At 35.8% G+C, this 72,089-nt stretch overlaps 2 protein-coding genes across 2 annotated transcripts; both read left to right on the top strand.

The window, feature by feature from the left end:
• Positions 1-21,163: 21,163 nt before the first annotated feature.
• On the top strand, positions 21,164-23,351 carry LOC133038583 (zinc finger protein ZAT4-like). The gene has a single exon (XM_061116733.1). The coding sequence runs from the start codon at positions 21,625-21,627 to the stop codon at positions 23,323-23,325; it is 1,701 nt and encodes a 566-aa protein (XP_060972716.1). The 5' UTR covers positions 21,164-21,624; the 3' UTR covers positions 23,326-23,351.
• A 32,572-nt stretch (positions 23,352-55,923) lies between these two features.
• On the top strand, positions 55,924-56,861 carry LOC133037901 (uncharacterized). The gene is made up of 2 exons (XM_061115660.1): positions 55,924-56,070; positions 56,166-56,861. Exons 1-2 carry the CDS (start codon positions 55,957-55,959, stop codon positions 56,859-56,861), a joined length of 810 nt encoding a protein of 269 aa, XP_060971643.1. The 5' UTR covers positions 55,924-55,956.
• The last annotated feature ends 15,228 nt before the right edge of the window (positions 56,862-72,089 follow it).

Here is a 72,089-nt window from a genome sequence, read left to right as displayed (position 1 = left end):
TAATTATGAAAAATGGATAGGTGTTGTTAAAATAGTAAAATGTATTTTTGTAATACCATTTACTGCCTATGATATCAAAAGGAATAGGTTTTATTATTTATTAGTTGCTGTAGGTATTTATTATAATTATTGGTGATTAATTAACTATTTTTTTGGGTTTTAATGAGAATAAATAGTATTTTAGTAAATTTTACGTAAAAAGGTATTGTATGAATTCATGTTTTACGTTAAGAATGTTTGTTTGAGTCCATGCAATATGTTTGTGTGAATCAAAATAATAAATGCTTATGTATGGTGTGTCATGCAAGTGAAATGGACCTATGTGTTACGTATTTTTACGTAAGTTTCTGTATGAGTTTAGAGATTCATACTTGAATGTATTTTGAGTGTATTGCTGTGTTAATGAATGTTTAGGATCTTGTTCTCAACAAGGAAATTCGTTGAGGTGCTCGAGGTAGCAAGTGTGGTCTTAGCAACTGAGGTAAGAAGAGTGGACATCTGTCCACACGGTGTATGTTATGCATACAACTTGGGTTGGTTTGCTATTTAATTTGATTGTGTTATGATTTCCTTATATTTTGTGAGCATCGTTAGCATGAGAATGATATTAGGGTCTTGCTGCTTGTGTGAGCATAACACTTGCAGGTTATAACATTATCATGGGTGAGTACAACTTATGGTAATTAATTGCCCTGTTCGATGCCAAGTGTGAGAATAACACAAGGCAGGGCAGGTTACCTCATGTCTGATCAACATGAGTGTATAGTGACTATCGTATGTGAGTAGAATGTGCGGTATGAGACTTGGTTTATGCATGTGAGTACAACATGCGTTGTTAATATATTTATGGAATATGAATTATTGTTGATTAATATTAAGAGGGATTTATGTCAAGTATCTACTTAGGAGGGTTATGTCCTACATAGCTCTTCTTACTGGGCGTTAGCTCACGGGTACTCTGTGTGCAGGTAAGGGTAAGGCTAAGCAGTGAGATTGAAGAGCTCGAGGCGTGGACCGCATGTTAGGGGGGCTGACACAGTATTTTGCTTTTAATGTTTTTTTAACTGCTAAACATTTTGGAACTATTATTTTGACTTAACTAGTTCTTATTTAAGTTTACAGTACTAAAAGTATTTTGTTTTAAACAATGAGATCTCATGCTTGGATATTTTTCAATAAAGAAGTATTTGATTGTCTTTATCTTATTAAAATGTTTTATACGGACTATCCTATGTGACATCTTGGGAAATCGGGGTGTTACATTATGGTATCAGAGCAATACGGTCCTAAAGAATGTGGTTAGCCCTAACATGTAAAGTTCACCGCCATGAGACGAGCTCGACTCACTGTACTGTAAGTGGTTATTACTTATAATTAAGTTGCCTTAAATTTCTGCATGCGAGAGGGTAACATTATTTTCATGTAAAATTGATAATCAAAATGATCTTGATGTGTTTTGATTTGTGTGGTTCGAGAGTTTAGAAATGCCTCTTAGAAGGTCAGTTAGAGTGGGTCGAGGTCGAGGTCGAGGTCGAGGCCAAGGCCAAGGCCGAGATGATGGAGGGATCAATGAGCCACCTCAAGCACCACAGGGATGGGAAGAGCGCATTGCTGCACTGGAAGGAATCATTCATAGGCAGGATGAAGAACTTCGTCAGCTGAGACGTCAACCGGAGCCGCCAGTCCAAATAAGGCAAGATGCAGAAAATAGAGACCCACCAGCTGCAGTGGTATATCCTGCTACAGAGGCTAGACATGAGTTGTTAGGAGAGAGATTTCGAAAACAACACCCACCTGAGTTTGAGGGAGGCATAGACCCGGTAGTGGCTGAGGAGTGGATAAGTCGCATAGAAAGCATTTTGCAGATGCTAAGGGTGGATGGGAATGACCGAGTGAAGTGTGCATCTTACATGCTGAGGAAAGATGCTCGTATCTGGTGGGAGGTGGTGGAACAAACAAAGGATGTAGATACCATGAACAGGGACGATTTCAAAAGGGTCTTTAATGAGAAGTATTATAACTCAGCAGTTCTAGCAGCAAAGGTCGATGAATTTACTGGGTTAGTCCAAGCGAGTCTTACTGTGACTGAGTATGCACAAAAATTTGATAGATTGGAGAAATTTGTTCCAGATCTGGTACCTACTGATAGAGTGCGAGCACATCGATTTGTGGAAAGCCTGAAACCAATGGTTGCTCGAGATGTGGAAATTGTGTCAAGGGGTCAATTCAGCTATGCTCAAGTTGTCGAAATGGCTCTTACGGCTGAGCGGAGTGAAAACAAAATTTGGAAGGAAAATGCTGCCAAGAGAGAATCGAAGAAAGGTGGAGCCAATTCTAATTACCACAAGAAACGAGGACAGGACCTGTCCGTGCAGCCAAGTCAAGACAAGAGGTACAAAAGTGATAACGACCAACGATTTAATGGCAGCAGTGGGCGAAACATTCCAGAATGCCCTAAATGTACCAAACGTCATCTCGGCGAGTGTCGCGCAAAAGCATGCTACAAATGTGGAAAAGAAGGACACATCAAACGCAATTGCCCACTGTGGGGACAGACTGGGAACAGAGCAGAACCCAAGAAAGATGACAAGTATGTTCCAGCCAGAGTTTTTGCCATCACTCAAGCAGAAGCTGAGGCCAGTCCTTCGGTTGTATCAGGTCAGATTCCTATGGCCAACACCACTTGTAAAGTTTTGTTTGATTCCGGTGCAACTCATTCCTTTATTGCTAGCACAATTGTTAATCATATAAATGCACCGAGTGAATTATTTACTGTGGGGTTTGGGACCATGCTACCATCTGGGGAGGTTGTAATCTCTAGAAATTGGCTTAGGGGTATACCTGTCAGGATAGATGGTAGAGAATTATTTGTAGACCTGATTGTATTAGATTTATTTGATTTTGATGTAATCTTGGGCATGGATTTTCTTACCAAATATGGAGCATCAATTGACTGCAAGCAAAAGAAAGTTGTTTTCACACCAGAAGATGGAGAGACATTCGAGTTCAGAGGGGTAGGAAAGAAACCTCGCACCCCTATTATTTCGGCAATGAAGGCTGGGCAACTATTGCAGCGTGGGTGCTTAGGGTATCTAGTTAATGTGGTTGATGACACCAAGAAATTGAAAGAAAGCCGGAGGAAACACGGGTAGTTGCTGAGTTTCTTGATGTATTTCCAGAGGAGTTACCCGGGTTACCACCACACAGAGAAATCGAATTTGTGATAGAATTAGTGCCCGGGACAGCACCAGTTTCCCGTGCACCATATAGAATGGCACCATCTGAATTGAAAGAACTCAAAATACAGTTGGAAGAATTGCTTAAGTTAGGGTTTATCAGACCTAGCTACTCTCCGTGGGGCGCACCAGTTCTATTTGTTAAAAAGAAAGACGGTACTATGAGAATGTGCATAGAATACCGAGAATTGAACAAGGTGACTATAAAGAATCGGTACCCACTACCGAGGATTGACGATCTGTTTGACCATCTTCAAGGGAAAAAGGTGTTTTCTAAGATTGATCTTCGTTCAGGGTATCATCAGTTAAGAATCAAAAATGAAGATATACCGAAGACAGCCTTCAGAACGAGATACGGGCATTATGAGTTCATGGTGATGTCATTTAGACTTACAAATGCCGCAACAGCTTTTATGGACCTCATGAACCGAGTCTTTAAGGAATATCTGGATCAGTTTGTCATTGTATTCATAGATGATATATTGATTTATTCTAAGACAGAGGAGAAACATGAGAAGCACTTACGCTTGACCTTGCAGAGACTGAGAGAACATCAATTGTATGCCAAGTACAAAAAATGTGAGTTCTGGTTGTCCGAGGTTGCATTTTTCGGCCACATTGTCACTAACGGGGGAATAAAAGTAGATCCTGCCAAGGTTGCTGCAGTGAAAGAATGGCCTAGACCAAAGACCGCCTCAGAGGTTCGAAGCTTTTTGGGTTTAGCAGGCTATTATAGAAGGTTTGTTGAGGGGTTCTCAAAGATAGCCACACCCTTAACAGAATTAACTAGGAAGAATCTAAAATTTTCCTGGTCAGACAAGTGTGAGCAAAGCTTCCAAGAGTTGAAGAATAGACTTATCTCAGCACCAATCCTCAGTTTACCAACAGAAGAGGGACAATTTGCGGTATATTGTGATGCATCTAAACAAGGGTTGGGTTGTGTTCTAATGCAAGAAGGGAAGGTAATTGCTTACGCTTCAAGGCAATTAAAAGAATACGAACAGAGATACCCGACACATGACCTAGAGTTAGCCGCAGTGGTTTTTGCACTAAAAATCTGGCGTCATCATCTCTATGGAGTGAAATGTGAAATCTACACCGATCATAAGAGTTTAAAGTACTTTTTCACCCAGAGAGAGTTAAACATGAGGCAGAGGAGATGGTTGGAGCTAGTCAAAGACTACGACTGCGAGATAATGTACCATCCCGGTAAAGCCAATGTGGTAGCGGATGCACTCAGCCGTAGAGGTCCCGGACTAGTTTCCACTTTACAAGGAGTTTCAAGGGAATTAGTGGAAGACATGGAACGAGCTGGTATAGAGTTTATTACAGGGCAACTTGCAAAGGTCACACTTCAATCCACGTTGTTAGAAAGAATTAAGGAGGGGCAGACGACAGATCAAAAGCTCAGTGAACTAAAGCAAGAAATTTTGAATAGTAACGCCAAAGATTATGAAATATCAGACACGGGATTAATTCGGTTCAAGGGACGAATTTATGTGCCCGATAATGATGAGCTCAAGAAGGGGATATTGGTAGAAGCTCATACTACACCTTATTCAGTTCATCCCGGGACCACTAAAATGTACCATGACCTAAAAGCATTGTATTGGTGGCCTGGTATGAAAAAGGATGTAGTTGAATTTGTGGCCAAATGCTTAACATGTCAACAAGTTAAAGCAGAGCATCAAAGACCAGCGGGATTATTACAACCACTGAAGCTCCCTGAATGGAAGTGGGAAGAGATTTCCATGGATTTTGTGACTGGGTTACCTAAGACTACAAAGCAACATGACGCCATTTGGGTAGTCGTCGATAGGTATACAAAATCTGCCCATTTTCTACCAGTACGCATGACTTACTCCATGGACCATTTTGCTGAACTTTATGTGAATGAGATTGTGAGATTACATGGGGCACCGTATTCTATTGTTTGTGATCGAGATGCTCGGTTCACTTCATCTTTTTGGGAAAGCTTACAGAGAGCAATGGGAACTCGATTGAAGTTCGATCGCATATCATCCGAGACGGATGGTCGATCGAGAGAACAAATCAGATCTTGGAAGATATGTTGAGGGCATGTGTGATAGATTTCCAAGGATCATGGAGCAAATACCTGCCTTTGATTGAATTTTCTTACAACAACAGCTATCAGTCTACTATCGGGGTAGCACCCTATGAGATGTTGTATGGAAGAAAATGCAGGTCTCCACTGCATTGGGATGAGTTGGGAGAGAACAAACTCCTAGGGCCAGATGCAGTTCAGCACACCAACGAAGCTATTCAGAAGATCAGGGCAAGAATGATCACAGCTCAGAGCAGACAGAAATCTTATGCAGACCTAAAGCGGAGGGACATTGAGTTCGAAGTGGGTGAACATGTGTTTCTTCGAGTGACACCACGAAAAGGACTCTCGGTGAAGAGATTTGGTAAGAGATGGAAACTAAGTCCTAGATATGTTGGTCCATTTCAGATATTGGATAGAGTGGGCAGTGTAGCTTATAGAATAGCTTTACCGCCATCATTATCTGGGGTGCACAATGTATTTCATGTATCTCAACTCCGGAAATATGTGTCAGACCCATCGCATGTTTTGAGCTATGAAACACTGGGTTTGCAGGAAGACTTATCTTACAATGAACGCCCGATAAAGATTCTTGATCAAAAAGATAGAATTTTGAGAAATAAGACAATTACCTTGGTGAAAGTCCTATGGAGGAACAGCTTGGTTGAGGAAGCTACTTGGGAGCTAGAGTCTGATATGCGAGAACAATATCCAGAATTATTTGAGTAAAATTTCGGGACGAAATTTTCTTTTAGAGGGGGATAATTGTAATATCCGCTAACTCCAAAAGGGTATTTTTGTAATTTTATTTAGCTGAGAGTATTTTTATTATGTTATATATTTATGGATTTAAATATGTATGGGATTTTTTTTTTATGATGATATAATATTTAATTTTATTGGCATGTGAATAATGCCTAATAAATATATATGTCTGGATATTGTTATATGGGTATATATTATTATTATTATTATTATTATTATTATTAAAATTAACGTATTATTATTATTATTATTATTATTATTATTATTATTATTATTAACATTAACAATAATGTATTATTATTATTATTATTATTATTATTATTATTATTTTACTCATATACGAACTTATATACACACACGAACCGATCGCCTATTTTGGTGGAATGGGAATCGCTCCACTTCGGTTCAAAGCGATATTTTGCTTGGGTTTAAACACGATAGAAATTAGGTTTTAAGCTCTATTTTCGTACACCCAAAACAGAGAACCAACGAGAGAGAGAGAGAGAGAGAGCACGTATACGGCGTATACGATACCGAAAATTTTCGTTTCTTCAAGCGGAGTGAAACCTGGGTGAACGTGGGGGTTTGGGATCACTTATATACGACCTAAGGAAGCTTTTTAACGTGGTATAAGGGGCGGAAGTCGTCGTTTTGAGATTCGCCATTTTTGAAGCCTCAAAGGTGCGGCTTAGTTACGGACTCGAATTCGAACGTGTTTAAGCTTTTTCTTGGGTCAAGGGAGGTTATATTTGAGTGCATGGGACCCTAAGGATTGTTTTTGACGTAAGAAAACGAAGCTTTAACGTCCAAAACGAAAATCCAACATTTTGACTCCATTAAAGGCGGTACACCGCCAACGAAGAAGACGACCCCGATCTGCCTTCTCGGACCATTTTTCTTGATCGTTTTGAGGTCCTGAGCACTGTGGAGAGCTTCCCCAATCGAAAGGACGCTTCAAGAGCGATCGGAGACAAAGTTACACTTTACCGGCGACGAAACCGACGAGAACGCCGGCGACCACGATCTGACCGTTTCTGAGGTGTTTTTCTTAGATATTTTTGTATATTTTGATTCCTTATTTTATTCTAAGGTGCTTGGTGAAGTTTCATAATTTTCTGAATTTATTTGGAATTATTGTGAATTATTTAGTATAATTCATAGATTAATTATGAAAAATACTTAGGGTGCTCAGAAAAATCTAAATTTATTTTATATGATGGGCTATGATATATAAACTGTTATAAAATTGGTAGATTGAATTTTCAGGCGATTATGTATTTTTCATGAATTCTTGATGTTATTTATTATTTTAATTATGAAAAATACCTAGGTTGCTTAGAAAATTCAAAGAAAATTATTTATGACTTATTACAGATTATAAAGTGTATTAGAAGAGTTAGATTCGGTTTTTAATCAATTTTGGTATTTTTCATGAATTTACTTAATTAATGCTTAAGCTAATTATGAAAAATGGATAGGTGTTGTTAAAATAGTAAAATATATTTTTGTAATACCATTTACTGCCTATGATATCAAAAGGAATAGGTTTTATTATTTATAAGTTGCTGTAGGTATTTATTATAATTATTGGTGATTAATAAACTATTTTTTTGGGTTTTAATGAGAATAAATAGTATTTTAGTAAATTTTACGTAAAAAGGTATTGTATGAATTCATGTTTTACGTTAAGAATGTTTGTTTGAGTCCATGCAATATGTTTGTGTGAATCAAAATAATAAATGCTTATGTATGGTGTGTCATGCAAGTGAAATGGACCTATGTGTTACGTATTTTTACGTAAGTTTCTGTATGAGTTTAGAGATTCATACTTGAATGTATTTTGAGTGTATTGTTGTGTTAATGAATGTTTAGGATCTTGTTCTCAACAAGGAAATTCGTTGAGGTGCTCGAGGTAGCAAGTGTGGTCTTAGCAACTGACGTAAGAAGAGTGGACATTTGTGCACAGGGTGTATGTTATGCGTACAACTTGGGTTGGTTTGCTATTTAATTTGATTGTGTTATGATTTCCTTATATTTTGTGAGCATCGTTAGCATGAGAATGATATTAGGGTCTTGCTGCTTGTGTGAGCATAACACTTGCAGGTTATAACATTATCATGGGTGAGTACAACTTATGGTAATTAATTGCCCTGTTGGATGCCAAGTGTGAGAATAACACAAGGCAGGGCAGGTTACCTCATGTCTGATCAACATGAGTGTATAGTGACTATCGTATGTGAGTATAATGTGCGGTATGAGACTTGGTTTATGCATGTGAGTACAACATGCGTTGTGAATATATTTATGGAATATGAATTATTGTTGATTAATATTAAGAGGGATTTATGTCAAGTATCTAGTTAGGAGGGTTATGTCCTACATAGCTCTTCTTACTGGGCGTTAGCTCACGGGTACTCTGTGTGCAGGTAAGGGTAAGGCTAAGCAGTGAGATTGAAGAGCTCGAGGCGTGGACCGCATGTTAGGGGGGCTGACACAGTATTTTGCTTTTAATGTTTTTTTAACTGCTAAACATTTTGGAACTATTATTTTGACTTAACTAGTTCTTATTTAAGTTTACAGTACTAAAAGTATTTTGTTTTAAACAATGAGATCTCATGCTTGGATATTTTTCAATAAAGAAGTATTTGATTGTCTTTATCTTATTAAAATGTTTTATACGGACTATCCTATGTGACATCTCGGGAAATCGGGGTGTTACAACGATTACTCTAGATATGGACATATTTACCTTATGCATAAGAAATCTGAAACATTTGCTAAGTTAGTGAATTCAACGAAGAGTTAATAAGTTAGTGAATTTTAGTGATAAATTCTTGATCTACTTATTGGAAGTTTGGTTATATAGACCCATGGTCCCCGCACTAGTTGAGATAATATTGTTTGTAAGACTCATGTAATTGGTTTTGATTAATCAATTATAATTCTCAAATTAGACTATGTCTATTTGTGAAATTTTCACTAAGTAAAGGGCGAAATTGTAAAAAAAGAGTTAATGGGGGCATATTTGTTAATTATGATACTTTGTATGGTTCAATTAATAAATATGATAAATGACAATATTATTTAATAATTATTTATAGTTATTAAATAGTTAGAATTGGCATTTAAATGGTTGAATTAGAAAATGGGCATTTTTGAGAAAATCAGATACAAAAGTGTTAAAATTGCAAAATTGCAAAAAGCAAAGCCTAAATCCATCAAGCCATGGCCGGCCACTTTTGTAGGCATTTTAAACTGATATTTTCATTATTTTAATGCCAAATAATTCAAAACTAACCCTAGTGGAATGTTATAAATAGATAGTGAAGGCTTCAGGAAAATTACACTTCTGAATCAGAAAAACTGAGCCTTTCTCTCTCTACCTTGGCCGCCACTCTCTCTCTCTCTCTTCTTCCTTAGAATTTCAAAATTACCTTAGTGATTAGAGTAGTGCCCACACACAGCAAGCAATACCTCAATCATAGTAAGGAAGATCGTGAAGAAAGATCATCAGCTAAGGAGTTTCAGCATCAAGGATTCAGAGAAAGAAATCCAGGTTCAGATCTTGATAATACTCTGCTACAGAAAGGATACAAGTGTTAGAGATCTGAACGGAAGGAGTCATTTAATTCCGCTGCACCCAATGTAAGGTTTCTTCAACTTTATACGTGTTTATTTTATCGTTTTAGAAAGTTCATATTTAGGATGTTAATAAACATACTTGTGAGTAGATCTAAGATCCTGGTAAAATAAATTCCAATACTGATGTGTGTTGCGAGTTTCCACAATTGTTGCTTCAATTTGTAAGATTGTTGTCTGTTTGAAGACGCTTCCTTCAGCTCTCAATGAAAGCAACAAAATGGTGACCGAGGTTTTCGGCAACCAGTTAAATAATATATAAGAAAAGCTGTAAGAAGTTTAATGCATGAGATTTTTACGTAATTGAGGCATTCACGAGCCTTAGTCCACGAGTCTGTGTTATTAATGAGAGTATTTATTATAGAGAATGTTTTTGGTGGATTTCTCTCCTATTTTCTCTCTTTGATTCCTTTGAACCCAGAATCCTTGACCCCTTCTTTAGTATGTTTGTGGGGTATTTATAGTGTTTTTCTGGGGTGATCCCTAGGAATGGATCACTTGTCTTTCTGTGTTGGCTTCATAGGGGCACAGATGTTGGAAATTATTTTACCAGGATCTATTTACTATCATGTATGTTGGATTAACAACCTAATATGAATTCTAAAATAATGAAAATAAACACATATAAAGTTAGAAAACCTTACAGTGGGTACAGCGGAACAATATGACTCCTTCCATTCAGATATCTAGCCCTTGATTCCTTTCTGTAGTAGAGCATCACCAAAATCTGAACCTGGATCTTCTTTTCTCCTTCTTTGATGCAGAATTTCCATAGTCTTACATACTATGATTGAGGTACCACTTGATGTGTGTGGGCACTACTCATCTCACAAGGATTTCGAAATTTTTCTCTCTTTTCTCTCTTAATTTCGTGGGTTTGAAGCATAAAGAGAAGAGAACAAGGGTTGCTATATATAGGGAAAAGGGAGAGCACAACTTTCCAAATAAGTAGTTTCCTCTTTTACTGTGTAATTGAATAACTGTCTTATTTAGTGTGATCCACCACTTTCCTATTATTGCTAGGCTTTGATTAGAAATTACATGGCAATTAAAATTGAAAATAATAATTGGGAAACACACAAAGAGGTGGCCGGCCATAGGGTGAAATGGGCCTCACTTGGATTTTGCAGTTTCCTCAATTTTATTTCTATTTCTCCAGAAATGCCATTTTTCCAATTCTAATCATTTAAATGCCAAAACTAATTATTTAATAACTAAAATAGATTATTAAATAATATTGTCATTTAAAATAATTATTAATTAGACATACAGAGTCTCTTAATTAATAATTAAACCTAGAAACCCTTTTATTTACGATTTCATCCTTACCTAGTGAGAATTCATAAAGTAGACATAGTCTAACTTTTAGAATTATAATTGATTAATTAAAATCAATTAACTGAGTCTTACAAGCAGTATGGTCTCAACTAGTATGGGGACAATGGGTCTATATAACCGAGCTTCCAATAGGTTGAACCGAATTTACCAAGTAAATTCCCTAACTTATTAATTCCTCATTGAATCCACACTTAGAACTTGGAATTGCACTCTCAGTCATATAGAACGCTCTATATGTTCCATGATATAGACACGTCATTAGTTATCCATTGTTATAACCCTAATGTGATCAATGATCCTCTATATAGATGATTTACACTGAAAAGGCACTACTGTTACCGCTACACTAGTAGTTTAAGGCAATTTGGAATGGTGCCAAAGATGTATAGAACTTTCCTTAGACTGAATAAGTACCTTTCCTGCAGCTTTAACATTCAGTCTCTCTCTGGTAGACCTAGAGACTTCAGATAGGTTTTTACACTTCTCCAAAATCAATATTCCACCCCCAGAGTAACCACCATCTTATCAGAAAGATTTACTAGCACAAAGGCAAATTTCGAAATCTGATATGGTGTAGTCTAAGAGTTTTAAACACACCCTTATAGACTAACATATAGTTCCTCTTTTTAATCTTAGGATTTACTTGATTGTCTTCCAATGTTCTTCTCCTGGATTAATCTGATACCTACTCATTACTCCCACTCAACAGCAGGTGTCTGGTCTAAGGCATACAAAAGCATATCTAAGACCTCTCACTTGAAATAAGAAATTCTTTCATGGCTTTATCTTTTCTGGAATAGTTGAGACTTTTCCTTAGATAAATAAAATCTATGCCTTAGAAGTTGTGAAGCTTCTATAGATTTCCATTAGAAAGAAAATGCTTCAGCATCTTACTAAAGTAAGTTGCTTGCATTAGAGTAAGTAATTACCAGGTATACCATAAGCCATAGGTTTAGATAAACTCAAACCTATAATACTAGGAACAGGAAGTTTGTTAAGTCCATTGAATGGACTTATAAACGAAATTTCCTTTTATGTCCTTGTAATAGAAAGCTTTAGGTTATTCCATGTGAATGGATTAAACCATAGTTCTATTGGCTTTCTTCTTATTTTCTTATCTTGACAATCCATTACTTGTTTAAACTCACAATGGATTTTAATCACTAGTGTCTCCCAAGTCATGAGAAGGTGAGTTCCTAGAAACTCTCCCACTACGACAAGGCACCGTGAATTATGTCTAAGAAAACTAAATGGTATTGATCTCTTCGGTTGTGACAAGACAACAGAGGCAGTGGGATCATCATATGTTATATAAGATGATAAAACACTTTTGGAATCAAGAATTAAATATCTCCTTTATTTGCTACTTGTTTTCAGACTTAGTCATTATCTTAGAAAAGTAGTATTTGTTTGAACAAACACTTTCTTATCTATTGACAATGGGATGGTCCACCCCTAATCACTTAGAATAGCTAACAAACCATGGTTAATGGTTCTAGCTTTTCTTAAGATTTTGATTAGGTCATCCGTGAATCTAGTAATGATTTACATTAAGTATACAACCATTACATCATTCTGAAATTGTATTACCATAGAAGAAATTAGGCAACGACTAGTAACTAATCATCAACATGCAACTCGAAATTTCTAGGGAGGTAAGTTTGGATATAATTCAAAAATCAATTTAATGATATTTGAACTGCATATCTACTAACTATTTCTCCACCCCTATCAGTTCGCAAGATCTTTAATCACGTACCTTAATGGTTTTAACCATTGCTAGAAATTAATGAAATTTTTCAAACATTTCAAATTTCTTTGCTAAAAGGTATAATCTAGAGTTATCGTTTTAAGAATACAACGAAACACTCATATCCACCCCTGAATGTACATCCATCTGCGAATGAGATGAACTACTTTCAGTGGATATAGGCATATTATCTCTTTGCAGAGATTGATCATGTCAAATTCACTATGAACAAGATACAAATGCCAGAGATTAAAAAAAATGTGGTAGTGTCTTTTGATGACATAGGTTTAGTTACATCAAAGAGTTCTTAGAATAGTGCAAGTGGATCCTGGTCACAGAATACCTAACTCATATTCCATACAGTTTGAATCCATTAATAAAAGATGGATATTTAAACACTTGAGAAAGTGTAACTGTATTGTATCTGGAATTAGAAATATAAGAAAATTTCTGTTTGGATTCTAAAATTAAAGTCAAAGACTTAAATTCAACCAAATATAATGAGTAATTCTTTCTTGGACCACCACTACTAATACAAACTCTAAGTCAGATTTGCCCATACAAGTAGGAGATTTCTAAGATTGAGGATTTATATCAATTGGGAATAGAATTTCGGGATTATAATCATATGAGTCATTTAATTTCTTAAGAGAAAATATAATGACATGAAATGATTTATAGACCATTCATCCAATGATATGTTTTGAAGCTAATTCGAAATGAATAAGCTAAGAGGAATTAGGATAATTTCGTTTATAAATAAGAATCCAACGATGCTTCAATTAGCGAAAGACAAAGTAATCTTATTTATGTAATCTTCTTGTTTCATATTGTAAAAATACTAGTCTAAGGTGTCATCAATTGATGAACAGTTAGATGTCGCATATACAATACTTATCTTTCGAGATCTTACACTATTATGTATGTCTAATGGTGAAAATCCATTCGGGATTTATCTCATTAGAAAAACAAACATGTTAGACCAACAATGAAGATTCGAAATTAAACTACAACTTAATAACAGAAAATAACATGGTTCAATATAAATTCATACACAATTCAGAAATTATAAACATATAGCAAGTAGGAATGACTAGTGAAAATACTAAAACATACAATCCTTAATAATTTCCAAGGTTTTCAACAAACTGATACAGTGTCCCGGTAGGCGAGAGTCAAAGCATCATTTATTGAATAGAGTTGTCAGCTCATCTAAAATAGAAACAATTCTAGCAACCTTTTATTCGATCAAAATAAGAATCCAACGTTGTCCCGGTAGGCGAGAGTCAAGGTTATTCTCATTTCATGAGCCTCTACCATTGTTTCATGTTTCATAAGTTTATCTCTAAGTAGTCACCGTAGGGGAGAGTCTAATAGAGACGAAAACTTACAAAACACTTATCAAATGAAATCTTACGGTGTTAAATGCGTTCAACGAATAACCATCCATAGGGGGACGAAGTCTAGCGTCTCGAGGTTATATTGAAAACATTTAACTTTTGTAAGACCAACAATGGAGATCGAATATCTTAATAATAATCAAGCTCATTATTTAAAGTGAGTTGTATTTTCTTTGATTCTCTTTATTTAATTTATTTATTTTAAATATATATTTATTTAAAATTTCCAATTTAGAATTAAAAATTCCAAATATAAATTTTAATTTAATATTTATAAATTTTACTTAGATGGATATGAAAATAACATGAATTATTTCCATCTTAGTAATAATTTCCAATAAATATTTAGAAAAATATTCAATTTAAGTTGTTACAAAATTAATTTAAATTAATTTACAACTCAAATTTAATTTTCTATAAATATATATTGCATTTCGAAAAATTAAAGTATATAAGAATACAATTTTCGAAAAATACATATTAAAATAAAAAATAAATCTTGGAAAAATTATTCTAATTTAATGTTGGCCCAAAATTAATTAATAAAATTAATTTACAACAAAAAATATAATTTTCCTATTTAATTAAATATATAAGAAAAATTTTAAATATTTAAGTATGATGATGAAAATCAACTTAAATATTAATTTTCTATTTAATTAAATACACTAGAAAAATACTTCAAGCAAAAATATCATATATCTAGATTTTCCTTTGACTAATTAATTCAATTTCTAATAATATACTTTAATTCAATTTATTTTAAATTAATCAATAAATGAAAAAATCATTGATTTAAGTTGATCCAAGAATTAATTAAAATAATTAATTTACAACTTAATCTATTTTTCAAGATAAAATTCGAAATTCTAGCATTTAAGAAATGCAATTTCGAAAATTGATTAATAAAATAAAGAAAAAATATATTTTGAAAATTATTTAAATTTAGTTGAGAAATTAAATTTCAACTAAAAATAATTTTCTATTTAATTAAATGTCATGAAAAAGAAATATTTAAGTATGATGATAAAATCAACTTAGATATTTAATTTTTAAATTAATTAAATGTATTAAATTCAAGAAATAAATAATTAAGTGTAGAGAAGGCTTAATTATTAATCTCTAGTTTAATACTAGGAAAAAATATACTTAAAATAAATTGTACCAAAATTAATTATTTAAATAATTAATTTCACAATGTATAATATTTTCCTATTTAATATTAGAAATAATAAGTAGTCTAGAAATAACTATCTAGAAAATATCTTATTTGACTAAGTATCTTTTCCAAAAAATTTGAAAAAATATCTAATTTAAGTTGTATTAGAAAAAATCTAGAACTTAAATATTTTTCAAATTTAAATTTAATTAAATATCAAAAATTAAGTTGTAACCACTTAATTTGAAAATATTCCATTTTAAGTTAATATTCGAAAAGATATTAACTTAAAAAAATATCTAAAGAATCTTAATAACCAATGCCTAAAATTCCTCAACTTAATTTTGAAATTTGAAATTCAAAAGATATTCAGATTTAAGTTGGTTAGTTGAAGATAACTAAATATCAACTTAAATAGGAATATTTAATGAATAATTTAAATTAAGCTCCAGAAAGAATCTAGATGGTTATAATTCTATATTTAATTAAATACAAGAAAATACATATAGTTTAGCTTAGAATAAAAACTTCTTTAAACTATATTTTTCTTAAATTAATTTCAAAATAAATGAAATTAATTATGTTGCTAATCAATTTTAATTAGGTTAAACTAGTGTAATTAACCTAGTACAGTCATTCAAATCAGGCAAATGGGCCTTCACAATTGGGGTGGTTTGTGTGAGGGGGTGCTGGGTTCAGTATGTCGTACCCACTTCTATGGCTCCCAACTCTCACACAAGGCCCAAAAGATAGGAATTTAACCTTAATAAGAACAACTGTTATTAATTGAATAAGCCCAATAACTAAATGGGCCTAAATAAATTCTATCAAAAACTATGATAATTTATTTTAGCAACATTAACCTATATGCATCTATAATAAAATTAAACACATAGGCTCACACAGGCACACTTTGGATGGGTCCTATCATGTTGCTAGGTCATACACAGATGAAAGAAGATTGTAAATTATACCTGTTACAAATTATTATCTTGACCAAGGGAGCCATCAGATCATTAGATCTGGCAAAAAGTAACCATGGCTATTTGCAATCAAGTAATAATAGGTTTTGAAAACTTACACATAAGCTAAAACACATACTCCTGGAACAAGGTTAGTTGGATAGTTGGATGTAGGATTTATTTAATTTTAAATTAAATATTTAATTTCGAAAATAATTAATTAAAAAAAATTCGAAAATTTTAAAAGAATTTGAAAAAATTCGAAAATTAAAAAAAATTTAAAATTAAACCTACAATTTTTGAAAAATTAGGTTTCAACCAACCTAAATATCATTTCAAAAATTTGCTAACTACTTTTAAATTTTAAATGTTATTTTATAAATAAAAATTAAATAAAAAATTAGAAAAGATAAATAAATATCTTTTTCAAATTTTAAATGTAATTTAAATAAATAAAATAACAAAATTTAAAAATTAGCAAAATATCTCATATCTATTTAAAATTACATGATTATAAATATCTTCTTTTAAATTTAAATAAGGTCAAAATATCTAAAAAGATTTTAAAAAAAATCTTAAAAGATAAGATATAATTAAAAATATCTTAAAAGATAAGATATAATTAAAAATATCTTAAAAGATAAGATATTTTTAAAATATCTTAAAAGATATTATAAATATCTTAAAAGATATTATAAATATCTTATAAAATCTGACCTTAAATTTAAAAAAAATATAATCAAATTTAAAAATAAGACAGATTTTTAAGCAAAAAGATAAATACTAATTCTATTCAAATTCAAATTACACTTGTATCTTGAATTAAATTAAAAAAAATATTAAATTAATTCAAAAAGATAATTAGAATTGAATTAGGAATAGTAATAGTATAAATACAAAACTATACAAAAAATTGGAAGTTAATTCCATGAAAAAGTATGAAAAATTGAAGAAAAAAGAAAAAATTCGAAACTGTACGGACAGTTCTGCGATCGCAGAAAAATATCAGCACAGCCCCGATTTTGTCAAATCTTCAAAAAATCATAACTAATTCAAATAAAATCCAAATTAAGTTCTGTAAAAGGCTAACTTGCTTAATTTTTTCCATACTATCCAATAAAAATAATTCCAGAAACGAAATCACAATTATTTTTCACGAAAATTTTACAAACATCAATCAATCATCAAATAACACTCAATACAACATGATACCATCCAAAGAACATACAAACAATCCTTTTAAAGTCCAAATTTCTTGCAAGTAAATCAATTACCATGGCTCTGAGGCCAGTTGTTGGAAATTATTTTACCAGGATCTTAGATCTACTCACAAGTATGTTTATTAACACCCTAAATATGAACTTTCTAAAACGATGAAATAAACACATATAAAGTTTAAGAAACCTTACATTGGGTGCAGCGGAATAATATGACTCCTTCCGTTCAGATATCTAGCCCTTGATTCCTTTCTGTAGCAGAGCATTATCAATATCTGAACCTGGATCTCCTTCTCTGAATCTTTTATGCTGAAACTCCTTTGCTGATGATCTTTCTTCACGATCTTCCTCACTATGATTGAGGTATTGCTTGATGTGTGTGGGCACTACTCTAATCACTAAGGATTTCGAAATTCTAAGGAAGAAGAGAGAGAGTGGTCAGCTAAAGATAGGGAGAGAGAAAGGCTCAGGTTTTTCTCTGAAGGAAAAATAGAAAATTTAAGTGTAATTTTCCTGAAGCCTTCACTATCTATTTATAGCATTCCACTAGGGTTAGGTTTGAATTATTTGGCATTAAAATAATGAAAAAATCAGTTTAAATTTCCTACAAAAGTGGCTGGCCCTATACAAGTGGATTTGGGCCTCACTTTTTACAATTTTGCAGTTTTATCTTTTCTCCATCTGATTTTCTCAAAAACGCCAATTTTCTAATTCAACCATTTAAATGCGAATTCTAACTATTTAATAACTATAAATAATTATTAAATAATATTGTCATTTATCATATTTATTAATTGAACCATACAAAGTATCATAATTAACAAATATGCCCCTAAAACTCTTTCTTTACAATTTCGCCCTTACTTAGTGAAAATTCACAAATAGACATAGTCTAATTTGAGAATTATAATTGATTAATCAAAACCAATTATATGAGTCTTACAAGCAATATTATCTCAACTAGTGGGGGGACCATGGGTCTATATAACCGAGCTTCCAATAAGTAGATCAAGAATTTAGCACTAAAATTCACTGACTTATTAATTCTTCGTTGAATCCACGCATAGAACTTAGAATTGCACTCTCAGTATATAGAATGCTCTATATGTTCCACCATATAGACACATCATTAGTTATCAATTGTTATAATCCTAATGTGATCAATGATCCTCTATATGAATGATCTACACTGTAAAGGGATTAAATTACCGTTACACCCTACAATGTATTTATTCCTTAAAACACTTGACCCCGTATAAATGATATTTCAGCTTATGTGAAATGAGTACTCCACCATTTATGTTCGTTTGGTCAAGCTCGAAGGAGATCATCCTTTGCTTACTATTTGCCAGATAGAAGCTATAGATTCCATGTTTAAGCTAGCGCTCCCACTCAATTGCACTACCGTGTTCCCAAAATGTACGTATCACCCTGACCTAAAAGTAGGCTTAACTAACAAATCAAAGAACACGAATAGCCTTTCAAGATTGAGCCTAATCATAACAGGATTAAGAACATTTGATCTAGGATCAACTAGGCGATATTGACTTGAATAGATATTACGGTAAGTTTAATAAATCTAAGTCAAAGTTCAATATCGGTCCCTTCCGATGTATACTCCATGCATCCAACCTGAGCTTTACTTTAACCAATGCTCTGGAAAGAACATAGCACTTCTCCAAATGCAAGTAAACTCTGTTGTAGATTATCATATCAGTAAAACCCTATGTCTGATAAATCTAGGAAACTTTATTCACATAGTCATGTTTACTTTCCAATGTGTTGACGGCACAATAAACAGGATCAAGTATGTGAAAAGGGTTTCAGATGAATCTATACATTATGTACATATAATCATGAAATAAATCATGTGAACCATGCAACATTAAATGTTATTTCTGATCTATATTAATAAGTAAATCTGATTATATTGAAATGAGTTTTATTTAGGGCATAAAACCCAACAATATAATCATGACATAAATCATGTGAACCATGCAACATAAAATGTTATTTCTAATCTTTATTAATAAGTAAATCTTATTATATGAAATGAGTTTTATTTAGGGCATAAAACCCAACAACATATTCCCAGCAGATACAAAATAGGAAATACATGACCTATACTGTAGGTATCTTAGGAGTTAGGTGGAATAATCTTTTATCCCATCTTGATTGATGTGATTCCTCATAGAGTAGTCGTCACTAGCCTTATCGATCATAGTGTAATAGATGACAAAGGAGGGTTACGCGATCTGTCATGTCGTTTATGGAGAATTCAATACGTCTTCCCCCATGCAGCATTAAATGCGAGGTGACAATAGATTCCAGTACCTCCCGGACCTGCCTTAGCAGGTCTTTGGCCTCCGGGACCATAAAGACACTCTTTGTGTCTTCTCTGGGAGACCCCTTTCCTGAGTCACTCTTCCCTCGTCTAAGACTTAGCTTATTTTCATAACTGCTGGTCTTTTCGGTTCTACGTGTCATCCTTATCCAGATCCACGTATTTTGGGCAAAATCAAGGGCAACAGGGTTCAACCCGAAACCCGATGGTCCTTAAAACTTAACTCGCGAACGGCGAACCCGTCTGATAGGGGTACCGTGTTCAACGTGACCCGCCATAATATTTTATTTATTTATTATTATTTTTTTTAAATTTGCGGGTGAGCTGGGTCGGGTCCGGGTGGGTTGCTTGTCCGGTTCGAACGCGCTATGTTCAATCCTAAAGTATACTACCTTAGTCTATATATCTTATTTATTTATATTATTTTATTTTGATATTTCAAGTCTTAATTAATGATACAACGGTTTTTATCTCAAAAAAAAAAAAAGTCTGAATTAGTGATTTTTCTTTTTAACCCCTTCAGAAAAAGACAGTTCAACACAAGACTGCTGATTTGTTATTAGTCTTTAACTAAACAATACATAAAAATTCAAGGCTTCAATGGTTTTATACGTTGTTAATTGGTTATTCAAGTAGTTCAGTCAGTACCAAAATTATTCGCCAAATAATTAGTTAAGCGAAAATCATTTCATGCACATTGAAATTATGCTTTGAAGAAATTATTTACTGATATCGATTCTAACGGCGTTCATTTTTTTTTTTTTTGGTATCTTTAGACACCTTAGGTTTTGACTCACTGCTGTGGGTGTCGTAAATATTTAGTAAATGAAATTATAATTAGTACATAACTGTTTCATTTTCCAAAAAGAAAAATAAGGATCACTGCTGGTTTTAAATAATATATATATATATGTCATATAATTAATTAGTGTAAAGAAGGAAATTTCTATTATGAGTACATACATTGAAACCAAAAACCCAAAATATAATTAATGAGGCTATAATAAGCTAGTCCAAAACAAAAATAAGTACATTTATATTGTATAATTAAATAAAAAAAATAAGGGCGGAAAAGCCGCTTGAACCAACCGACAGACAAGGAGAAGCATTGAGTTAGTTTTCTTGGCTTGGAATTGAAGGGATATGAATAGGTATGGCAGTTAGAACCACTCTCTCTTCTCTCTTGCGCTCTTTCACTCACTACTCATTCTTTCTCTCTCTCATTATTTTTTTTCACTCTCTTAGACACATGTTCATCATAATAAACATTGCTATTTTAAAAAAATTAGCATCAGACAATATCACTGAATGTGCGGACATCCTTAGCCTTAGAGCTTTATGTTGTTTCGACTCGGCGGCGCCACCAGTATACTACACGGTCGTGGAAAAAGTCTCTTAGCCTTCTCCCTCCTCCCACTTGTCACACAATTATACACTATGTACTCTCAGTCCTCTCAATGAAACTCTCTCTCTCATCCACAAATTTCACAGGAACCAATACTCCAACTAAAAACAAGGAGACTACTGGTGCCTCTTATTGTTATTATTATTATCACCATTTGTTTTTTTAACACCATACAACTCAACACCACCTTTCACTACAATAACAAACTCCTCTTCATCTCTCTTCCATTATCACAATATATACTACTATCTCTCTCTTTGTTTCTTTACTATAAAAATTTGAAGACGATTTGTTTTTGTATATTTATTTAATAAATAGATATATATTAATCGATAGATGTATGCATGGCTTTGATTGTGGACAAGCAACAACAACAAACAAACTTGAAGCACTTCTGTAGAATTTGCAAGAAAGGTTTTGGGTGTGGGAGAGCATTGGGAGGGCACATGAGAGCTCACGGAATAGGCGACGAGAGCAGCCACCTGGACGAAGATGACGCCGCTAGCGATTGGGAGGAGAAGCTTGCCTTGGGCGACATTCCGGCTACCAACAAGCGAATGTATGCCTTGAGAACCAACCCTAACAGGCTGCGGAGTTGCCGGGCCTGTGAGAATTGCGGCAAGGAATTCATGTCATGGAAATCTTTTCTTGAGCACGGTAAATGTAGCTCCGAAGATGCCGAGTCTCTCCTATCTTCACCAGAGTCCGACGGTGATGAAACGGGCCGAGGGAGGGGCTGCAATTGGTCAAAAAGAAAAAGATCATTCAGAGCAAAAGTTGGGAATTTGGTAATAAATAACTCCTCTCATATTTGTCCTTCTAGTGAGGATGAAGACTTAGCCAATTGCTTGATGATGTTATCGAATGCTGCTGTTTATCCTTTAACGGCCGCTGAGCCGGAGGAGTCTTGTGCTTCGGCAAGCAGAGAAGAAGAGCAAATTCGAAGAAACACCATCAGCTTCAACATTGCACCAATATCATTTAGGCTTCCGGTTGAGAATAATCGCAATCTTAATAATAGTAACATCAAAGCCAAAGCAGTAGCCAAAGGTAATTTGTTCGAGTGCAAGGCATGCAAAAAAGTCTTCAATTCCCACCAAGCTTTAGGCGGACATAGAGCCAGTCACAAGAAAGTGAAAGGCTGTTTCGCTGCCCGGCTAGACAACGTCCAACTGGATGATAGCCTTCCCTCCGTCATGGCCGATGATGATGCTATCACCCAGGACGAATTTTTCCCTACCAAATCAAATTCAACCTTACAATTGGATCATCACCACCGCTCCAATTCCCCAATAGCCTCCACATCCAAACGAAAATCAAAGGTTCATGAGTGTTCCATATGTCACCGAATTTTCTCTTCCGGACAAGCTTTAGGAGGCCATAAAAGGTGCCATTGGATCACATCCAACACTACTGCTGCAGCGGACACTTCAGCGGCTTTGTCTAAGTTCCAACAGTTTCAAGAAAGCATGGAACTACAAATTCATCATCATCAAAGCCGGCTAAGGAGACCCAAGTTCGAGGGTAATGCTGATGATAATGATAAAGATGAAGCCCTTGATTTGAAACTGGACCTCAATTTGCCGGCACCAGGGGGTGGTGATATGGCAAGATCAGCTAGAACAGATCATCACCATGGGATCAGTAGAGCGGTAGTAGTACCAAGCTTTGAGATGTCAACAGAGATTTACCTGCAGCCGTGGATGGGGCCAGCGAAAGACGATCATCAAGAAGATAATCATCATCAACACCATAGAGAAGTTGACAATTACGTGATTAACAAGGAAGAACACAACAACAACAACAACAACAACAACGACAACAGTAATAACATCATTATTAACACAAACAACAACAACAACAATACTACTAGTAATGGAACTTATACTATGCAGAATAATATTATGGTGGAAGATGAAGCTGACAGTAAGGTGAAATTAGCAAAGCTAAGTGAGCTTAAGGATATTAACGTTAATGAGGGTTCCTCTCCCTGGTTGCAGGTAGGGATTGGTTCAACGATTGATGTTGTTGGAGTTGGCCCTTAATTAAAAGTGAGGACTTTTCTCCATTTTTCACTTCTCCTTTCCATTTTTTTTTAAATATATTGAGAAACTGTATAATTAGAGTACTTAATATAGTTCATATAATTGCTACAAAAAAAAATTTATATGTATACAGTTCATATATAATTAAATACTTTATTATTAATTCTTGTTAATTTAAATTATTGTAAATGTTGGTTGGGACAACGGGCCCAATCTGATCATCCAAACTTATACCAGTCATCAATGTATTCTTAATAAAAGAAAAAAAAAAACAAATTGTATTTATTTGATTCTTTATATAAGGGTGATCCATACAAACATATTATACATAATATTTAATACATCTTGGTGTTCTTGAGCGATATGAGTTCAACACATATATTATATATAGAAATGTTAAAAAGTACTTGTGATTTATGGCTAATACTTTTTTAAATGTGAATATCAAGTAAGTATCGGTTATAGATAGTTTAATTTAAAGAAATATTACTAATCAATTACAAAGGGACATGTCTAAAAGTGCTAGAGATAAATTATGTGTAATAACAATGTTCTATTATATATTATACAAAAATATATTACGGTATTAATTATTTGGCTAATAATTAGTAAAGTGTGTGTTTTCTTAATTTAATTCTATTATTAATTAGGAAATTAAGTCGCGTTTACTTTTATAAATTTTTTATTTTACTTATTGAGTTATATAATCTAAATTATAACATTTTGATGTATTGTATTATAAACAAAGTAATAGTATTAAAATTAGAAATGTATAATTTGCTATTTTAAAAATATATAGAAAGATAGTGATATTGTTTTGGACAAATACTAAAAATAATGAAATTAACATATAAATTTTTTCTATGTTCACATCTTGGCTTCAACAAAAAGGAGGTCGAATCAGATTCTCAACAAGTTATCCATATACAGCAGAAGAGAAACTTGTTCTTGGCTGAGTTTAGCCTAATTTTTAAAGATATTTATGCTATTTGTAACCATATTAATGTTTCTAAGTGTCTCTTTTATAATCGTTCTGCGAACTCTTTAGTTATCAATCTTTTTAAACTTGTACTGTCTTTAGATATGGCAAGAGTGTGGTGGCTGGGTTTACCATGTGTTCTTTGATAATTGGTGTTGAAATCCTATTTTGTTTTAATTTTATACGCTTAACTCCTAATCTTTTTGGGTGAAAAAACCCTCTTAACTTCGCTTTTTTTTTTTTTTTTGCAAATTTGAGTCGCCAATAAATTTTCCCCGTTGAATACTAACTGGATTACCACTGTGTACACATGTGTATACGTGACTTATTTTTATTGGCTTCGAAGTTCTACTATCACGTGTAAACAGGTGTGCAATCCCAATTAACATTTGAAAGTAAAATTTAGCTGGCAACTTAAATCAATATATATAAAGGAAAGTTTTAAGAGAGTTGAGGTGGCTTTCTATAAAGATAGTATTATCATCTTTCTATTTTATGGTGGTTTTAAATTTTTTTAATTATTTTTTTTTTGCCTCTGCCATGAGTCTCTTCCTTTCTGCGTATGGCATCGCCACTCCCTTTGGCAGCATCCACTAATTCGGAACTTAATTTGAAAATCATATTTCGACCCGGACGTTTTCAGGATGCCCCTAATAACCAACGAATGGCAAGTGTTTTTCCTTGTGTGGATCATATTTCAGTGGGAACCTGATGAGCCAATCCACCTACACTAAATTAAAAATAAATAATTAAAAGAAATTAATCATCAATGACTTATAGTATTCTAAAACATGGCTTATAGTATTCTAAATTAAAAATCATTTATATATGGTGATTAAAACATTATAACATACGTATTAACTATTTGAATTCTACCATTAAAAATAAAAACTATTTGTATTCTTTGTATTTATTTATGAGACTTTTCATCTCTTCACCATTTGCCTTACTATGTATATGTATATCCTACTATTGTTCAACAACATGAAGAAATAAAAACCTAAAGACTATCACATATATACCATAACAATATATATTTTAGAGCGCATGATTTTTTTTTTTTTTTAAAAAAAAAAAATTATCCTATGGGATTAGGAAGAGCGTCAAACTATTGGTATGGTTATGATTAATAAGGTATGCATTTTCTATTTTCTATTAGTATTTTTAAATATGTCATATGTTGGGCTTTGTGCATTAAATAAAACTCTATTTCAATGTAATTTTTATCATTTAATTATCAACAAAGAGACAGAAGTATTTTCATCACTTATTTAGTGTGTCATTTGGTTCATGTTATCATCTATATGTTCATTTGATTTATAAATTAATCCAAACTCTTATCACATTGATATTCTTGTTTATTGTGTCGTCACAGTGGAAAGTAATCAAGATTGTGTGATTAAAAATATTCCTAGATTTATCAGTACATAGGGTTTAAGTGATATGATAATCTACAACATAGTTTACTTGCACCTTGGATCAGTGCTATGTCCTTTCCAGCGCATTTGTTAAAGTAAAGCTTGGGTTAAATGCATGGAGTATGCATTGGAAGGGACCGATATTGAACTTGAATTAGATATGATAAATTCACTATAATATCTATTCAATTCAATATCACCTAGTTGATCCTAGATCAAATGATCTTAATCCTGACATGGATAGGTTCGATCTCAAAAGTATTATTCATGGTCTTTGATTTGTTAGTTATAAGCCTACTTTTTGGTCAGGGTGATACGTATATTTTGGGAACAAGGTAGTGCAATTGAGTGGGAGTGCTTATCATAGATATGGAATCTATAGCTTCTATTTGGACATGGAAGTGAAATGATGATTTCCTCCGAGCTTGGCTAAACAGAGATAAATGGTTGAGTACTCTTTTCAGTGATTATGTTAGTTCACTGAAATATCATTTATAGGTGGCTAAGTACTTTAAGGATAAAATACATTGAAGGGTGTAACGGCAAATAAATCCCTATGCAATGTAAATCATCTATAGAGGACCATTGATTATTGGGATTATAACAATGGATAACTAATAACGTATGTATATCGTGGAGCATATAGAGCGTTCTATATAACTGAGAGTGAAATTCCAAGTTCTATGGTGGATGCAATGAGGAATTAATAAGTTAGTGGATTTACTTGGTAAATTCTAGATCTGCTTATTGGAAGCTCGGATAGATAGGCCCATGGTCCCCATACTAGTTGAGACAATACTGCTTGTAAGAATTAGTTAATTGATTTTAATTAATCAATTATAATTCTAAAGTTAGACTATGACTAGTTTATGAATTTTCACTAAGCTAGGGCTTAATTGTGAAGAAAAGAGATTCTAGGGTTTATTCGTTAATTAAGACTTTATTAAGTCTAATTAATAATATGTTAAATGGCAATTTTATTTATTTATTAATTAATTTTAATTATTAAATAATTAGATTTGGCATTTAAGTTGTTAAATTAGAAAAATGGAATTTTTGAGAACATAAAATGAATAATTGGAAAAATTGCAAAATTGAAAAGTGGGGCCCAATATCCATGGCCGGCCACTTGGGGAGCAATTTACCATTTTATTTTTTCATTATTTTAATGCTAAATAAATATAACCTAACCGTAATTGGTTTCCTATAAATAGGTAGTGATAGCCTCAAAGAAAAAGATGATGCAAACTCTTTCCTTCAGTAAAATTTTGATCCACCTTCACTTTTCCTATTTTCAAAACCCTCTCTCTCTTTCTCTATTCAAAACCGAAACCCTAGAGTGATTAGAGTAAGTGCCCACACACATCAAGTGGTACTCAATCATAGTTTGTAAGGCTGTGAAGAATCCAGATTCAAGAGAAGGAGATTCGGGCTCAGATTTTGGTGATATTTGCTACAGGCAGGATACAAGGGTTAGAGAACTGAGTGGAAGGAGGCGTTAAATTCCGCTGCAACCACTGTAAGGTTTCTGAAACTTTATATGTGTTTATTTCATATCATTTTAGAAATTCATGTTTAGGATGATAAAAATATACTCGTTAGTAAATCTAGATCCTGGTAAAATAATTCTAACAACTGGCCTCAAAGCCATGGTAATTGATTTACTTTCAAGAAATTTGGACATAAAATTATATATATGTGATTAGGATGTGATTCATGTTGATCTATGTATTTTTTCATGATTGTTTGATGTTTGCAAATTTTTTACGAAAAAATAATTTGAATCTATTTTCTGGAATTATTTTTGTTGGATAGTTTGGAAAAAATTAAGCAATTCACTTTTTTACATAACTTAATTTTTAATTAATTTGAATTAGTTATGAATTTTTGAAAATCAGAAAAATTAGGAGGTTGTTACACCTCCCTTATGCGCGAGGATCCCCTTGATTTCAGGGGTGCACGCGAAATCGGACAAGCCCTGTCCGAGATTTCTCGGTCATGATGGGCTGATTTGTCTGAAATTTGTCCCCCGCGCGCGCGGAGAGGCTGCTAGCAGCCTTCTGCGCCGTGTTTTCTCGGCCAGGGACCCCATTGTGTGCGCGCGAATGGTATGCAATGCATACCATCCGCACCAAATACAATTTTTTTTCCATTTTTTCATTTTTCATGCTTTTTCATGGAATTAATTTTGAATTTTTTTTTGTGTAATTTTGAATTTTTTTGTGTAATTTTGAATTTAGATTTTTATTTTTCATATTTCAAATCTAATTATCACAATTAAATTAATTAATATTTTTTAAATTAATTTAAGATATTAGTAAAATTTGAACTTGAAAATAGGTCAAAATCTATTTTTTTGGCTTAATTAGTTATCTTATTTTTAAAATTTGATTATTTTATCTTATTTTTAATTTAAGGTCAAATATTTAATATTTTAAATTATTTTAATTTTTTTTAATAAAATGACCTTATTTGAATAAATTTAAAGTAAGATTATTTTAATCATGAAATTTTAAATTGAAATAAGATATTTTGGTAACTTTTAAATTTTTTTATTTTTTATTTAAATTAAATTTTAAAATTAGAAAAATGATATTTATTTATCATTTTATTTTATTGAATATTTAATTTTATTTTGAATAACATGAAACTTGAAAAGTTGTTGGCATTTTTTTTTAAAATAGATACTTAGGTTAGTTGAAACCTAATTTTTTAAATTTATAGGTTTAATTTTAACTTTTTTTTAATTTTATTCCCAAAAAATTATTTATTTATTTATTTATTTTTATTTGAAATTAATAAATTAATTAATGAATTTAAATTAAATAAATCATATATCCAACTATCCAACTTGTTACATGTTTGTGTGTTTCATATTGTTTAATTATTAACCTATTTTTATAAAACCTATTATTGTTTGATCTAAATTTCCATGGTTAACTTGTTGACAGATCCAATGATATGATTTTAACCCATGGTTCAATTGTCAATAGGTCAAATAAATAATTTGTAATAGGTAAATTTTGTAATCTTCTTTCATCTGTGTGTGAACCTAGTAACATGATAGGATCCATCCAAATCAGTGTGACTGTGTGAGCCTATATGTTTGCTTTGGACTTAGATGCATATAGGTAGCCCATTTAATTTTGTAAATTGTCACAACTTGATAGATTTTATTTAGGCCCAATTAGTATTTGGGCCTATTTAATTAATAACAGTTGTTCATTTTAAGGTTAAATTCCTCTCTTTTGGGCCTTGTGTGAGAATTAGGGGGCCATAGCAGTGGGTACGACATACTGAACCCAGCCTTCCCTCACATGAACAACTCCAACTGTGAAGGCCCATTTGCCATATTTGAATAACCGTACAAGGTTATTTAAACTAGTTTAACCTAATAAAAATTGATTCGCAACATAATTAATTTCGAAATATATGAAATTTATTTTTCATTTGAATATTTTAAAATTAATTAAGAAAAAATACTTAGTTTAATGAAACTTTTTAAAGATAAACTATATGTATTTTTCTTGTATTTAACTAAATAAAGAATTATAACTAATTAGATTCTTCTGATGCTTAATTATTTAATATTTCATTAAATATTTTTTAAGTTGTAAATTAGTTATTTATAACTAATTTTTGAATGAACTTGAATTTGAATATTTTTATAATTCATAATGAAGTTGAAGGATTCTAGGAATTAGTTATTGTAAGATTATTGGGATATTTTTTTAAGTTGAAAGTTTGTTAATTTTGGATCAACTTAAAATGGAATATTTTTCAAATTAAGTGGTTAGTAACTTAATTTGTTATTTGATTTTTTTTTTTTTTGAAAATAATTTAAGTTAGAAATTTAGTTATTTTAGAACAACTTAAATTAGATAATTTTCTAATATGTATTTTATTATATTTTAATTTATTTATTTATTTTTCAAATTTTATATATTTATACATATAATTTTCGAAAATTAAATTAAAGTTGAAAATTTTATTTTTAATTAATTTTGGACCAACTTTAAATTAATAATTTTTATTATCAAAATTTAATTAAAATAAATGATTAAATAAAAATACATTTTTTTTTTTTTAAATAATGAGCTTCAATCAAGAGACATTCGATCTCCATTGTTGGTTATACATAGTTCTTGTTTTAGTGAGTAATCATCCCTAATGGATGAACGTTCATTAGCAATTTAACGCCGTAAAATCTGGAAAGATAAGTATTATTTGTAAGTGTTTTATTTTTAGTATGGATCACCCTAATGGTGGCGACTATTAGTAAGACTTACAAAAGTATGAAACAATTGTAGAGGCTCATGAAATAGGAATGACCTTGACTCTCGCCTAAACCGGACAACATCGGATTCTCTTTTCGATCGAATAAAAGGTTTCTAGAATGTTTGTCATTTTAGATGAGTTGACTACTCTATTCAATGGATGATGCTTTGACTCTCGCCTAAACGGGACACTATATCAGTTTGTTGAAAACCTTAGAAAATAAAGAATATGTTTCATTTTTGGTATTTTTATAAACATATTTGTTATACTTGTTATTTTTTGAATTTGTGTGTGAATTTATTGAACCAAATGATTTACTTCTGTTTATTGATATTTGTAGTGTCAAAATGAACAACCCACACCCCGCCCACTCCTAGTAAATGCCTTTGCAAATGAACTCTATAGTGTGAAAATGCTCCCTGGGAAGAGCATTAACTCACACTTGTTAATGATGAATCTAAAGTTCCAAAAAGCAAATTTGCTTGGAATTGAATTATCTAGAGAGCAATGGGTTTAATTCATACTTAATAGTCTTCCTCCTGAGTATAATGGATTTGTTGTATCTTATATGATTAACAATTTTAACTCTTCTGACATGGATAAGCTAGAAGTAGAATTGCGAGCTTATGAACGGAACTTGATTGCAATGCCGCACCCTGGATTTTGGAAACTTGTGTAAGAGGAAAAGATTTATGGATGAAGTTTCTAACAATGTTGCTTCTTCAAGTACAATTGATGGTAATACACTTCAATGTTCAAATTGTAATAAGAAGGGACATCAGGAAGAACGATGTCCCAGACTTCTAAACAATTCGAATGAAGGTAATGCTTTTGTTTTTGAATCATGTGTTTTAGAGAATGACAAATCCTTCTAGATTGTTGATTCTGGATCTACTAACCATGTTTGTTCTTCATTGTAGCTGCTTGAAACTTGGGATTATCTGAATCCAGATGAGTTGAAGCTCAAAGTTTTAAATGGCGAGTTAGTATCGGTCCAAGCTAAAGGAAGAGCCCGCCTCAAGTTTCAGAAGAAATTTTTAGTTTTAGACAATGTTTTGTTTATTCGTAATTTTAGTAGAAACTTGATTAGTGTTTCATGTTTACAAACACAATTTCATAAATTGAATTTTTCAAGTTCTATATGCACAATTTCTTGTAATGGCTTTCAATTATGTGTTGCTCACTGGAACAAGGGCTTTATGTTTTAAGACTAGAAATACAAATCACACTTAACAATGAAGTTTTCAATATTGCTAAACCTAGAAACCATAAAAGAAAAGAGATTGATAATGATGATGAAACTTATCAATGGCATTTACGATTAGGTCATATTGGCTATGACAGACTTCATAGGTTAACCAAAGACGGTCCATTGAAAAATGTCATCTTGGGTGAATTACCAGTATGTGAATCTTGCCTAGAAAGAAAAATGACCAAATGTTCTTTTGGCAAAGGGAGAGCGTGCCAAACAACCCCTTGGGTTAGTACATTCAGATGTCTGTGGACCCCTTGATGTCAAAGCCAGAGGTGGTTATGAGTATTTTGTCACTTTCATTGATGATTTCTCTCGATATAGTTTCATTTACCGAATGCTAAAGAAATCTGAAACGTTGAAAAGTTTCAGGAATTTCATGCTTTGGCTCAAAACCAATTAGGTAAAACATTAAAAATCTTGCGAACTGATAGTGGTGGAGAGTATATGGATATACAGTTCAAAGATCATTTAATTGAACTTGGAATTGAATCTCAATATACTGCCCCTAGCACTCCACAGCAAAATGGAGTAGTAGAAAGGAGAAATCGCACACTTTTAGAAATAGTTAGGTCTATGCTAAGTTATTCAACTCTGTCTACGTCCTTCTGGGGATATGGTATAGAGATGGAAAACGAATTTCTAAATGTTGTTCCATCTAAAGTAGTTCCTAAGACACCTGTCGAACTATGGAATGGTCGTACACCTAGTTTACGCCATTATAGGATTTCGGGGTGCCCTGCTCATGTCTTAAGAAAGAAAGAAGGCATACTAGAATCACGAACTGAAGTTTGCATGTTTGTTGGAAATTCTAAAGAGACTAGGGGTGGACTATTTTATAGTCACAAGGATAACAAAGTGTTTGTTTCTACAAAATGCTACCTTCCTTGAAGATGACTATATTAAAAACTTCAAACCGAAAAGTAAAGTTGTGTTAGAAGAAATGCTTTCAGGTATAACTCCTTCAGATGTTCCATCCTCTTCCATTCAAGTAGTGGATAATCCCACTCCCTCAGTTGAAACAACACCAGATGTTACAACTGAGAGAACTACCACAAAAGTTCCTGTTCAGAAGGTCACCGCTCCTCGTCGTAGTGGGAGAAATTCTACTAAACCATCTCTTTATGGCTTGGATAGTGAAATCAATATGGTCGTTGGTGACGGTATTGATGACGACCCATTAACCTATAAATAGGCAATGGCAAGTCCCGAACAGACACAATGGTCAGCCGGTATGTATTCAGAAATGGATTCCATGAAAAAGAATAAAGTCTGGGAATATGTAGACGAACCCGATGACTATCATCCAATTGGATGTAAGTGGGTCTACAAGAAGAAAAGAGGCACTGGAGGCAAAGTCGAAACTTTTAAAGCTAGACTGGTCGCTAAGGGTTATACCCAAATAGAAGGCGTGGACTATGAGGAAACTTTTAGTCCAGTCGCCATGCTCAAATCCATCCGAATTCTTCTCTCAATAACAGCCGCTTTCTATTATGAAATTTAGCACATGGATGTGAAGACAGCCTTCCTTAACGGAGTTCTTGAAGAAACCATCTATATGGAGCAACCAGAAGCCTATATTCTTCCAGGGCAGGAAAAGAATGTTTGCAAACTCAGTAGGTCCATTTATGGACTTAAGCAAGCTTCTCGCTCTTGGAACAAAAGGTTTGATGAAATCATCAAGACCTACGACTTTCTTCAGAATGAAGATGAACCTTGTGTTTACCAACTCAAGGAAAATCAAGTTGTAGTCTTCATGGTCCTTTATGTTGATGACATTTTGATTATTGGCAACAATATCAAGAAAATGACTGACATCAAGGAATGGCTTGACACTCGATTCGAAATGAAGGATTTGGGTGAAGCTGCATATGTTCTCGATATTCAGATTATCAAAAACTGAAAGAATAGATCCCTTGATCTCTCTCAAACAACTTACATAGATAAGGTTTTAGAGAGATTCTCAATGACAAACACCAAAGGGGCACAAAGGCCTTCTAGATTTGGTGTCTGTCTATCTAAGGAACAGTGTCCCACTTATCCTCAAGATATAGAGGACATGAGAATGGTTCCTTATGCTTCAGCAGTTGGAAGTCTAATGTATGCAATGTTATGCACTAGACCTGACATCTGTTATGCAGTAGGAATTGTGAGCAGGTATCAGATAAATCCAAGACTGGAACATTAGAATGCTGTTAAGCATATTCTGAAGTTCTTGAAAAGTACATGGTAATTCGTGTTAGTCTACAAGGGTGGTGCTTTGAATCCCGTAGGCTATACCGATTCAGATTTTCAGGCTTGTCTTGATGACAAAAAATCTACATCTCAGACGGTGTTTACTCTTGGGGGTGGAGCACTGGTTTGGAGAGGTGCTAAACAAACTGCAACGTCAGACTCTACCATGGAACCCGAATACATAGCTGCTGCGGAGGCTGCTAAGGAACTTTTCTAGCTTAGAAAGTTCTTCACAGGACTCGGTGTTGTTCATGGAATGGAAAAACCACTAGTTTTGCTTTGTGATTACACTGGAGCCATAGCCAATAGTAAAGAGCCTCGAAGCTACAAGAGAAGTAAACACATAGAAAGGAAATATCACATCATCAGAGAGTATGTGGCAAGAGAGGATGTACTGGTGGAGAAAGGGGACCCTGAGGATAACCTAGTTGATTCATTCACCAAAGTTTTGGCAGGAACTGCATTTGAAAAGCACTAACTGAATATAGGATTAATTAAAATGTACTGATTATTTTATATTAGTGCAAGTGGGAGTTTGTTGGGCTTTGTGCCCTAAATAAAACTCTATTTCAATGTAATCTTTATCATTTAATTATCAATAAAGAGACAGAATTATTTTTATCACTCATTTAGTGTGTCATTTGGTTCATGTTATCATCTATATGATAATTTTATTTATCAATTCCCTTATCACATTGATATTCATATTTATTGTGTCGTCAGCACAGTGGAAAGTAATCAAGATTGTGTGATCAAATATATTCCTAGATTTATTGGTACACAGGGTTTAATTGATATGATAATCTACAACATAGTTTACTTGCACCTTGGATAAGTGATATGTCCTTTCTAAGGCATTGGTTAAAGTAAAGCTTGGGTTGGATGCATGGAGTTTGCATTAGAAGGGACCGATATTGAACTTGGATTAGATATTATAAATTTACCGTAATATCTATTTAATTCAATGTCACCTAGTTGATCCTAGATCAAATGATCTTAATCCTGATATGGTTAGAATCGATCTCAAGAGTATTATTCATGTTCTTTGATTTGTTAGTTAAGGCTACTTTTTAGTCATGGTGATACGTACATTTTGGGAACATAGTAGTGCAATTAAGTGGGAGCGCTAATCATAGATATGGAATCTATAGCTTCTATTTGGACATAGAAGTGAAATGATAATTTCCTTCGAGCTTGGCTAAACAGAGATAAATGGTTGAGTACTCCTTTCAGTGATTATGTTAGTTCACTGAAATATCATTTAGATGTAGCTAAGTGTTTTAAGGATAAAATACATTGAAGGGTGTAACGGTAAATAAATCCCTATGTAATGTAAATCATCTACAGAGGATCATTGATTATTGGGATTATAACAATGGATAACTAATAGGGTATCTATAGCGTGGAACATATAGAGCGTTCTACATAACTGAGAGTGAAATTCTATGGTGGATGCAGTGAGGAATTAATAAGTTAGTGTATTTACTTGGTAAATTCTAGATCGGCTTATTGGAACCTCCATTATATAGGCCCATGGTCCCCATACTAGTTGAGACAAAGCTTCTTGTAAGACTCAGTTATTTGATTTTAAATAATCAATTATAATTCTAAAATTAGACTATGTCTAGTTTATGAATTTTCACTAAGCTAGGGCTTAATTGTGAAGAAAAGAGATTCTAGGGTTTATTCGTTAATTAAGAGACTTTGTGAAGTCTAATTAATAATATGTTAAATGGCAATATTATTTAATTATTAATTTTAATTATGAAATAATTAGATTTGGCATTTGTGTTGTTAAATTAGAAAAATGATATTTTTGAGAAAATAAGATGAATAATTGGAAAAATTGCAAAATTGAAATGTGGGGCCCAATATCCATGGCCGGCCATTTGGGGAGCAATTTACCATTTTATTTTTTCATTATTTTAATGCTAAATAAATCTAACCTAATCGTAAGTGGTTTCCTAAAAATAGGTAGTGATGGCCTCAAAGAAAAAGATGATGCAAACTCTTTCCGTCAGTAAAATTTTGAGCCACCGTCACTGTTCCTATTTTCGAAACCCTCTCTCTCTCTTTCTCTCTTCAAAACCGAAACCCTAAAGTGATTAGAGTAAGTGCCCACATACATCAAGTGGTACTCAATCATAATGTGTAAGGCTTTGAAGAATCCAGATTCAAGAGAAGAATATTCAGGCTCAAATCTTGGTGATACTCTGCTACAGACAGGATACAAGGGTTAGAGATCTGAGTGGAAGGAGCCATTAAATTCCGCTGCAACCACTGTAAGGTTTTCGGAACTTTATATGTGTTTATTTCATATCGTTTTAGAAGTTCATGTTTAGGATGTTAAAAATATACTTGTTAGTAAATCTAGATCCTGGTAAACTAATTCCAACATCATATTGTATAGCTCTTCTATGGGACTTTTCATCACCAAAAATCCTCAATATTATATTGTACTGTGAATATATATATTCTATTATTACTCAATGTTAGACATATAAAAAAGACATAAAAGGGACTATCATATATGTATCATAACATATATATATGTATATAAATTTTAGAGCTTGAAGGTGTTGGGAATATTTTACAAGGATCTAGATTTACTAACAAGTATGTTGATTAACATCCTAAATATGAATTCTCTAAAACAATGAAAATAAACACGTAAGGGTTTAAGAAAACCTTACATTGATTGCAGCCGAATATAATGATTCCTTCCGTTTAAGATCTCTAGCCCTTGATTCCTTTTTGTAGCAGAGTATTATCAAGATCTGAACCTGGATCTCTTTCTCTTCTTCGGGTTTGGTTACTGTTGACCTCACTTTTAGCCAACGACAATGAGTCTAATTTTATAAGTGACAAGTAGTTTAATACGATTGAACTATAGTAAAGCAAATAAAGGCACAAGAATTTTATAGAGGTTCAGCCCCAAGCAGTTCGGTAATAGCCTAATCATCGTTATTTGTATTGACTTAAGAACAAGGAGAATATTTCCTTATCTTAGAGCTCTTACAACAATATCTCTGAATATGAATTCTTAGACAAAATCTTTTGACCCCCTTGCCCAGTGAATATGAATCACTATTTATAGGGCTATAGGCTTGGAGAGGAAGTATTTCCCTTCTCGTTACAATTGATATAAGCAGAAAGATTGCATAGTAAATAGAGAATACACTAATTTTGGGATTTGGAACCTTGCCATATCTCTGTAATTTGATCCCAAAGTTATAGGAATTTCCTTGATAACTCACGATGCGAAAGCTGAATTTGCTAAGTGTTGGTGTCCTGCGCGGATTGCTCCCAGCTCGGTCTAAAGGACTTCATCCGAGCGGATGTATGAGGTATCCTATTTGGCCTATGTCTCGCGAGCAGATACCCAGAGTCGTTTCCACTTGTCACCATCGAGTGATGCCACGTCAGAGTGTAAAAATTAAGATAACATTTGCCCCCCAAGTATGTACGGGACTTCTGAAGTTACGTGTAGACTTCATCCGAGCTGTCTTTACGTTTAGATGGGTGACACGTGTCAGGTGCATCTGTTCGTGACTCGATGTGAGGCTGAGTAGGCGTCCCTTCAGTTTTTGGCTAATAAATGCTCTGACGCAATTAATGCTTTGAAAATCGATTTTCTCTCACCACATTTGATGGTTGCACTTGATTGCTTTTGATTTCCCATATTCGCTTTTGGGGGAACCGAGGCGTATGAGGTTTCTAAAATGATTACCCCTTTTCGCTGTTTACCTATAAATACCATCGAGCATTTGTTCACAAACTCATTTTCACCAACCTTCTTTGCCAATCAAGTTCAGAGCGAAAAGAGAGGTTTTTAGATTCAAGTTTGCTAAAAAAATTTCACGAGAATTGTTCGTTTAGCTTTGCGTAATCTGAACCCAGATGTCGATCCTTGAGTAAGTTCTCGTTTTCTTTTACTTTGCACATTTATTTTCTGAATGCAACTTTAACTTTGCTGTAGAAGATATGTAGAAAAACCCTAAGTTTAGAAACTCTGTGATTTTCCTTTGTAACGATTAATGCGACTTTGCCATTCATAATGCTTGCTTTTTGAACTGCATAATGCTTGTCTTTCATCTTGCTTATTCTAAGCTCCATAAAATTTTTTGCCCTAACTCGCGAAGATTTCAAACTTTTGAGTTTTGACTTTTTGTCGAATATTTTAATTCTTTAATCTGTTGAGTACTCCTAGTCGACATATTTTTCTGTTTAATGTTCGATATCCTAACCAAACACTCATCTCGCGTGTTGTCTTTTGTAGATGAAAGCAGGTAAGTTTTGGGGAAGCGAACACCGAATCGACAATGATCTACTTCAACTCTTGCACAAGGATCATCCTTGTCTTCGTTCTAGTCTGCCCTCTTCAAGTGGCAGACATTTTGGTTCAATTTTTTCATCCAGCAACAGGATGATGGCTTGTACCAAACAAACAATGCGTAAAGTCAACGCGTGTAATACCCTAAGTTAAGAAATGGATTAGAAAAACCCTAATTAGATAATTATGAATAATTGAGGAATTATATTATTATACAGTTCAATTTATGAGAATTTATTTGATTAATTATATATTAATACCCCGTTGGTGAGCTAGGGGCATTTTAGTAATTATGACCCGAGAAGGGTAAATTGATGAAATTAATTTAATTACGTGCTTAATGGAACCATATTATTATATAGTATGCCTGTGTTGTCGTTTTAGGTGTGTTCTGACAGGTTGGCGCGGTTGTTGCGTTTTATGCCCTAAATCAAACTCATTTCAATATAATCAGATTTACTTATTAATATAGATCAGAAATAACATTTAACGTTGCATGATTCACATTATTTATTTCATGATTATATGTACATAATATATAAATTCATCTGAAACCCTTTTCACATACTTGATCCTGTTTATTGTGCTGTCAAGACATTGGAAAGTAAACATGACTATGTGAATAAAGTTTCCTAGATTTATCAGACACAGGGTTTTACTGATATGATAATCTACAACAGAGTTTACTTGCATTTGGAGAAATGCTATGTTCTTTCCAGAGCATTGGTTAAAGTAAAGCTCAGGTTGGATGCATGGAGTATGCATCGGAAGGGACCGATATTGAACTTTGACTTAGATTTATTAAACTTACCGTAATATCTATTCAAGTCAATATCGCCTAGTTGATCCTAGATCAAATGATCTTAATCCTGTTATGATAAGGCTCAATCTCAAGAAGTTATTCGTGTTCTTTGATTTGTTAGTTAAGCCTACTTTTAGGTCAGGGTGATACGTACATTTTGGGAACACGGTAGTGCAATTGAGTGGGATCGCTAACATAAACATGGAATCTATAGCTTTTATCTGGCGAATAGTAAGTAAAGGATGATCTCCTTCGAGCTTGACCAAACAAAAATAAATGGTGGAGATCTCATTTCGCATAAGCTGAAATATCATTTATACGGGGTTAAGTGTTTTAAGGATTAAATACATTGTAGGGTGTAACGGTAATCTAATCCCTTTACAGTGTAGATCATTCATATGGAGGATCATTGATCAAATTAGGATTATAACAATGGATAAGTGATGATGTGTCTATATGGTGGAACATATAGAGCATTCTATATACTGAGAGTGCAATTCTAAGTTCTATGCGTGGATTCAACGAAGAATTAATAAGTTAGTGAATTTTAGTAATAAATCCTTGATCTACTTATTGGAAGCTCGGTTATATAGACCCATGGTCCCCGCACTAGTTGAGATAATATTGCTTGTAAGACTCATATAATTGGTTTTGATTAATCAATTATAATTCTCAAATTAGACTATGTCTATTTGTGAATTTTTCACTAAGTAAGGGCGAAATTGTAAAGAAAGAGTTTTAGGGGAATATTTGTTAATTATGATGCTATGTATGGTTCAATTAATAAAAATTATAAATGATAATATTATTTAATAATTATTTATAGTTATTAAATAGTTAGAATTGGCATTTAAATGGTTGAATTAGAAAATTGGCGTTTTTGAGAAAATCAGATGCAGAAAAGATAAAACTGCAAAATTGCAAAAAGTGAGGCCCAAATCCACTATGTATGGCCGGCCACTTTTGTAGGGAATTTAAACTGATATTTTAATTATTTTAATGCCAAATAATTCAAACCTAACCCTAGTGGAATGCTATAAATAGATAGTGAAGGCTTCAGGAAATTTACACTTAAATTTTCTATTTTTCCTTCAGAGAAAAACCTGAGCCTTCTCTCTCCCTATCTGGCCGACCACTCCCTCTCTCTTTCTTCCCTCTTCAATTTCGAAATTCTTAGTGTGAGAATAGTGCCCACACACAGCAAGTGATACCTCAACCATACTGAGGAAGATCGTGAAGAAAGACTTTCAGCAAAAGGAGTTTCAGGACCAAAGAATCAGAGAAAGAGATCCAAATTCAGATATTGATAATGCTCTGCTACAGAAAGGAATCAAGTGCTAGATATCTGAACGGAAGGAGTCATTATATTCCGCTGCACCCAATGTAAGGTTTCCTAAACATTATATGTGTTTATTTCATCGTTTTAGAAAGTTCATATTTAGGGTGTTAATCAATATACTTGTGAGTAGATCTAAGATCCTGGTAAAATAATTTCTAAAAACTGGCCTCAGAGCCATGGTAATTGATTTTCTTGCCAGAAATTTGGACTTTAAAACGATTGTTTGATGTTTTGGATGGTATCATGTTGTATTGAGTGTTATTTAATGATTGATTGATGTTTGTGAATTTTCGTGAAACATAATTGAATATCTGTTTCTGGAGTTATTTTTATTGGATATTATGGAAAACATTAAGCAAGTTACTTTTTTACAGAACTCAATTTCGATTTAATTTGAATTAGTTATGATTTTTTGAAGTTTCGAAAAAAATCGGGGTTGAGCTGAATCCCACCTGCGCGCGCGGAGAGGCTGCTAGCAGCCCCCTGCGCCTAGGTTTCACGCCCAAGCCAGCCCATGCGCGCCCAGGGACAGTATGCAATGCATACTGTCCGTACAACTCGCAATTTTTTCGTTTTTCTTCGTTTTTCTTCGTTTTTTCATGCTTTTTCATGGAATTAACTTCCGATTTTTTGTGTAGTTCTGTATTTATACATTTACTATTCCTAATTCAATTCTAATTATCATAATTTATTAATATTTTTTACATTTAATTCATGATATTAGTGTAATTTGAATTTAAAAATAGTTAGTATCTATCTTTTTTGCTTAATTATCTAACTTATTTTTAAATTTGATTATATCTTATCTTATTTTAAAATTTAAGGTCAGATTTTAAATTTTTAAATTAAATATTTTTTTTTAAGTAATTTGACCTTATTTAAATTTAAAATAAGATAACTATAATCATGTAATTTTAAATAGATGTAAGATATTTTGCTAACTTTTAAATTTTGTTATTTTATTTATTTAAATTACATTTAAAATCTGAAAAAGATATTCATTTATCTTTTTTTTTTATTTAATTTTTATTTATAAAATAACATTAAATTTTTAAAAATATTTAGCAAATTTTGAAATGATATTTAGGTTGGTTGAAACCTAATTTTTCAAAATTGTTGGTTTAATTTTAAATATATTTTTTTAAAAATTTCCAAAATTTTTTCAATTTTTTTTTTTTAAATTTTCGAATATTTTTTTTATTTAATAAATTATTTTTCGAAATTATTTATTTAAAATTAAATAAATCCTACATCCAACTATCCAGCTAACCTTGTTGCAGGGGTATGTGTTGTAGCTTGTTTGTAAGTTTTCAAAACCTATTATTACTTGATTGCAAATAGCCATGGTTACTTTTTGCAAGATCTAATGATCTGATGGCTTCCTTGGTCAAGTAAATAATTTGTAACAGGTATATTTACAATCTTCTTATATTTGTGTATGACCTAGCAACATGATAGGACCCATCCAAAGTGTGCCTGTGTGAGCCTATGTCTTTAACTTAATTATAGATGCATATATGTTGTTGTTGCTAAATAAAATGTCATGATTCTTGATAGATTTTATTTAGGCCCATTTAGTTTTTGGGCGTATTCAATTAATGACAGTTGTTCATTTTAAGGTTAAATTCCTCTCTTTTGGGCCTTGTGTGAGAGTTGGGAGCCATAGTAGTGGGTACGACATACTGAACCCAGCACCCCCTCACATGAACCACCCCAATTGTGAAGGCTCATTTGCCTGATTTGAATAACTGTACTAGGTTAATTAAACTAGTTTAACCTAATAAAATTGATTAGCAACATAATTAATTTCATTAATTTTGAAATTAATTTAAGAAAATTATAGTTTAAAGAATTTTTTATTCTAAGCTAAATTATATGTATTTTCTTGTATTTAATTAAATATAGAATTATAACCATCTAGATTCTTTCTGAAGCTTAATTTAAATATTCATATTTAAGTTGATATTTAGTTATCTACAACTAACCAACTTAAATCTGAATATCTTTTGGATTTAAAATTTCAAAACTAAGTTGAGGGATTTTAGGCATTGGTTATTAAGATTCTTTAGATATTTTTTAAGTTAATATCTTTTCGAATATTAACTTAAAATGGAATATTTTAGATATTTTTTAAGTTAATATCGTTTCGAATATTAACTTAAAATGGAATATTTTAGATATTTTTTAAGTTAATATCTTTTCGAATATTAACTTAAAATGGAATATTTTCAAATTAAGTGGTTACAATTTAATTTTTGATATTTAATTATTTAAATTTGAAAAATATTTAGGTTCTAGATTTTTTCTAATACAACCTAAATTAGATATTTTTTTCAAATTTTGTGGAAAAGATACTTAGTCAAATAAGATATTTTCTAGATAGTTATTTCTAGACTACTTATTATTTCTAATATTAAAAAAAAAATATACATTGTGAAATTAATTATTTAAATAATTAATTTTGGTACAATTTATTTTAAGTGTATTTTTTTCTAGTATTAAACTAGAGATTAATAATTAAGCCTTCTCTACTCTTAATTATTTTTTTCTTGAATTTAATACATTTAATTAATTTGAAAATTAAATATCTAAGTTGATTTTCATCATGATACTTAAATATTTCTTTTTCATGACACTTAATTAAATAGAAAATTATTTTTAGTTGAAATTTATTTTTTCAACTAAATTTAAATAGTTTTCAAAATATATTTTTCTTTATTTTATTAATCAAATTTCGAAATTGCATTTCTTTATTGTGCTGTCAACACATTGGAAAGTAAACATGACTATGTGAATAAAGTTTCCTAGATTTATCAGACACAGGGTTTTACTGATATGATAATCTACAACAAGAGTTTACTTGCATTTGGAGAATTGCTATGTTCTTTCCAGAGCATTGGTTAAAGTAAAGCTCAGGTTGGATGCATGGAGTATGCATCGGAAGGGACCGATATTGAACTTTGACTTAGATTTATTAAACTTACCGTAATATCTATTCAAGTCAATATCGCCTAGTTGATCCTAGATCAAATGATCTTAATCCTGTTATGATTAGGCTCAATCTCAAGAGGTTATTCGTGTTCTTTGATTTGTTAGTTAAGCCTACTTTTAGGTCAGGGTGATACGTACATTTTGGGAACACGGTAGTGCAATTGAGTGGGAGCGCTAACATAAACATGGAATCTATAGCTTCTATCTGGCGAATAGTAAGTAAAGGATGATCTCCTTCGAGCTTGACCAAACGAAAATAAATGGTGGAGATCTCATTTCACATAAGCTGAAATATCATTTATACGGGGTTAAGTGTTTTAAGGATTAAATACATTGTAGGGTGTAACGGTAATCTAATCCCTTTACAGTGTAGATCATTCATATGGAAGATCATTGATCAAATTAGGATTATAACAATGGATAACTAATGATGTGTCTATATGGTGGAACATATAGAGAATTCTATATACTGAGAGTGCAATTCTAAGTTCTATGCGTGAATTCAACGAAGAATTAATAAGTTAGTGAATTTTAGTAATAAATTATTGATCTACTTATTGGAAGCTCGGTTATATAGACCCATGGTCCCCGCACTAGTTGAGATAATATTGCTTGTAAGACTTATATAATTGGTTTTGATTAATCAATTATAATTCTCAAATTAGACTATGTCTATTTGTGAATTTTTCACTAAGTAAGGGCGAAATTGTAAAGAAAGAGTTTTACGGGCATATTTGTTAATTATGATACTATGTATGGTTCAATTAATAAATATTACAAATGACAATATTATTTAATAATTATTTATAGTTATTAAATAGTTAGAATTGGCATTTAAATGGTTGAATTAGAAAATTGGCGTTTTTGAGAAAATCAGATGCAAAAAAGATAAAACTGCAAAATTGCAAAAAGTGAGGCCCAAATCCACTATGTATGGCCGACCACTTTTGTAGCGAATTTAAACTGATATTTTCATTATTTTAATGCCAAATAATTCAAACCTAACCCTAGTGGAATGCTATAAATAGATAGTGAAGGCTTCAGGAAATTTACACTTAAATTTTCTATTTTTCCTTCAGAGAAAAACTTGAGCCTTCTCTCTCCCTATCTGGCCGACCACTCCCTCTCTCTTTCTTCCCTCTTCAATTTCAAAATTTTTAGTGTGAGAATAGTGCCCACACACAGCAAGTGATACCTCAACCATAGTGAGGAAGATCGTGAAGAAAGACTTTCAGCAAAAGGAGTTTCAGCACCAATGAATCAGAGAAAGAGATCCAGGTTCAGATATTGATAATGCTCTGCTACAGAAAGGAATCAAGGGCTAGATATCTGAACGAAAGGAGTCATTATATTCCGCTGCACTCAATGTATGGTTTCTTAAACTTTTTATGTGTTTATTTAATCGTTTTAGAAAGTTCATATTTAGGGTGTTAATCAACATACTTGTGAGTAGATCTAAGATCGTAGTAAAATAATTTCCAACAGCGGTATAGTCACAACCGAGTATTTCGAGTCGAACCGGGTTTGGGCCCGAAATGCAATTTGAATTAAATTAATTGGCATTTTTATTTAATTGTAATAATTTGAAATTATATTGGATTTATGTGTGAATAAAATGACTAAATTGCCCATGTGAGTTTATAGGCATGCTTTATAGCCCTAGGGGAAAAATGGTCTTTAGACCTTTATTTTCTACAATTGATAAAATATTATTTTGAGGGAATAAGAAATCAATTTCTGGACTTCTCTTTCTCTCTTGGCCGACCCTCTCTCTCTCTCAAACTCTCTTTTTTTTTTTCTCTTTGATTTGGTGAGGAAATTGTTGGAAGCTTGCTTAAATCTTGCTATTTTGGAATTGAAGGAAGTTCTTGCTTTTTTTGAGGTAGTTTTTACAGCCTTTAAACTTTGAATTCTTGCTGAATTTTATTGTTGATAAAGCATGAAATGGGTTGAGAATGTGGTTGTGTTGCATGCTTGATGAATTTGAGTTAATTTTGATAAGTTTGAGTGTGTCTTGCTTGAATTCTTGATGTGTTGGTTAATTCAAATCTTGATGGAATTTTAGGGTTTATTTTCATGTCTTGAATTCAGCTTTTGGTTGAGTTTGTTGCTAGAAAATACTTGGGTTTGTTGGAATTTAATCTGAAGTTCAAGAGCTTGAAGTTTTAGAATTTGGGCATGAATTTTGTTGAATTTTGGGATTTGTTTTGGGTAATTCAGAGGGGTTTTTAGGGTTCATTGAGTTCGAAGTTTGATTGTAAACTCTGATTTTGGTTGTGTAAAGCAAACTTGAGTTCATGGAACTCAAGCTTCGAGGTTTAAAGACACGTTTTGAATTTTAGTGAAATTATTGTGTTTAAGTTGTGGAATATGTTTATTATGTCATATGATGAAGCTCTGGAAAGTTTGGTGGTGATTGGAGAAGATTTGAGTAGGTTTTGGAGGTTTAAAAGTTATGTTTTTTCGTGTTTTTCTGCCCAGACAACCGGAATTCCGGTTGGTTCAAATTTGTTCCAACCGAAATTCCGGTTGGAGTACATCGGGAAATGCTTAATTTTGTTTTGGCCATAACTTTTGACTCGGGACTCCGTTTTTGGAGTTTTTTATATCGTTGGAAAGCTCGTTCCGAGCTCTATGTGATTATCTGTATTTTAAATGTGAAATCAGGGGTTAACCCTATTTGTGAAAATCCCAGATTGTGTGACTAGGATTACCGACACCTGGTCAGGAGCACCCGCGGATTTGGAATCTCTGTCTTTGCGGGACAACAAGTAAGACAGTAGTTAGCACGTAGAGTATGCGCGGTGGCACTTATATTGAGGTTGATATATGTGAGTAATTGTAACCGGGATAAGGGTTATTACCCTAATATGAGCGGTTGATAGCCTAGGGTTATTACCCTAGTGATATGAGTTGAATAAATGATATGCCATGCTAAGTGTATGATTATATTGAGATTTAAGGATTATGCGATCAAGGCATAATCAGGTTGGACTCGGTAATCAGAACCGAGAAGAACCATTCTAAGGCCTTATTGTAAATAGACGTGTGAGAGCAACACGTAGGTTTACGCTACGTAAACATAAATAGGCATGTGAGCGCAACATGTAGATCTGTGTCACACAGACAGATTTAAATGGCATTGTTATTTATATTATATGATGAGCATATTATTGATATGTTTTATACTGTCTTGCTGGGCTTGGCTCACGGGTGTTGGACTGTGCACGAAAGGGTAAGACTATTACTGATCAACCATGAGTGCAGGAGTTGGACGAAGAATGTACATGTCCGAGCCATATCAAACCAAGCGGGTTGGGGTCTACTAGTGTTGTTTTTTTTTTGAGACTCTATTTTGCCGCTTAGGCCGGTTGAAAGAAAAAGACTTGTAATAATATTTTGTAAATGTTTTTGGGATCCCAACTTCTGTAACTTTTAAATTGTAAAGTTTAAATTAAGTTTTATTTTAATTCCGTTAATAATTAAAGTTTAATTTCCGTGCTAATTTTATTAGTAATCCCAATTGGGGGATTAGGGTTTCATAAGTATCTTGGGTAGCGTGCCTTATTATTTAGGGCGTTACAATTTGGTATCAGAGCGCCAAGGTTTTTAAACTTCTTGTAGACCGGCCGAACATGTACATTCATCATCAGATACAAGCTCGACTCATGGTGCAGTAAGTATTGAGAGTAAATACTTTACTGATTGTGTGATCATCTGTTTTCCACTTTTCATTTTAAGCAGTATGCAAGCATCTAGAGTGTTTATATGTTATGTGATGCCATGCTTTAAATGCTATTTGTTTAAATGAATATTCGTATAAGGTAAATAGATGAGTTAGGGCTTAAGGCAATAAGTGTGTAAGTGTTGTATTGGTGCTTAACTCGTTGGGGTTGTTGATTACATGGGTACTAGTAATGGACCCTCCGCAATCATCTAGACCATAGGGCGAGCAAGTAGAGCTTGGGGTTTCCCAAACTGATCCACCGGCACCGCCTCCACCTTCGCAGAATTCGAGGAATAATGCGGGGGGTTGGTAATGCTAATCCTCCTGCTGACTGGCAGAAGATGTTACAAGAAATGCGAAGTTACATACTTCGTCAAGAAGAAGAGTTGCGACGATTAAGGGAACCAGAACCGGCTGCCCCTGTTGATCAAGTGTTACCACCAGCACCTCTGGCAGTGGTTGGTAACCAATGGTTTGTTATGCCGCATAGAGACTCGGTGTTTCAGCGGTTAGTGAAGGTGCTGTTGGAAATTATTTTACCAGGATCTTAGATCTACTCACAAGTATGTTGATTAACACCCTAAATATGAACTTTCTAAAACGATCAAATAAACACATATAAAGTTTAGGAAACCTTACATTGGGTGCAGCAAAATATAATGACTCCTTCCGTTCAGATACCTAGCCCTTGATTCCTTTCTGTAGCCGAGCATTATCAATATCTGAACCTCGATCTCTTTCTCTGAATCTTTAATGCTGAAACTCCTTTTTGCTGAAAGTCTTTCTTCACGATCTTCCTCACTATGGTTGAGGTATCACTTGCTGTGTGTGGGCACTACTCTCATACTAAGAATTTCGAAATTCAAGAGGGAAGAAAGAGAGAGGGAGTGGTCGGCCAGATAGGGAGAGAGAAGGCTCAAGTTTTTCTCTGAAGGAAAAATAAAAAATTTAAGTGTAAATTTCCTGAAGCCTTCACTATCTATTTATAGCATTCCACTAGGGTTAGGTTTGAATTATTTGGCATTAAAATAATGAAAATATCAGTTTAAATTCCCTACAAAAGTGGCCGGCCATGCATAGTGGATTTGGGCCTCACTTTTTGCAATTTTGCAGTTTTATCTTTTCTGCATCTGATTTTCTCAAAAACGCCAATTTTAAAATTCAACCATTTAAATGCCAATTCTAACTATTTAATAACTATAAATAATTATTAAATAATATTGTCATTTATCATATTTATTAATTGAACCATACAAAGTATCATAATTAACAAATATGCCCCTAAAACTCTTTCTTTACAATTTCGCCCTTACTTAGTGAAAAATTCACAAATAGACATAGTCTAATTTGAGAATTATAATTGATTAATCAAAACCAATTATATGAGTCTTACAAGCAATAATATCTCAACTAGTGCGGGGACCATGGGTCTATATAACCGAGCTTCCAATAAGTAGATCAAGAATTTATAACCTAAATTCACTGACTTATTAATTCTTCGTTGAATCCACGCATAGAACTTAGAATTGCTCTCTCAGTATATAGAATGCTCTATATGTTCCACCATATAGACACATCATTAGTTATCCATTGTTATAATCCTAATTTGATCAATGATCCTCTATATGAATGATCTACACTGTAAAGGGATTATATTACCGTTACACCCTACAATGTATTTAATCCTTAAAACACTTAACCCCGTATAAATGATATTTCAGCTTATGTGAAAGGAGATCTCCACCATTTAGTTTCGTTTGGTCAAGCTTGAAGGAGATCATCCTTTACTTACTATTCGCCAGATAAAAGCTATAGATTCCATGTTTATGTTAGCGCTCCCACTGAATTGTACTACCGTGTTCCCAAAATATACGTATCACCCTGCCCTAAAAGTAGGCTTAACTAACAAATCAAAGAACACGAATAGCCTCATGAGATTGAGCCTAATCATAACAGGATTAAGATCATTTGATCTAGGATCAACTAGGCGATATTGACTTGAATAGATATTACGGTAAGTTTAATAAATTTAAGTCAAAGTTCAATATCGGTCCCTTCCGATGCATACTCCATGCATCCAGCCTGAGCTTTACTTTAACCAATGCTCTGGAAAGAACATAGCATTTCTCCAAATGCAAGTAAACTCTTGTTGTAGATTATCATATCAGTAAAACCCTATGTCTGATAAATCTAAGAATCTTTATTCACATAGTCATGTTTACTTTCCAATGTGTTGACAGCACAATAAACAGGATCGAGTATGTGAAAAGGGTTTCAGATGAATTTATACATTATGTACATATAATCATGAAATAAATCATGTGAACCATGCAACATTAAATGTTATTTCTGATCTATATTAATAAGTAAATCTGATTATATTGAAATGAGTTTTATTTAGGGCATAAAACCCAACAAACTCCCACTTGCACTAATATAAAACAAAATGTGCATTTCAAATAATCTCAACACGTTGATATACAAATCAAGTGTAGTAGTAGTAAACTCCTCGTAATAGGATCTGACAGGTTGATTCAACCACAACCTTTTCTCCACCATTACTCTTCCTTAATCACAAAATCATTGATAATGTGAAATTCCTCTCTATATGTCTACTCTCTTGGGATACTGGATTCTATACCTTTGGCAACTACTTCTTGGTTATTCAGGAAGTAACACTAGTAGTTAAGGCAATTTGGAATGGTGCCAAAAATGTATAGAACTTTCCTTAGACTGAATAAGTACTTTTCTTGCAACTTTAACATTCAGTCCCTTTCTTGTAGACCTAGAGACTTCAGATAGGTTTTTACACTTCTCCAAAATCACTATTCCACCCCCAGAGTAATCACCATCTTATCAGAAAGATTTACTAGCACAAAGGCAAATTTCGAAATCTAATTTGGTGTAGTCTAAGAGTTTTAAACACACCCTTATAGACTAACATATAGTTCCTCTTCTTAATCTTAGGATTTACTTGATTGTCTTCCAATGTTCTTCTCCTGGATTAATCTGATACCTACTCATTACTCCCACTCAACAGTAGGTGTCTGGTCTAAGGCATACTAAAGCATATCTGAGACCTCTCACTGTTGATATAAGAAATTCTTTCATGGCTTTATCTTTTCTGGAATAGGTGAGACTTTTCCTTAGATAAAATCTATGCCTAAGAAGTTGTGAAGCTTCTATAGATTGCCATTAGAAAGAAAATGCTTCAGCATATTACTAAAGTAAGTTGCTTGCATTAGAGTAAGTAATTACCAGGTATACCACAAGCCATAGGTTTAGATAAACTCAAACCTATAATACTAGGAACAGGAAGTTTTGTTAAGTCCATTGAATAGACATACACGAAATTTCCTTTTATGTCCTTGTAATAGAAAACTTTTGGTTACTCCATGTGAATGGATCAAACTATAGTTCTCTTGGTTTTCTTCTTAGTTTCTTATTTTGACAATCCATTACTTGTTTAAACTCACAATGGATTTTAATCACTAGTGTCTTCCAAGTCATAGGAAGGTGAGTTCCTAGAAACTCTCCCACTACGACAAGGTACCGTGAATTATGTCTAAGAAAACTAAATGGTATTAACCTCTTTGGTTGTGACAAGACAACAGAGGCAGTGGGATCATCATATGTCAAATAAGATGATAGAACACTTTTGGAATCAAGAAATAAATATCTCCTTTATTTGCTACTTTATTTTCAGACTTAGTCATTAAGCTAGAAAAGTAGTATTTGTTTGAACAAACACTTTCTTATCTATTGACTATGGGATGGTCCACCCCTAATCACTTAGAATAGCTAACAAACCATGGTTAACAGCTCTAGCTTTTCTTAGGATTTTGATTAGGTCATCCATGAATCTAGTAATTATTTACATTAAGTACCAAACCATTAAATCATTCTGAAATTGTATTACCATAGAAGGATTTACGCAACGACTAGTAACTAATCATCAATATGCAACTCGAATTTCTAGGGAGGTAAGTTTGGATATAATTCAAAAATCAATTTAATGATCTTTGAACTGGATATCTACTAACTATTTCTCCACCCATATCAGTTCGCAAGATATTTAACCACTTACCTTAATGGTATTAACCATTGCTAGAAATTAATGAAATTTAAACAAACATTTCAAATTTCTTTGCTCAAAGGTATAATCTAGAGTTATCGTTTTAAGAATTACAACGAAAAACTCATATCCACCCCTGAATGTACATCCATATGCGAATGAGATGAACTACTTTCAGTGGATATAGGCATATTAACTCTTTGCAGAGATTGATCTTGTCAAATCCACTATGAACAATATACAAATGCCATAGATGAAAAAAAAAAATGTGGTAGTGTCTTTTGATGACTTAGGTTTAGTTACATCAAAGAATTCTTAGAATAGTGCAAGTGGATCCTGGTCACAGAATACCTAACTCATATTCCATACAGTTTGAATCCATTAATAGAAGATGGATATTAAACCCTTGTGAAGGTGTAACTGTATTGCATCCTGAAATTAGAAATATAAGAAAATTTCTGTTTGGAATCTAAAATTAAAGTCAAAGACCTAAATTTATACCAAATATAATGAGTAATTCTTACTAATTTACCTCTAAGTCTGATTTGCCCATACAAGTAGGAGATTTCTAAGATTGAGGATTTATATCAATTGGGAATAGAATTTCGGGATTATAATCATATGCGTCATTTAATTTCTTAACAGAAAATATAATGACATTAAATGATATATAGACCATTCATCCAATGATATGTTATTGAGCTAATTCAAAATGAATAAGCTAAGAGGAATTAGGATAATTTCGTTTATAAATAAGAATCCAACGATGCTTCGATTAGCGAGAGTCAAAGTAATCTTATTTATATATAATCTTCTTGTTTCATATTGTAAAAATACTAGTCTAAGGTGTCATCAATAGATGAACAGCTAGATGTTGCATATACAATATTTATCTTTCGAGATCTAATACTATTATGTATGTCTAATGGTGAAAATCTACTAGGGATTTATCTCATTAGATAAACAAACCAAGTTAGACCAACAATGAAGATTCGAAATTAAACTACAACTTAATAACAGAAAATAACATGGTTCAATATAAATTCATACACAATTCAGAAATTATTAAACATATAGCAAGTAGGAATGACAAGTGAAAATACTAAAACATACTGTTGACCGAGGTTTTCGGCAACTAATAAAATACGGATATAATAGTGAGCTATAAGAAAGCGAGATGAAGACTTTTTACGTGGTTGGGGCGTTAATGAGCCTTAGTCCACGAGCCACTGATATTTATGGATGTCTTTAATACAGATCTTACACTTGGGAGAATATTTCTCTCTTTTATACAAAGAATGTTCTTGGTGAGTTTTTTCTCTGTTTGCTCTTAAGCAGCCAAGATTCTCCGACCCCATTAAATGAGCTTTGAGGGGGTATTTATAGTGTTTTAGAGGGGCAATCCCTAGAATTGTACTTACACATGTGTCTGTAAGTATCCATAAAGTTGGGCATTTCCGATGAATATACCATGGGTGATGCATGGTCAAATCCCTAGGTGCTGTAGGGTTTTTATGGAGAATGTCCTTTTTGTCTTATGATTGACGTGACTCTTCGCAGAGTAGCCGTCGCTAGACTTAAATGATCATTACTGTAGCGCTGTTGTTTGGGGGATGTGCCGTCAGACTTTATTGCGTGTACAGTCCCAACACGCTTCCTCCCATGCAGCATTAAATGCGACTTGATGTCTCGGGAGAGACCTGACACATCCCGGAGTGCCTTTGAGCCATGTTCGCTTCCGGGAGTACCTTGTACTCCGGGTGCATCTTCCGGGACCCATTTGAATAACGCTTCCTGGTGTCATACAAGGACTTAGCAGTTCTCTCTCAAGTAATTTGATCCACGTGTCCCTTCCTGACTGGTCCACGTATATTGGGCGATTTTAGGAGCAACATTTACCCCCCAAGCCTTGTTTACTTAGTAAAAATAAACCAAGGCTTGTCCAAGTATCTCCAGTTGACTCCTCGTTTCCCCAGCTCGAGTCTCGAGCGCGTGGGGGACACATTAAATGAGGTTATTTAATGCGATACTACGTTGTTTGTAGGAATGTTTCCAGCCGCCTCCTCGGTCTTACGATACGACGTGGGGCGCGTGAAGGTGTGCCTAATAATGGCATTAAATGCAGTGATTCACTTTTGCAGAGGTCGATTCGTTTTACGCCCCCTGATTGATGCGGCGCATTGATGGTGTCAGACGGATACTCAAACGTTTGCACCGCCTTAATGGCGGATTGATCTGGCCCGTTGATCTATTGGGAATTCGAATCGCGTGCTTCCCTAACCGTACGATTGGTAGGTAAAGGCGCCTGTTCCTCATGCATTTTTGCCTATAAAAGCCACCACCTTTCCTTCATTTTGGTTACTTTCCATTCCTTACCATTTTTGCTTGAATTTCTCAGAGAGAAAATTTCCTCAAAGTAGCACAAACCGCCTTAACACTTGAACATTTTCTGTAATCTTCCAGTGTTCGATTTCACCAGTGCTTCTCAACTCTCGCTCAATCATTCCCAGTACCCCCGGTTCAACAATCAACTGTAAGTTCTTCGAATCTTTAGACTCTAGCATGCTTACATTTATTTTGTTTGTTTTCTGGGCTCGTACTCAGAGATTTCTGGAGTGTGAGTGTTTGAGCTCTTTGAGTCCTACTCTTTCGTTTCACTGTAGTAGTAGTAGTCGTACAGTTTTGTTTGAAGAAGGCCGTGTATCCTTCGTTTGGCATTTGCTTAGGGCATAGGAAGACCTTTTCTTTTCCTTTTTGCAAAACCGCTTTTACTGTTATTTTACTGCACCCGACACTTGTTCAGGGATTCTCTTTCGAGTTTCCCAGATGACACGTGTCCGGAGGGGGCCTCTTTCCAGCGGTTAGGGGACCCCCACTCCCTTTTTTCTGGTTTAGGGTTTGATATGGGGCCTAACTGCTGGTTTTTTTCTTTTCGTTTTTCTCAGAGCATATCATGTCTGCTTCTGGCTCAAAGTCCTCGAAGAAGAAGGGGAAGAGTATTGCTACCCTGGAGGAGGTTTCTCTGGGACCTGTTGCCCAGGAAGGGTACAAGTCCCGCGCCACTGGCTGGGAGGCGGCCGAGCTTCGATCGACCCTGACCTGCCCTCACCAGCTGGAGAACATCATTAACGTGGCTGGAATCAAACCCTCTACCTCAGGGACTTTCCACCGGCCTCCTCGTGACTCGGAGACACCCAACCTTAACTATGATGGCTTCGGGGCTTGGAGTCAGACCCATCTGATGGCCGGCGCAATGCTCCCGCTCCAGGACTATTTTGTTGATTTTCTTGTTTTTGTCGGCCTTGCGCCATACCAACTTATTCCTCAAGCATACCGCCTGCTCTCAGGCTTATTTATTTTTTATGCCGCACGCGGCTGGGGGTCTCCCAGCCCGGCGGAAATTTTGTATTTTTACGAACTTGTATCCGTCCCCAAGAAAGGGGACAAACTTAAGGACGGCTTTTATGGGTTCCGGATCCACCCTGCTAACGAAGGGGTGGTTCCGTATAATAGGCAGACTCATGTTAAGGAGTACCGCCACCGATTTTTCTTCTCCTCCGGTTTTAGGGCCGTGGACCATCCGGAGCTGCTCACGGAGTGGGTGCGGATCCCACCTTACCAGCGGACGCTCACCACCCAGGCGTTCCTTCGAAGGGCCCAAGCCTTCGCCTCTTACGACCATGCCGATCTTGACGTCGGGGGCTTGGTCACCACGGAGAATTGCAGAAAGGCCAAACTTATCCTTTCTCACCAATCCGTGGATGACTCCAACCTTTCCAAGGTTATCTGCCCTAACGTGAGGGCGCCAGTCGCGGAGAAGGCCTTCCGGGATGAGCTTATTGCTACGGCAGAGAAGAAGTACCAAGATTATCTCTACCGGAAGGCCCAGGAGAAGGCGTATTCCGGTGCCTGTGCCGCTCGGGGAGAGGGCTCCGTGTGGGGAGCCCGGGTGGTGCGAAGGAGCCAAGCTATCGGCGGGAAGTCCGAAGCTAAATTTTTTGATAAGATACTTCAAGAAGAGATTGGAGGTCCTTCCGTCGGGGGACCTCTTCGTCTTGAAGGTTCTTCCGAGAACTGAGCTTCCCGGCCTCAGCCTTCAGTCCCCGAACCAAACTCGGGCGCTCCCGGTGCTAGCACTTCTGGTGCTGGTGGTAAGTCTCCTTTGATAATTCAATATGTCCCTTCAGTTGATGAATATACCAGTCGTAGGCCCATAGGGTTCGACGAGCGTCTCCGTAGGTTTAAGATGCCGTCGACCCGGTGGGGGGATCATTTGAAGGAGTTTTATTTTACAAACTTAGGAGATTACCTAGGTCGGTCCCGGATGGGCCCCGGCCCTCCGGAACCTATTCCCTTAGGTCCGTCGGCTTACATAGCGTCCAGCTGGTTTCGGCCCTCGGACAGTTACCTTGGAGATGATGCTGCCAGCATTAAAGTTCAGGACTTTGCTAGGGCCGAACTAGGGAGTCCGGGTAGGAGTAGTTTATTTACTGCGCCTTTTTGCAAGTAGTTTCTCACGGACTTTTAACACTTGCTTGTTTTAATGGAACAGGTACCTCCATGGATGCCATCCTGGAACGGCTGGCTGGGGTCCATACTCCGGTGGCTCCTCCGGCTTTCACCCCCTCTCCCCCGGCCCCTTCCTTGAAGGTTTCTTCCGGCGCTCCTCCCGAAACCATCGACTTGGTGGATGACGAGGAGGTGCTTCCGGGAGAAGGCCAGGGGAAAGGATGGGACTTCTCGGAGGAAGCCGCCGAGGGTGCTGGAGACCCTCAAGCTCTCCCAGTGGTAGCAGAGGAGGACGAGGAGGAGTCAGAAGTGGCTCTGATCCGCAAGCGCAAGGGCAAGATGATTGCCCAAGACGAGCCGAAGAGGCCTCGGAGGGCCGACACTCCCGCTCACGGCCTAGACGGCGGGGTGTCCCCGATGGAGGAAAATCCTGCTCCTCCTCGCATTGAGCTCACCCCAATTCCGGGGGATGAGGCCAGGCAGGAGCTTCGCATAGCGAAACACAACTACGCTATGGACGAGTACTCCCGGGGATATGCCGATGTGGAGGCCCTTAGGAGGATCCTGCGGGCGGAGGTTGAGGCAAGCATTAACCATCCGGAATATCATGATCCGTGGAACCTCAACCTGGATCCTTTGGCAGACTGGTTTCGTCCCCTCCTAGGGCCCACTCTGGCTCCTTTTGCTGCGGAAATGACCGGTGAGTTCGCCTCTCAGCTTACACGCTGTGCGCCCAAGCGGTTTGCCACTTGTGCTTCTCTGAACTCTATCTTCCAAGTCCAGGACCTCAGCCATTCCCTCACAGTGGTAAGTATTTTGCAATTTCTTACATTTCCTTTTTGGTGTTTGTATTTTGTTTTCTTCCTTTGAGGAATTTTTCCTTACATCCCATTGTGGCTCAGCTTGCAGCTGAGGCTGGTCGCCTCTCCAAGAACATCATAAGCCATGGCTTCGCTCTGTCCGATTTTGGGGACATGAACGACGTCAAGAAGGTCCTTCAAGACCTTACTGCGGAGAGGCAGATCTACCAGGAGGCCGCCGAGCGCCAGGAGGCTGCGGCCAAGGCTAAGGAAGAGAGGGCCAAGGCCAGGGAGGAGGAGGCCATCCGGAGGGAGGCTCAGGCGGAGGACATGATCCAGGCCGAGGCCCAGCGGAGAGGCAGGATGGAGGCCCATCATCAGGAGGAGTTGAGGGCTCAAACTGAGGCTGCCGAGAAGGCCAGGCGGGACCTTCGGGAGGCCAGGGAGGCTTTGGACGAAATGGCCGCCAAGGTGAAGTCTCTAGAGGAGACTCACCAGTCGGATATTGAATCCAAGGCCGCTCTGGCTGCGGAGTTGAAGGAGCTTCGGGACTATAAAGATCAGTCTATTAGGAAGGCCAAGAGGGCCGAGCTCCTTTCTCCCGTCTCCTGCGCCCGGTGCCCGAAGCGCTTTGATGATGGTGTCTACATGGCTTGGGCCACCAACGATCAGAGCATCAAGCTTTCTTTCTATCCCAAACCCGAGGACATGATTGCCAAATTTCGGGAGAAGAAGAAGAGACTTGATGCTGAGCTTGAGGCACGGATCGGACCTCGTCTTCCGCCACGGGCTGACTGAGCTGCCCTATTATTGACCCAGATTATACCCGTTCTTTTCATAACTCTTTTTTTTTCTTTGTACATATTTGCTGCTGCCTTAGAACAGTTTACTTACAGGCGGCAGCCTTTATTTAAAGGGGAGACAATTTAAGGCCTGTCCCCGGGCCATTTATATGTGTATGACCTAACCTTCGGGTTAGGATATTTTATTATATATATTTTTTTTTTGTATATATATGTGCGATCTTTTCTCCACACTTTATATATTTCAACCTGTCCTTTGGCTCAGGATTTCATACTTACGCCTTTTATTTTTTGCGCATGTTTATGACCTGCCCTTTGGGTCAGGATATTTTACTTAGCTTAACCTGCCCTTTGGGTCAGGATGTTTTACTTAGCTTGACCTGCCCTTTGGGTCAGGATATTTTACTTAGCTTAACCTGCCCTTTGGGTCAGGAAGTTTTACTTAGCTTGACCTGCCCTTCGGGTCAGGATGTTTTACTTAGCTTGTTTTTGTTTGTCCGTGCGGTATACCCTAGTACCCCCCTGAGTGGCATAGAAACTTTGTTTTTAAGGCACTCAGTTTTATTTAATATAGAGGAGGCATACATTTGGACGGTACAAACCCTTTGAACAAAAGCTAAGTTTAATTCGCTACTGGTAGTATTTTCTGAGGTGATCGGCGTTCCAGGCTCTTGGGACGGTAGTTCCGTCCATTCTTTTCAGTTTGTAAGTGCCAGAGCCGATTTCGTCCTCGATTTCATATGGTCCTTCCCAATTTGGTCCAAGTACCCCCACTCCGGGTTCTTGGGTGGCTGGGAAGACCCTTCTTAGGACCATGTCACCGATAGCGAATTTTCTGTTTTTAACCTTGGACTTAAAATACTTGGTCACCTTCTTTTGATAAGCGGCCATCCGTATTTGGGACTCATCCCGGAGTTCTTCGACTTGATCCAGAGCTTCTTGGAGCAGGGCCTGATTGGTGGCCGGATCATAAGTCGTTCTCCTGTGGGATGGGAATAATGTTTCCACCGGGACCATTGCTTCACAACCGTATGCCATTGAGAACGGCGAGTGACCGGTTGTGGTTCTGGGGGTCGTCCGGTAGGCCCACAATACCCTTGGCAATTCTTCAGGCCAGTTATTTTTACAAGCCAGCAGCTTCTTTTTCAAGGTGACCTTTAGGATTTTATTGACTGCCTCCGCCTGGCCGTTTGTTTGAGGCCGGGCTACCGCGGAGAAGCTTTTCACTACTCCGTGTCGGTTGCAGAAGTCAGTAAATTCCTCGCAATCAAATTGCTTTCCATTGTCTGAGACTATTTTGTGAGGTAAGCCGTATCGACACACTATGTTTTTGACAACAAAGTCCAACGCCTTCTTAGCGGTTATTGTCTTCATAGGCTCAGCCTCTGTCCATTTGGTGAAGTAGTCTACTGCTACTATTGCATACTTTACTCCTCCTTTTCCCGTAGGTAGAGATCCGATGAGATCTATGCCCCAGACCGCGAAGGGCCAGGGGCTTGTCATCAGCGTGATCTCATTTGGAGGAGCTCTCGGTATGTTCGCGTACCTTTGGCACGAGTCACACTTTTGGACATAGTCTATACAATCTTTTTTCATTGTTGGCCAGAAGTATCCCTGCCTCAATATTTTCTTTGAGAGGCTGGGTCCTCCCGTATGATCTCCACAGAACCCTTCGTGGACCTCCAGCATGATTTGTCTAGCTTCAGGGTCCGATACACACCTTAAATAAGGCATGCTGAGTCCTCTCCGGTAGAGAATTTGGTCCATCATTACATAACGATGACCTGATACTGAATCTTTCGAGACAGTGCCCTCTCTTGGGGCAACTCACCTGTGGTTATGTATTTTATGATGGGGACCATCCAGCTGGGTTCTTGCCCAACCGTTTGTGTGGTCTCTTTTATTTTGATGCTTGGCTCTGCCAAGCGTTCCACGGGTACTACCCCCAGTTCTTCGATTTCACTATCCGAGGCTAACTTAGCCAGACAGTCCGCATGAGCGTTCTTTTCTCGGGGGATTCTTTCTATTTTGTAGTCCGTGAACTCGTGGAGCAGTTCCCGGACTATTGTTACGTACGCGGCCATTCTTTCGCCGCGGGTTTGGTATTCTCCGGAAACTTGGTTTACGACCAGCTGGGAATCACTGTAGATTTCCACCCTCTCGGCTCCTACAGCTTTAGCCAATCTTAGCCCTGCTATTAGAGCCTCATATTCGGCTTCATTGTTCGAAGCTGTGAAGTTGAATCGGAGTGCTGCCTGGAGCCGCAACCCGGTGGGTGATATCATAGCTACTCCGGCTCCCGAACCGTTTTCGTTTGAAGCTCCATCCACGAATACTCTCCAAGTGGGGATGGGTGGCTCCGGAGTATTGGCTGTTGCCTCGGCTTCATTACATTCGGTGATGAAGTCTGCCAAGGCTTGGCCTTTTACAGAAATCCGGGGCACGTAATGCAAGTCAAACTGACTCAATTCCATTGCCCATTTGAGGAGTCTTCCGGAGGCTTCAGGTTTCTGGAGGACTTGCCGGAGTGGATGATTGGTCAAAACTCTGATTGGATGGGCTTGGAAGTATGGTCTCAGCTTCCGTGATGCCATCAGGAGGCAGAATACCAGTTTTTCGATGACCGGGTACCTCGTCTCGGCTCCTATCATGCGTTTACTAACATAGTACACGGGATGCTGGACCTTTTCTTCCTCCCGGACCAATGCAGCACTGACCGCATGTTCGGAGACCGCCAAGTAAAGGAACAAGTCTTCTCCAAGGACGGGCTTTGATAGGATAGGAGGTTTTGCCATATGGTCTTTTAACCTTTTGAATGCCTCCTCGCATTCGTCCGTCCATTCGAACTTTTGGCATTTCTTCAGTATGTTGAAGAAGGGTATGCACTTGTCCGTGGATCGTGAGATAAAACGGCTCAACGCGGCTACCTTTCCGGTCAAACTTTGCACGTCCTTATGCTTCCTGGGGGATGGCATGTCCAAGAGAGCTTGAATTTTCTCCGGGTTCGCCTCAATCCCTCTCTGGCTGACTATGAAGCCCAGGAATTTTCCTGACTTGACTCCGAAGGTACACTTCTTCGGATTGAGCTTCATGCCGTATCTCCGGACGACTTCGAAACATTCTTCTAAGTCGTCTGCATGCTTTGGATTTGACGAGCATGTCGTCTACATATACTTCCATGTTTCGTCCCAGGAGGCTTTTAAACATCCGGTTAACCATTCTTTGATAGGTTGCTCCGGCGTTTTTCAGTCCGAAAGGCATGACTAGATAACAGTATACCCCTATCGGTCCCCGAAGCTAGTGCACTCCTGGTCTGCCGTATGCATCTTTATTTGATTGTACCCAGCATAGGCATCCATGAAAGACAACAGTTTGAATCCGGAGGTGGCGTCCACCATCTGGTCAATCCTGGGCAGCGGAAAGCAGTCCTTTGGGCAGGCTTTGTTTAGATCTGTGAAATCTATGCAAACCCGCCAAGTTCCGTTCGGCTTGGGTACCAGGACCGGATTGGCTAGCCATTCCGGATAATATACGTCGCGGATCATGCTGTTGGACAAAAGTTTATCCACCTCTTTCTCTAAGGCCTCGGCTTTCGCCGAGTCGAGCGGGCGTCTCTTTTGTTGTATAGGGGGCATGTCCGGATTGACGTTGAGGACATGCGTGATGACATGAGGGCTGATGCCGGTCATGTCCTCTTGGCGCCACGCAAAAACATCAATGGCGCCCTTCAGTGTTTTTATTATTTTATCCTTTTCCTCCGGATCTAGGCCTCTCCCTATCCGGAGTACTTTGGTGGAGTCGTCGTCGCACACTGGTATCTCTTCGACGTCCTCCATTGGTTCTACGACCCTTTCGGATCCTATACGAGGATCCAACTCGTCTTCTTCAGCCTTCTCTACTTCGGGGGGCCCCCGGACCATGAGTACTGGCAAATGGGTGGCAACATTGTAACATTGCCTGGCCTCTCCTTGGTTTCCCCTCACCGTTCCGACTCCGGCTTCCTGGGTGGGAAATTTTAGGCATAGGTGTCGGATAGAAGTTATTGCACCGAAGTCGACGAGGGCCGGTCGGCCTAAGATTGCGTTGTAGGCTGTTGGACAGTCTACCACCACGAAGGTGCAATACTTAAACGTGCTCTGTGGAGTGTCCGGGCACAGGGTAACTGGGAGCCTGACTTTTCCCATCGGGATTAGAGTTGTCCCGTTAAACCCTGTGAGCTGCGATCCGCTAGGAGAGAGGTCCCGGTCGGTCAATCCTATCGCAGTGAAGGCCTCTTTGAAGAGCAAGTTCACGGAACTTCCATTATCAATCAGGACCCTGGCCACCACTTTATTTGCAATGGGGGTCTCTATGACCAGCGGGTCGTGATGAGGAAAACGCACTGTCTTGGCGTCTTCTTCCGTGAACGTTATGGGTTGGTCCATTAGCCGAGGCCTTTGAGCTGGGAGTTGAGTGACCTCCCACACTTCACTGTGCCTTGCTGCCTCGGCATATCTCTTTCGCTCCTTCCGAGTGTTTCCTCCGATATGGGGACCTCCGGAGATCATGGCTACCCGTCCATTAGGCCGAGGCGGTAGTCCGGGTATATCTTGGGTGTCACTGCGGGAGCGGTGGAGGCAATACTCCCGCCGTACCCCTGGTGTCCCCGAAGGCATGCCCCCGGCCACCCGCCGGGTTAAGGTGGGGTAACCTATTTTTGATCCACTCATAGAGGTGGCCCAACCGGATCAGATTCTCAATCTCATCCTTGAGATTTTTACACTCGTTGGTGCTGTGACCGATGTCATTGTGATATTCGCACCTTTTGCTCGGATCTCTCCGAGAGCTGTCCCTGTACAAAGGCTGGGGTCTCCGGTAATGCGTATTCTGCCTTGTGGCAAAATAGACACGTTCCTGGGAGTCCGTGAGCTCTGTGTACTGGGTGTATTGGGGTGTGTACCCCTTCTTTTGGCGCTTTTCTCCCGTTCGGGTGCTGCCCTTGGAAGACCTCTTGCTTCTAGACCCTTGAGTGGGGCCTGTTAAGCTAGCGGTTGGGGTAGCCTGTGAAGGAGCCCGTCCATTCACCCCGGACGGATTGCCGTAATGGGAAGATGCCGGGGGCAGAGCTTGCCCTTGGTTGTACCCGGGAGTGGCAGAAAACTGTATGCCACTAACCGGAGGGGTTGCGGTCGGGGCAGTACCCGAGGGCGATACTCCTGGCATGTATCCTGCTATCCCGGTGGGATAGTAGCCTCCGTAAGCCACAATCTGGGCTTCTTCGAGGTTAATATATTTTTGGACTCGCTTCTGGAAGTCCCGAAGGCTAGCGCCGCCTTCTTCTTGTAATTCGTTCCGAAGGGAGTCCCAAAGACGGATTCCTGCTTGGAGAAGCGCAAGCTGTTGTCCGTCGTCAACCTTCTTGGTCTTCGAGGCTTCCTCTCGGAACCTCTTGATGTAATTTTTTAGAGTCTCGGTGGGTAGTTGCTTGATGTTAGTCAAGGCACTAACTTCCAAATTGACCTTCCTGGCGGCGACAAATTGCCTCCGGAAGTTGGTTTGGAGTTTGTTCCAACATCCCACCGATCCTGGTTCTAGTTTCTTGAACCACTCCTCCGCCGAACCGCTCAGAGTGAGGGGGAAGCATAGGCACTTGGCGTCATTGCTGACCCGCATGACTGTCATGACTCGGTTGAATCGTGACAGGTGATCACTGGGGTCGGAGTTCCCAGTATATGCCGCCATTTCGGGCATTTTGAAGTTTTTAGGGAGCTCCGCCTCCAGGATATGCTTGGCGCAGGGCTCCCGGTCCTCACTGTCCGAGTCGGAGTCATCTCCCTTCTGCCTTCGGGAGACTCGGGCAATATCTTTTCGAAGGCTGGCAAGCTCTGCCATAATCCCTTCGTTTACAGTACCCGAGGAGACTTCGGGTCTGTATCTTTTTTGATCAAGGTGATCCCGGAGGTCACCTTGATTCCCATTGATTTGATTTCTCAAATCAACGGGCGGACATTTCTGTCCTCCTCTTCCTCTACCCCCCGGTTTTTGGTGCACGGAAACGCTCTTTCGGTCCCCTCGATCCTGAGGGCCAAGACTCCCTCTTCGGGGCTTGCCCCTCTGCGGACCTTTCCCTTTAGGGAAATCTGAGCGGACCTTGCGCGGATCCTGCGCCTTTTTCTTCCGACCAGGGGCAGAAGTAGGGTTTTTCGTTTGGTTTTCCTCAGCAGGGTGCCTTATAGGGCTAGGTTCCCTGGGCCTTTGTTGCTGGGAATTGGGCGACGACGTAGCTGGCTCCCCATCGAGTCCAGCGGCCATTGCCTTGGGATGCACGTGAATGCCAGCGGCCTCCATGGCTTTTTGCATGGCTAGCATCACCTCGTGCATTTTTTGATTTTGCACTTTCTGAGCTTCGATCTCAGCTTCGTGATCGATGGCTTTTTGCCTGAGGAGCACCAGCTCTTGGTAGCTTCCATCATCGTAAGCGTATTCGTCGAGGTGTTCCTCGTGGTTCTCATCTGGAACTTCTTCCTCGGACTCCTCTGCTGCTCTTGAGGCTACATCCTCTTCATTGGGATCTTGAGCGTCTTCTAGAGGGCGAGGGTGACGTGTAGCTCTTGTCTCCACCATTGTTGTGAAGTTAAATGCTTGTTGCAAAGCAGCTTTCCTCAGCTCTCAATGAAAGCACCAAAATGTTGACCGAGGTTTTCGGCAACTAATAAAATACGGATATAATAGTGAGCTATAAGAAAGCGAGATGAAGACTTTTTACGTGGTTGGGGCGTTAATGAGCCTTAGTCCACGAGCCACTGATATTTATGGATGTCTTTAATACAGATCTTACACTTGGGAGAATATTTCTCTCTTTTATACAAAGAATGTTCTTGGTGAGTTTTTTCTCTGTTTGCTCTTAAGCAGCCAAGATTCTCCGACCCCATTAAATGAGCTTTGAGGGGGTATTTATAGTGTTTTAGAGGGGCAATCCCTAGAATTGTACTTACACATGTGTCTGTAAGTATCCATAAAGTTGGGCATTTCCGATGAATATACCATGGGTGATGCATGGTCAAATCCCTAGGTGCTGTAGGGTTTTTATGGAGAATGTCCTTTTTGTCTTATGATTGACGTGACTCTTCGCAGAGTAGCCGTCGCTAGACTTAAATGATCATTACTGTAGCGCTGTTGTTTGGGGGATGTGCCGTCAGACTTTATTGCGTGTACAGTCCCAACACGCTTCCTCCCATGCAGCATTAAATGCGACTTGATGTCTCGGGAGAGACCTGACACATCCCGGAGTGCCTTTGAGCCATGTTCGCTTCCGGGAGTACTTTGTACTCCGGGTGCATCTTCCGGGACCCATTTGAATAACGCTTCCTGGTGTCATACAAGGACTTAGCAGTTCTCTCTCAAGTAATTTGATCCACGTGTCCCTTCCTGACTGGTCCACGTATATTGGGCGATTTTAGGAGCAACACATACAATCCTAAATAATTTCCAAGGTTTTCAACAAACTGATATCAGTATCCCATTTAGGCGAGAGTCAAAGCTACCATCCATTGAATAGAGTTGTCAGCTCATCTAAAATGGTAAACATTCTAGCAACCTTCTATTCGATCAAGATTGGAATTCAGCGTTGTCCCGTTTAGGCGAGAGTTAAGGCAATTCTATCTTATGAGCTTCTACCATTGTTTCGCAATTTGCAAGTCAAATATGGTCGCCACCATTACGGTGATCCATACCATATAAAACACTTACAAACTACTTATCTTTCGAGATTAAACGGTGCAAAATTGCTAATGAACGTTCGTCCATTAGGGAGGATTACTCACTAGAACAAACGCGATCTAAAACCAACAATGGAGATCGAATATCTTAATAATAAAGCTCATTATTTAAAGAGAGTTGTATTTTCTTTGATTCTCTTTATTTATTCTATTTATTTTAAATATATATTTATTTAGTTAAAATTTCCAATTTAGAATGAAAAATTCTAAACATAAATTTTAATTTAATATTTATAAATTTTATTTAGATGGATATTAAAATAATATGAATTATTTCCATCTTAGTAATAATTTCCAATAAATATTTAGAAAAATATTCAATTTAAGTTGTTACAAAATTAATTTAAATTAATTTACAACTCAAATTTAATTTTCTATAAATATATATCGCATTTCGAAAAATTAAAGTATTTAAGAATACAATTTTCGAAAATGCATGTTAAAATAAAAAATAAATCCTAGAAAAATTATTCTAATTTAATGTTGACCCAAAATTAATTTACAACAAAAAATATAATTTTCCTATTTAATTAAATATATAAGAAAAATTTCAAATATTTAGATATGATGATGAAAATCAACATAAATATTAATTTTCTATTTAGTTAAATACATTAGAAAAATACTTCAAGCAAAAATATCACCTATTTAGATTTTCCTTTGACTAATTAATTTAATTTCTAATAATATACTTTAATTCATTTATTTTAATTTAATCAAAAAATGAAAAAAATCATTGATTTAAGTTGGTCCAAAATTAAAATAAATAATTTACAACTTTAATCTATTTTTCAAATAAAATTCGAAATTCCAGCATTTAAGAAATGCAATTTCGAAATTTGATTAATAAAATAAAGAAAAAATATATTTTGAAAATTATTTAGTTGAAAAAATAAATTTCAACTAAAAATAATTTTCTATTTAATTAAGTTCCATGAAAAAAAAATACTTAAGTATCATGATGAAAATAAACTTAGATATTTAATTTTCAAATTAATTAAATGTATTAAATTAAAGAAATAAATAATTAAGTGTAGAGAAGGCTTAATTATTAATCTCTAGTTTAATACTAGGAAAAATATACTTAAAATAAATTGTACCAAAATTAATTATTTAAATAATTAATTTCACAATGTATAATATTTTCCTATTTAATATTAGAAATAATAAGTAGTCTAGAAATAACTATCTAGAAATTATCTTATTTGACTAAGTATCTTTTCCACAAAATTTGAAAAAATATCTAATTTAAGTTGTATTAGAAAAAGTCTTGAACTTAAATATTTTCAAATTTAAATGTAATTAAATATCAAAATTAAGTTGTAACCACTTAATTTAGAAATATTCCATTTTAAGTTAATATTCGAAAAGATATTAACTTAAAAAATATCTAAAATATTTCATTTTAACTTAATATTCGAAAAGATATTAACTTAAAAAATATCTAAAGAATCTTAATAACCAATGCCTAAAATTCCTCAACTTAATTTTGAAATTTTAAATCCAAAAGATATTCAGATTAAAGTTGGTTAGTTGTAGATAACTAAATGTGAACTTAAATAGGAATATTTAATGAAAAATTTAAATTAAGCTTCAGAAAGAATCTAGATTGTTATAATTCTATATTTAATTAAATACAAGAAAATACATATAGTTTAGCTTAGAATAAAAAATTCGTTAAACTATGGTTTTCTTAAATTAATTTCAAAATAAATGAAATTAATTATGTTCCTAATCAATTTTATTAGGTTAAACTAGTTTAATTAACCTAGTACAGTTATTCAAATCAGGCAAATGGGCCTTCACAATTGGGGTGGTTCGTGTGAGGGGGTGCTGTGTTCAGTATGTCGTACCCACTACTATGGCTCCCAACTCTCACACAAGGCCCAAAAGAGAGGAATTTAACCTTAAAATGAACAACTGTTATTAATTGAATAGGCCCAAAAACTAAATGGGCCTAAATAAAATCTATCAAGAACTATGATATTTTATTTAGCAACAACAACCTATATGCATCTATAATGAAATTAAACACATAGGCTCACACAGGCACACTTTGGATGGGTCCTATCATGTTGCTAGGTCATACAAAGATGAAAGAAGATTGTAAATATACATGTTACAAATTATTTACTTGACCAAGGGAGCCATCAGATCATTAGATCTGGCAAAAAGTTAACCATGGCTATTTGCAATCAAGCAATAATAGGTTTTAAAAACTTACAAACAAGCTAAAACACATACTCCTGAAACAAGGTTAGCTGAATAGTTGGATGTAGGATTTATTTAATTTTAAATAAATAATTTCGAAAAATTAATTAATTAAATAAAAAAAATTATTTTCGAAAATTTAAAAAAAAATTAAAAAATTTCGAAATTTTAAAAAAAAAATATTTAAAATTAAACCTACAATTTTGAAAAATTATGTTTCCACCAACCTAAATATCATTTCAAAATTTGCTAAGTACTTTTAAAAATTTAATGTTATTTTATAAATAAAAATTAAATAAAAAATTAAAAAAAGATAAATGAATATTGTTGCCCCTGATTTTGCCCAATATACGTCGACCAACCAGATAAGGACACGTGGATCAAGCAATTTACAATATTTGCTAAGTCTTTATGCCATAAGGTAGCGTCCAGGACGTAGCCCCCGGAGAAGGCACATGGAACTGTATATGCTCCCGGAAGCTCGAATAACGCTAAGGCATCTCCGCGAGGTGTCAGGCTTCTCCTGAGCAATCAAGTCGCATTAAATGCCGCATGGGAGGAAGCGTGTTGAGACTGCTACACGCAATAAAGTCTGACGGCACAACCTCCAACCAGCAGCGGCACAGTAATGATCATTTAAGTCTAGCGACGGCTACACTGTGAAGAGTCACATCAGTCAAAAGACAATAAGGACATTCCACATAAAGACCCTACGACACCTAGGGATTTGACCATGCATTACCCATGGTATATTCATCGGGAATGCCCAACTTTATGGATACTTACAAATACACTTGTAAGGATAATTCTAGGATCACCCCACCAAAAACACTATAAATACCCCCTCAAAGCTCATTAAATGGGGTCGAGAATCTTGGGCTGCATATGAGCAAGTAGAGTAAATACTCACCAAGAACATTCTCTGTATTTATAAGGGTGAAACACTCCCCCAAATACTTTCTCTGTATTAAAGACATCCATAAATAACAAAGACTCGTGGACTAAGGCTCATTAACGCCCTAACCACGTAAAAATCCTTCTCTCACTTTCTTACAGCTCAGTAATTTTATAATATTTTATTAGTTGCCGAAAACCTCGGTCAACATTTTGGTGCTTTCATTGAGAGCTGAAACAAGGTTAGCTGAATAGTTGGATGTAGGATTTATTTAATTTTAAATAAATAATTTCGAAAAATTAATTAATTAAATAAAAAAAATTATTTTCGAAAATTTAAAAAAAAAATTAAAAAATTTCGAAATTTTAAAAAAAAATATTTAAAATTAAACCTACAATTTTGAAAAATTATGTTTCCACCAACCTAAATATCATTTCAAAATTTGCTAAGTACTTTTAAAAATTTAATGTTATTTTATAAATAAAAATTAAATAAAAAATTAAAAAAAGATAAATGAATATTGTTGCCCCTGATTTTGCCCAATATACGTCGACCAACCAGATAAGGACACGTGGATCAAGCAATTTACAATATTTGCTAAGTCTTTATGCCATAAGGTAGCGTCCAGGACGTAGCCCCCGGAGAAGGCACATGGAACTGTATATGCTCCCGGAAGCTCGAATAACGCTAAGGCATCTCCGCGAGGTGTCAGGCTTCTCCTGAGCAATCAAGTCGCATTAAATGCCGCATGGGAGGAAGCGTGTTGGGACTGCTACACGCAATAAAGTCTGACGGCACAACCTCCAACCAGCAGCGGCACAGTAATGATCATTTAAGTCTAGCGACGGCTACACTGTGAAGAGTCACATCAGTCAAAAGACAATAAGGACATTCCACATAAAGACCCTACGGCACCTAGGGATTTGACCATGCATTACCCATGGTATATTCATCGGGAATGCCCAACTTTATGGATACTTACAAATACACTTGTAAGGATAATTCTAGGATCACCCCACCAAAAACACTATAAATACCCCTCAAAGCTCATTAAATGGGGTCGAGAATCTTGGGCTGCATATGAGCAAGTAGAGTAAATACTCACCAAGAACATTCTCTGTATTTATAAGGGTGAAACACTCCCCCAAATACTTTCTCTGTATTAAAGACATCCATAAATAACAAAGACTCGTGGACTAAGGCTCATTAACGCCCTAACCACGTAAAAATCCTTCTCTCACTTTCTTACAAAATTTCGCAATTTTATAATATTTTATTAGTTGCCGAAAACCTCGGTCAACATTTTGGTGCTTTCATTGAGAGAAATTTGAAACAAGGTTAGCTGAATAGTTGGATGTAGGATTTATTTAATTTTAAATAAATAATTTCGAAAAATTAATTAATTAAATAAAAAAAATTATTTTCGAAAATTTAAAAAAAAAATTAAAAAATTTCGAAATTTAAAAAAAAAAAATATTTAAAATTAAACCTACAATTTTGAAAAATTATGTTTCCACCAACCTAAATATCATTTCAAAATTTGCTAAGTACTTTTAAAAATTTAATGTTATTTTATAAATAAAAATTAAATAAAAAATTAAAAAAAGATAAATGAATATTGTTGCCCCTGATTTTGCCCAATATACGTCGACCAACCAGATAAGGACACGTGGATCAAGCAATTTACAATATTTGCTAAGTCTTTATGCCATAAGGTAGCGTCGGGACGTAGCCCGGAGAAGGCACATCGAACCGTATATGCTCCCGGAAGCTCGAATAACGCTAAGGCATCTCCGCGAGGTGTCAGGCTTCTCCTGAGCAATCAAGTCGCATTAAATGCCGCATGGGAGGAAGCGTGTTGGGACTGCTACACGCAATAAAGTCTGACGGCACAACCTCCAACCAGCAGCGGCACAGTAATGATCATTTAAGTCTAGCGACGGCTACACTGTGAAGAGTCACATCAGTCAAAAGACAATAAGGACATTCCACATAAAGACCCTACGGCACCTAGGGATTTGACCATGCATTACCCATGGTATATTCATCGGGAATGCCCAACTTTATGGATACTTACAAATACACTTGTAAGGATAATTCTAGGATCACCCCACCAAAAACACTATAAATACCCCCTCAAAGCTCATTAAATGGGGTCGAGAATCTTGGGCTGCATATGAGCAAGTAGAGTAAATACTCACCAAGAACATTCTCTGTATTTATAAGGGTGAAACACTCCCCCAAATACTTTCTCTGTATTAAAGACATCCATAAATAACAAAGACTCGTGGACTAAGGCTCATTAACGCCCTAACCACGTAAAAATCCTTCTCTCACTTTCTTACAGCTCAGTAATTTTATAATATTTTATTAGTTGCCGAAAACCTCGGTCAACATTTTGGTGCTTTCATTGAGAGCTGAAACAAGGTTAGCTGAATAGTTGGATGTAGGATTTATTTAATTTTTAATTAAATAATTTCGAAAAAATAATTAATTAAATAAATAAATAAAAAAATAGTTTCGAAAATTTAAAAAAAATTAAAAAATTTCGAAATTTAAAAAAAAAAAATATTTAAAATTAAACCTACAATTTTGAAAAATTATGTTTCCACCAACCTAAATATCATTTCAAAATTTGCTAAGTACTTTTAAAAATTTAATGTTATTTTATAAATAAAAATTAAATAAAAAATTAAAAAAAGATAAATGAATATTGTTGCCTCTGATTTTGCCCAATATACGTCGACCAACCAGATAAGGACACGTGGATCAAGCAATTTACAATATTTGCTAAGTCTTTATGCCATAAGGTAGCGTCCAGGACGTAGCCCCCGGAGAAGGCACATCGAACTGTATATGCTCCCGGAAGCTCGAATAACGCTAAGGCATCTCCGCGAGGTGTCAGGCTTCTCCTGAGCAATCAAGTCGCATTAAATGCCGCATGGGAGGAAGCGTGTTGGGACTGCTACACGCAATAAAGTCTGACGGCACAACCTCCAACCAGCAGCGGCACAGTAATGATCATTTAAGTCTAGCGACGGCTACACTGTGAAGAGTCACATCAGTCAAAAGACAATAAGGACATTCCACATAAAGACCCTACGGCACCTAGGGATTTGACCATGCATTACCCATGGTATATTCATCGGGAATGCCCAACTTTATGGATACTTACAAATACACTTGTAAGGATAATTCTAGGATCACCCCACCAAAAACACTATAAATACCCCCTCAAAGCTCATTAAATGGGATCGAGAATCTTGGGCTGCATATGAGCAAGTAGAGTAAATACTCACCAAGAACATTCTTTGTATTTATAAGGGTGAAACACTCCCCAAATACATTCTCTGTATTAAAGACATCCATAAATAAAAAAGACTCATGGACTAAGGCTCATTAACGCCCCAACCACGTAAAAATCCTTCTCTCACTTTCTTACAGCTCAGTAATTTTATAATATTTTATTAGTTGCCGAAAACCTCGGTCAACATTTTGGTGCTTTCATTGAGAGCTGAAACAAGGTTAGCTGAATAGTTGGATGTAGGATTTATTTAATTTTAAATAAATAATTTCGAAAAATTAATTAATTAAATAAAAAAAATTATTTTCGAAAATTTAAAAAAAAAATTAAAAAATTTCGAAATTTAAAAAAAAAAAATATTTAAAATTAAACCTACAATTTTGAAAAATTATGTTTCCACCAACCTAAATATCATTTCAAAATTTGCTAAGTACTTTTAAAAATTTAATGTTATTTTATAAATAAAAATTAAATAAAAAATTAAGAAAAGATAAATGAATATTGTTGCCCCTGATTTTGCCCAATATACGTCGACCAACCAGATAAGGACACGTGGATCAAGCAATTTACAATATTTGCTAAGTCTTTATGCCATAAGGTAGCGTCCAGGACGTAGCCCCCGGAGAAGGCACATCGAACTGTATATGCTCCCGGAAGCTCGAATAACGCTAAGGCATCTCCGCGAGGTGTCAGGCTTCTCCTGAGCAATCAAGTCGCATTAAATGCCGCATGGGAGGAAGCGTGTTGGGACTGCTACACGCAATAAAGTCTGACGGCACAACCTCCAACCAGAGGCGGCACAGTAATGATCATTTAAGTCTAGCGACGGCTACACTGTGAAGAGTCACATCAGTCAAAAGACAATAAGGACATTCCACATAAAGACCCTACGGCACCTAGGGATTTGACCATGCATTACCCATGGTATATTCATCGGGAATGCCCAACTTTATGGATACTTACAAATACACTTGTAAGGATAATTCTAGGATCACCCCACCAAAAACACTATAAATACCCCCTCAAAGCTCATTAAATGGGGTCGAGAATCTTGGG

The sequence above is a fragment of the Cannabis sativa genome, chromosome 5, assembly GCF_029168945.1.
Source record: "Cannabis sativa cultivar Pink pepper isolate KNU-18-1 chromosome 5, ASM2916894v1, whole genome shotgun sequence".
Lineage (NCBI taxonomy): Eukaryota > Viridiplantae > Streptophyta > Magnoliopsida > Rosales > Cannabaceae > Cannabis > Cannabis sativa.
Note: the sequence above shows the minus strand (reverse complement) of the source record. Positions and strands in the feature narration are given on the sequence as shown.

Bases quoted from the DNA above. Each gene is read 5' to 3' on its own strand.
- LOC133037901 (XM_061115660.1), top strand. From the start codon at position 55,957: ATGACCGGTGAGTTCGCCTCTCAGCTTACACGCTGTGCGCCCAAGCGG. The intron at 56,071-56,165 runs GTAAGTATTTTG...ATTGTGGCTCAG, and splicing joins TCAGCCATTCCCTCACAGTG to CTTGCAGCTGAGGCTGGTCG.
- LOC133038583 (XM_061116733.1), top strand. From the start codon at position 21,625: ATGGCTTTGATTGTGGACAAGCAACAACAACAAACAAACTTGAAGCAC.